The sequence below is a fragment of the Coregonus lavaretus genome (genome assembly GCF_964263955.1).
Source record: "Coregonus lavaretus genome assembly, chromosome: 15".
NCBI lineage: Eukaryota > Metazoa > Chordata > Actinopteri > Salmoniformes > Salmonidae > Coregonus > Coregonus lavaretus.
The window spans coordinates 16,890,593-16,957,474 of NC_140002.1; the positions used below are offsets into that span (position 1 = coordinate 16,890,593).

At 44.3% G+C, this 66,882-nt stretch overlaps 1 protein-coding gene across 2 annotated transcripts; it reads left to right on the plus strand.

Moving 5' to 3' along the window:
- The first annotated feature begins 1,056 nt into the window (after positions 1–1,056).
- On the plus strand, positions 1,057–60,273 carry LOC311142397 (endothelial cell-selective adhesion molecule-like). Of its 2 annotated transcripts, XM_084178045.1 has the most exons (8): positions 1,255–1,325; positions 28,858–28,938; positions 47,721–47,866; positions 49,337–49,538; positions 52,913–53,068; positions 55,050–55,172; positions 57,996–58,125; positions 58,334–60,273. In XM_084178045.1, the coding sequence occupies exons 3-8, from the start codon at positions 47,756–47,758 to the stop codon at positions 58,842–58,844; spliced, it is 1,233 nt and encodes a 410-aa protein (XP_084034171.1). In that variant the 5' UTR covers positions 1,255–1,325; positions 28,858–28,938; positions 47,721–47,755; the 3' UTR covers positions 58,845–60,273. The 2 variants fall into 2 exon arrangements, with proteins under 2 accessions (XP_084034170.1, XP_084034171.1); XM_084178044.1 differs by lacking the exon at positions 28,858–28,938 and having other exon boundaries at positions 1,057–1,325.
- Positions 60,274–66,882: the final 6,609 nt, after the last annotated feature.

Genomic DNA, 66,882 nt, shown 5'->3' on the forward strand with positions numbered 1-66,882 from the left:
AAGGTCTGCAAGGCTGTAATTGCTGCAAATTGAGGATTCTTTGACGAAAGCAAAGTTTGAAGGACACAATTTTTATTTCAATTAAAAATTATTTCTAACCTTGTCAATGACTACATTTCCTATGCATTTTGCTATATTTCCTATTCAAACTCATTTCATGTATGTTTTCATGGAAAACAAGGAAATTTCTAAGTGACCCCAAACTTTTGAACGGTAGTGTGTATATATATATATATATATATATATATATATATATATATATATATACATACTGTATATATAACACACTGTATATACTGTATCTATTTCATTTTTATGTTTATTTTTGTATTTTGCATTAAGCCGGCCCTGGCTGCATTGTCTATTATGTATTTCCAAGGTAATGTACAGAACATGGGAGTTATCTCTTACATAATAAGTAGGCCTAGGCTGTGCAATATGCAATCATGTGTACCAATGTACCACGGTTCTATTTGGGATTATAAACTGGGTGGTTTGAGCCCTGAATGCAGATTGGCTGAAAGCCTTGGTATATCAGACCATATACCATGGGTATGACAAAAAATCACTTTCTACTGTTTTAATTAAGTTAGTAACCACTTTATAATAGCAATAAGCCACCTCGGGGGTGTGTGGTATAGGCTATATATGGCCAATATACAATGGCTAATGGCTATATCCAGGCACTCAAAATTGCGTCGAGTGCAAGAACAGCACTTAGCCGTTGTATATTGGCCATATACCACATCACCTCGGACATTATTGCTTAAACAGAACTGCTGCACCTGTAGTGCGCTGCGATGCGTGCAGAACTCTGAGAGGGTGATGCTAATGATCACAGGTGTCGCTCTTTGAGGTGGCAGGGCAGAGTTTTCTCATGATGACAACTTTCTCCGTTTTTGATGACAACTGTTTTATCCAAATATGCAATGTCCCAAAGCGTAAACGGGAAAGTCGACGAAGGCATTTTTGTAGGCAAGCCTTGGCCACTTGCCGAAGTAGTCCACTGGAATAATTCCTTGCGCCCGATGCTGAACGCCAAACGCGAGGCTTTATCACGTCCACGTCAACTGCCGCTGAGGTCACATTGCCTGCTGTAAACTCGCTACCTCCTTGTCTTTTCTCTGGCGGTTCAAGGAAGCAACTTGAAAGACTTCACCACATTGACCAAAGTGAAATTGCGCACAGGTAACAGGGAGGCTGTATACATTACGACTGGAAACAGCGACTGTGGGTCACAGAAGGCGCATGCTGAACTATGGAGATGTATACTTCGCGGAAACTTGCCACCTTGCTGTCAATTGCATTTGTCTTGTTTTTTCCAGGTAAGACAATGGTCATTTTGAGTTGAAGTAACGCATTTTCTTCTCTTAAGTGTTGGTTGTGTTTTTCAATAGCTTATTGTGGAAATTTTGCAAGGTGTTTGTAACCAAACAAAAATGGTCGAGCTGACAACACCTACAACATAGCAACAATGTTCTTTGTGACACTGAATGACAGTAGCCTACAAAACCTAATAGCCAGTAATACTGAAATGAATCATTGTATTGTCGAGTAGTGGACGATTAATGTTCCCCTATTTAGCGTTTTGATTTAAATCTGAAACACCAGTTTGTTTTCCATGGGATTTGAAACGAGTGTGTTATGCATAATTCTGCTGGCCAGGGGCAGGGAAGAATAATCCCTTTATTAGATGGACAGACAATGCCCGAACAGTGGGTTTACACTGTTTAGCAAAGTGTTGTTTCATCACTGTCAAGCATTCTAACACCCCTGAAGAAGGCACAGTGATGCCGAAACGTTGGTGTTTTTTTACCCAATAAATTACTGGGAGTTTATACATAGTGTGCGACTCTCTTTATTTGTTTTTATAGTTTACAGTTTATTCTCCGTTAGTCAGCACCTCTACACTAGGTGATGTTCTCTGGGTGTGCGCCAGCTCCTGATTTTTTTATTAAGCATTCTATCAACAGTCTTGGTCATACTAGTGAGATTTCTCTTACAATTTAAATACCATTTTTAAAACAAACCAGGTAATGGTACTAATTCTGTGTTTATTGATCATGTAGAAAAAAACTGCCATTTGTCTATGGCTTTAGAATTGGACACAATTTTCTAATATTTGTACACTTTAACTAACCAACTATTTTAAAGCAGTAATGCTTTTGTCAAATATGTATCCTTCCTTCAGTTTATATCATTCGTTTCCAAAACAATCACGTGCTGATGCAGGCAATCTCACCCTTAGCTTATTTCACCTTAACAAGGTGAGGCATTGCCAATAGTATTTCAAATAGTAAGGATTATTCCAAGGACTCATTTTCTTGACACACTGTTAGTGCAATCTATCCTCACACTCTCCTATCTTGAGTATGAAGTGCAGAAAAAACTGCTAGGTAGCTGAACGATAACCCGTCAGACTTATTGATATTATAATACACATTTCTCAACATGGGTTTTCGGCCCTTACTCAGTCTACAGCAGGTGTGTCCGCTGAGGGCCAAGGCATGGGTGTGTCCCTGGAGGGCCAAGGCATGGGAGGAAATGGTTGTTAATAGCGTCCTGCTAACAGGAAGATTGCTCATTCTCCAAGCAAGCTACAGATGTAATGTGATTTAACCAAAGATTTCTGTTATCCATCACTGTGAGTTTCAGGTTAGGTACTGTTTGGTGTAGCACAGACAATTTTCCGACCAACCTTAAAGGGAAATGTCATATTCATCATCTCCAGCACCACCCCAACATCAACATATTTGAAAATTGCGTGTTTCTATGTTTTGTAGTAAAAAATATAGAGGAAGATAAGGGTTTCCAATGACTACATCGGTGTGCATCCTGATTTTAACCAATCATGAGTAGGCATTGCCTACTAATTGGTTGATGTCATTGGAAACACTTATCTTCCTTTATCATTTTTACTGCCATTTTCACATGATGTTGGGGTGGTGCTGGAAATGATGAATATGAAGTTGAACATTTTAGAAATGTCCCTTTTAACTAGGCAATACATCTTCATTCTCGATTTGGCCAAAACCTGTATCTTCTAAAATGTCTGTGTCTAGTTGCAGGTGGTGCGTTTTGAATTTAGAAAATGCTCCATTATTAAAATATATATTTTTTTTTGCTCCATGAAGTAATCCAACAATGTGTACGCCGCCATCTTGTCTATTTCAAATATTCTCTCGTTGACCTAGACAGGTGAGTGTCATCATGACATGCGGCACTTTGGGGTGGACCCACCTGTCTCGCGGAGCAAACATTGTTGGACACGTACATTTTAGGAGATGCATGTGTGGCCGACTCGGTTGGTCTAAAATTCTGTGCTACACCAAACGGTACCTAACATGTAACTCCCAGTAATGGATACCACAACTCTGGTTAGATCACATTATCTGATGTAACAATCTTTAGCCATCTCCTGGCATGCCTTCATCCCCATGGCTGTGTTTCATAATTAGTCATGTAAGTAATTTAATTGTGTTCTCTTGAAAACAGGATAACCTGTGGGGGTGTTTTATTGCCTTTTCAATCAAATAATTGAGTAATGGGTAACGTAAATTAGTTTTGTGTATGAAGTTGGGAAAACCTAGTGTCTTGGAACTGATGTTTGGAGTTAAAGTAGGCTACGTTAGACTAATGAGTATTGTAAATACACTCCTGCACAGTGTGTGTGGGCCAGCATTGTTGTTTTCATGGCAGCTTCTTGCGCAATTGGACATTTTTAGAATCTAGGTTTGTTTAATTTTAAACTTTACCCTGCTCTCTGTTCTTTCAACACAGCAGTACATGTTGCCATGTCAGGCGCTATAAAACATACAGTAATCATATTTCATAGGACCATCACATGGTGTTAGTTACATTGTCCCGAGATACCTAAATCAATTAGGATTGTCAAGTCAGACCCTAGTCATTTTGGTTTAGCTCATTTGAATTCCATTAGTCTCCGTTCAATTGGTTGAGTACATAATTGTGTTGTAATTATTTAAATGACCTTGTGGTGTTTCCAGTACTTTACAGAATCTCATTCCGAAAATAAATTAGTTTAATTTCTTTTCCCCACTACTTGATGTCCCTGGACTTGTTTTTCCTAATTACAGAAGTGGGTAGGGTGGGTCAAAGGAAAGCTGTACCAGTATTGTTACACTTGAAGGCTTTTTGCTCTTTCAGTCGGATCGCAAGAGGTGGCTCAGGGTTATCTGGATAATTTGGATCGGTAATTTATATGGAGAATATACTTATTGAATAATTAGACCTAATTTCAATGAACTTTTTACTTTCTCATTTTTATGTACAATAAAGGATTTCAATTCAAAATGTTATACTTGTTAGATGATGTGTTAGTGAGATGGAACAAACAACACGCTGGTTGATGACACCAATACAGTCCTAACATAAACTGACAGTGCACGAGCAAATGTTTATATTACCCAGCTCGACGATAATGACTACCCTCATTAATGTTTTGCCAGAATGATGTATCACTCCCCTGTTTCTAGAGACATTGATTTGACATATGTGCAATAAAGTTGCACATGTTCTGTGTGTGACATCGTAGACCATGTGTGGAAACGGAGAACAGGCTTTGGTGTGTGTGAACACCTGATAAGCCCAAACTACAGGTCCCTTATCGAACCTGTTGTTCACAGCCATGGTGTATGGAGCCCACTTTATCCGAGAGTCAAGCCAGTCTCCGTGCAATTAATCTTCCATTCCAGACACCCCATCCCTGGGAAAAGAACATCTTCATTTGTTTTCCAGGTGTACTCCACAAAGGATTGACTTATTTAACAAGATCATCCCACAGGCTTGACGAGAGGAGACGCCTCCCTGAAGAGTGTCATGGGCAATAATTCCCAGTTTACCTACTTCAGTGCCTTTTTTAATAGTGAGGAAGATGTCCACAGCGTGTGTTGGTTCGAGGGCAGCCAAGTGTCCATTCCGCATCAGAACACTGCATGCCTTTAAGCATGGTTCCCCAACTGGCGGTTTTATTTGGCCCTCCAAGCTTTCTGAGTACCCCAGCCCCCAAAAAATAAGACTTATTTTTAATTGTTTGGGACATAAGACTGTAAAAACACCAGGAAATCATCTCCATGTTATTTTAATTTAAGAAATCGGTTCCCGAGTATTCTCACACATAATAGAGACACATGATCGTATACAAATCAGAGCATATGAGCGGAGTGGAGCGGTGAGAATCTCAGCTCCTCGCTCACGGAGCTGTTCACCCCTCCGCTCCCCCCGCTCAAAGCCACATCAGGCCAGTCCGCTCATTATCGCTCAGCGCTCAACGCAGTTTGCATCGCGCTCCACTCAAATCGCCCCCCGCTCACTCCAAAAAAGGAACAAAATCTGCATGTATTTCACTTTTAGCTTAAACCACAGCCTTACTTTATCTCCCCGAATTTGTTGCATACAGACTCATCTCGGATTATCCATTCTGTCTTGAAACGGGGATCTAACACTGACGCTAAAATGAGATGTTAATCAGTATAGTATATTCCATAGCGAATTGACACGTTGTTTGCCAATGTTTCTGCAAAAGCAGCGATGCCCATTGGAAGTGCAGCGTGAGTGTAATCGGTGAGCAGGGATTTGATTTCTGTGACAGCAGGGAGGATCATCCCCAGGTTCCCCAGCTCCTTCTGCATTTTGTCTGTGAGGTCTGCTAGTGGTGTCAGCACACTGACAAGGTGCGTCAGCTGCCGTACTTGATTCAGGGTGATGTTAGCAACATTAGACTTGAGTTTGTTTTACCATAACGGGTCTTTTTGGAACAACCGGATGAACGACTGAATCATCCGCAGCTGGCTGCTCCATCGAATGGCGCAGGCATTTGTGGGGCGGACACCTAATTGGTCGGTTTCCTCTGTGCTCTTGCGTACACTTTTCACCAGGTGCCCGACTTTCACTAACAGCCTATTAATGTTGTCGTGCTTGTTAACGGCGTTTTTGATCGCCAGCTGAAGCATGTGAATGGGGCATCTCAGATGTAAATTTGACAAAGTAAAGTACTGATTTATCATAGTTTCTTGGGGGAGTGTAGCCCGGTTGAGCTGCGCTGGCGAAGTGTTGCATCCCTTCGCGTTCTCCTTTACTCAGCGGTTCATAGTCCATGAAAATCATTTCAAAAAATGCTACATCCAGCTCTCTTTTTCTCTCCCTTGTTATGGTTGGGCCTTTGCGTGCAGTGAATAAACTTTTGAATTCCTCAACCCTTTTCTCTTGTTGCTGCTGCTGCTCCTCTCGCTCTATAAAATACAAATTAATGGACGACACAAATTAAATTAAACAGATGGATTCTGGGTCAGGCTTGAGCATGCTTCAGACTCGTGGTGTGAGCGAGCGAAATTGGAGCGGGACATAGGGCGACGCTCCGTCCTTTTAAAAATGCCGCTCTGCGCTCTGTTCAAAATCCGTCCGCTCACGCTCCACGCTCGCTCCCTCTCCACTCCGCTCATATGCTCTGATACAAATGTAAGCAAGGTTTAAAATGATTACGTCTTAGTCAAATATTATATCTGCTTGGGCTTCTTGCGGTCAATTTCCAGTCTACAAATTATTTGTAATTATGGGGGGGGGGGGCACATTGTTCCCCTGTCAATCCCACATCCCAAGATACCCCCAAAGACCACTGAGGGGAGGACTCTGGAATGCTATCTGTCAAAGTTATAACAACTTTGCCTTCTCTCTAATTGCGTATTTCTTAAAATATGGACTGGAGGCTTGCTAAAGGCCAAGTGTTTAGAGCCTGGATTACAAACTCAATTTGAAGTCACTGGTCCCTTGTGTGGGACTCGAGCAGCTGGTATGCTTTTGATTTGTCACAGGGGATTGCGGATTTATCTGGACTATTGTTACAGATGTAATGACTAAGAACAACAACCCATGTCACTTGTTCTGACAAGGTGAAATGAGGGTTGTCCAATCTGGAGCCCAAGAGAACCGTGGACAGTTGTAATCCTGTGTATTGCCTCTGGCATATACAGTGAGCTCCAAAAGTATTGGGATCGTGACACATTTTTTGACACACAATGGTGAGTGAGAAAGTTAGACGCACAAATATCATACTCCCCTGTTATTGCAATGGTGAGAGGTTTGCATGTCTTGGGGATATTTGTGCGTCAAACTTTCTCTCTGTCAATTGGATTTTGAAATGTTATAGCCTACAATCAAAATAGATTTTTTTCTCCCAGAGTGCGGGTAGAGAGGAAGGGAGTGAGTGGCTCGCTCATCACAGCAGCAGGCCCCAGCAAAACAAGGGCAGTGCAGATACTTTTTAATTACGGGAATCATGAGGTTAATGCACATTATTGTTTGACCAAATCATGGTGTTAGCCTCTCCCCAAAAATTTGACCGTTTGAGTGAGGTGACTATGTAGAATGTGCAGCTCGCTCTGATGTGACCAATTACATTTTTTTACTCGCACAGCCAAGTCAAAGGATTGCAAAATGTGACTAAATGATCGCAGTCTGGAGCCCTGCTATAGTGATCTCTGATCCACAGAGGGGAGTGAACGTGGGCAGAGGGGGAGGGGGCAACCTTTTAGAATGAAACTCAGCCCAACCAGTTGCTTCTGCCACACAGGCCATCCCCCGGGCAGATGCCTCAGACAGACATCACTTTCCTGCTGCTCTGCTCTACGACTCCCAGCATGCACTGTCCCATGAGGAACTGCAGACTCCAAGCTGGCCAGGGGTCATGAGAAAAGCAGTGGGCGACTTTCCCAAGTCCCAAAACTGCTCCTGGCCTATGGACTCCCTTAAAGACACACACACTCTCCCCTCTCTCTTTCTCACTCACCCTCTCTACCTCTCGCTCTCCCTTTCCCCATTCCTCTCCATCTTCCTTTCTGGAAGAGGAAATGGCCTGAGCCAGCTCTACAGATGGGCAGTGGAGGGCTGTGCATACTATAGCTTTCATAGTATTGCCCCAATAAGTGAATGACTGCTGTGTGTTAAGAAACTCTCCTGAGAAAATTTTTATTGTATATTGTTTGCATATAGAGGACAGAGAGTTATTGAGTCTCATGCAATGTTTATTTCTCATTTTATGGCTAACAATTTATTTGTCCCTCAGTATGGCATTGTATGTCCCTCTGAAGGAGACAAGCAAATGGAGATATTTATAGATGGGCTATACTGGTTTTGAAACGGCTCTTCTGAATCATAACAACGAAATGTCTTGTAAAATTACATGTCAAACCCACAGAATAATTTCAAACAATCTGTGAGAGCAGTGTAGTAGGTCATTGACAATCTGGTTACTAATGACTATTTACACATCTCACTAGCTGGTGCCTGGCTCTGCCCACATCCATGCTTGTTCTGCGCACTATGATTAATTTGCTCCCATTGGAAACGACAGGCTGTTGTCTATATTGGGTTAGTTATAAAAATGTTTGGCAACGTCTTCGAAAGCCCCCGCTAGCTACACCAGAGCCTTACATGGAGGAGGGAATAGCATTCCAATAGTGCTGGTGAATCTCTCTCTCTCTCTAACAAAAATAGTTTCATTAGGCCCTAATCTATGGATTTCACGTGACTGGGAATACAGATAATGCATATGTTGGTCACAGATGCCTTAAAAAAAGAAGGTAGTGGCGTGGATCAGAAAACCAGTTAGTATCTGGTGTGACCACCATTTTCAGCATGACAAATCTTCACATAGAGCTGATCAGGCTGTTGATTGTGGCCTGTGGAATGTTGTCCCACTCCTCCTCAATGGCTGTGCGAAGTTGCGGGAACTGGAACACGCTGTCGTACACGTCGATCCAGAGCATCCCAAACATGCTCAATGGGTGACATGTCTGGTGAGTATGCAGGCCATGGAAGGACTGGGACATTTTCAGCTTCCAGGAATTGTGTACAGAGCTTTGCGACATGGGGCCATGCATTATCATGCTGAAACATGAAGTGATGGCGGTGGATGAATGGCACGACAATGGGCCTCAGGATCTCGTTGCTGTATCTCTGCATTCAAATTGCCATCGGTAAAATGCAATTGTGTTCGTTGTCCATAGCTTATGCCTGCCCATACCATACCACCACCATGGGGCACTCTGTTCACAACGTTAACATCAGCAAACCACTCGCTCACACGACGCCATACACGTGGTCTGCGGTTGTGAGGCCACTTGGACGTACTGCCAAATTCTCTAAAACGACGTTGGAGGCAGCTTATGGTAGAGAAATTAACGTACAGTTATCTGGCAACAGCTCTGGTGGACATTCCTGCAGTCAGCATGCCAATTGCACACTCCCTCAACTTGAGACATCTGTGACATTGTGTTGTGTGACACAACTGCACATTTTAGTGGCCTTGTATTGTCCCCAGGTACAAGGTGCACCTGTGTAATGAACATGCTGTTTAATCAGCTTCTTGATATGCCACACCTGTCAGGTGGATGGATTATCTTGGCAAAAGAGAAATGCTCACTAACAGGGATATAAACAAATTAGTGCACAACATTTGAGAGAGAGAAGCTTTTTGTGCGTATAGAAAATGTCTGGGATCTTTTATTTCAGCTCATGAAACATGGGACCAACACTTTACATGTTGCATTTTTTGGGGGGGGTTCCGTGTGTGTGATCTGTGAAATAGATCAGAGGGATTTCCAGAGAACCAATCTACTCCACTCTTAACAAATTGATAAATACGCTTTGCCGATACCACCCAGATTCGTTGTGTATTGCAGTATGAGCACTGCAGCAGCCACCACCATATCCACACTATTAAGTCAAGCCCTTCAGGGCAGAGTGGATGCTGTATTTTCCTAGTGAGGCGGAGCAAGTCATCAAGAGGCACTGTGGGTAAAGCCCCAAGGGTCACAGCGCTGTGCTCCACTCCCGTCATACACCCTCTACCTCCCACACATCTGTATACCACACACATACACATTCCTCAGCCCAACACCTCCATAGTCAGTAGCATCTCGCATGTCTTCCACACCTGTCACAGCAGGCCCGTGCCCCTCCAGCCTCTGCCTGCCCAGCAGAACTTTACCCCAGGGGGGACAGGTCCACCTGTCAGCCTCACCCCACTGCCTCCCTTCTTTCTCCCTCTCCCCAGACGGCTGGAGCTCAAGCGTCTCGTCAGCACATCTCAGGTCAGCCAGGAGGTTAGAACAAGTAGGCCTCAATACACTGAAAACAAGCTGGGAAAGGAGGTGAAAGCATGTATTGTGTGTGTCCGTACGTACGCACGCACTGTGCGTGTCTTGGTTTGTGTGTGTACGCGTTTTATATATAGATCCGTAGGCGAGCCTTCACTTTGTTGCCTTAACCTTTTATTTGCTCTTACCACCCCTCCAATCATCCTCTCAGCCTTCCCATGGTGCTGTGTAATTATAGGGTTTTTGGTCACACAACAGTCCTCCGGAGCCATATATTTTGATGATGGCTCGGAGGTGCAGCTTTCTCACTTCAAACTGTAATTGTTGTTTATGTAAGGCATCCCCCAGAGTGTCAGTGTGCTGTACACACATTTTATGTGCTCTTCATGCAGAAACGTATGAAAGATGATATCTCCATTTCACAATTTGTCAATCTCCCTCCCTGTCATTGTCATCTGAGAATTGTCATAATTAAATCATACTCTTTAGCTCTACGCAGAAGTGACTGCAGCCTTGAGATAAAACATGGAATGATAATCGAATTAGGAACCTTGAGTGTGTTGGTTGTTCCCCAAAAAATTCTCACAAAAATAGTATTGTGCAAATGTCATTTCCATGACCCTCGCCAAATGGAAGTGCTTGATAAGCTGATTTTGGACCCAGAAGTCACTTTGTCATCACTCGTAGTAGACAATACCCCACCAGCATTAAATGGCCATTAAAGGCATTGATTTTGAGGACTATATGCCACTGGGGTTGACTTTTCCATCACTGTCCCCAACTGTTTATTGTCAACGTTGCTATGGCCCCTTTCAGCTTTGAATGGCCATGTTGGCTTCAGTAGCTTATAAAAACTGTCGGCAAAATAAATGTCTAAACTAAATGCAAACTATGCTATACCTTGTAAGACTTTGCATTAGCATAAAGCAGTGATTCCCAAACCTCTCGTTGAACGTTTCCTCCTCCCCTATATCTTTATCTGCCTGGTTTGTCCCCTTCAGCTGGCGATTGAGAAATGTCCCCTCGTGTGGCAGTTTCTTGCTTTTTCTGTTTGCATTTACAGTAGCCTACAAAGGCACAGCACCGTACCACACGGAGAGCGCCTCCATAATCTCTCTGGATGTCTTTGAAGAGGTAGAAGTTTTAAACTGAATGCTAAACAGGATCTATCAGGATTAAGTCTGGAGGCAGTCTAGATTAGCGTGACTTCAATGTTTTTCTGGCGGATGGAAGGAATATATGTAAATGCCACTTTTAACCAACCTCTGTACAAATAATACATTTCCTTGAGGGGAAACTATCCACCTTGAGCTTGGGGATTCAAAAATATGCATAAGATCAGTAGGTAAACGGGTGTACTCTGCTACTATAGGTTTAGACAGCCAGAAACGGTGCTTAACTTGTACATTACAAATGCTTTGTACTGAGCCGAACAGTTTATGCAAAGACAAAGTATGATGGTCGACCATTTGTTAGTCTCAACATGGTCATTGACGTTTTGAAACTTCATTAGTGACTGTTCATTACAGCCATTGATTTCTCAGGACGTTACGATCCATGGGAGTCATGTCCATTAACCTACCATTAAGCACAGTTAGCTAGGTTAGTGGGCCACTCAGTTTTGATCTTGTTTGGCTTTTCCACACCAACTCTTTGCCCTGAAATTTATCCATGACACAGTATTTGACCTGGTCTCAGCCTCTACCTAGGACAGACCTGTCGTGACCTGTGATGCTGCATAATTGCACTCACTTTGAGATGAGAGAGGCTTGACTGTGATGCTTGACAGCAAGTAGTAATACTCACATCACCAGAAGATGGTTTGGTTTTGACTGTTATACTGAACTGGGCAGGAGGACGCACGCATCCACGGACACACACAAACTCTGAACAGTCTCACAGATCCATGTGAGGAAAAAGCCCTGTAGAACTGCAATGCAGTAATCATCCAATTGACATTCAGAGACTAACTCATAATCAGTCCCCATAACGCTCTTTGCATACACTTCTGCTGTTTGCTCTTCCAGTGCAAACCACTCACAACCAGTGACTCAGTTTCATTTTGCCCATGTCCTCTCGGATGACACGACTGGCTGTGTCATACTTTTCCTTTTAATCTCCTCCCTAATCACTCTGTCTCCCCACCTCCTCAGCGGTTGAATTTGTCACCGAAAATAATAACCTCCCATCGCAGTTAATAACAACACACATTTTTTGATTCCTCACGAGGATTCCTAACTCGCAACGGCGTTACCCCCACCCCGTGACATTACCTGTCATCAAAGAAGACTAAGGAAGACATCATATCGCCTCATTTCTTGAGAAGAGGAGAAATGATCAGGCCCCTAACAGTGCTAGGAGGCTCATCGCCTCATCAGTCTTTACTGCCAGTCAACAAAAAAAAAACGACAACCAACAATATTTTTTTCCTTGGCAAGCTATCGATAATTCAGTCTAATTACCCCAGCCTGGTGGTTATGAGCCACTTGACCGAGCGACGCTACTCTTTTTAGATGAACTGTTTCACCTGCCAATCACAGAGAACACGGCTACTATGTCTTTCTTTGGGAATACTGATTAAAAACAACAGGGATCAAAGGCACATAATGTTGCTACTTTCATGTGTCGATAGACTGTTAGACGAACTGGTAGTCCATTGTTCTTGTTGAGTCTTATCATTATCGGACATTGGCTTGTTTTCCCTGAAGACTTCAAAGTTGGGTGTACGGTTATACACGGAGTGTACAAAACATTAGGAACACCTTCTTAATATTGAGTTGCACCTACTTTTGCCCTCAGAACAGCCTCAATTCGTCGGGGCATGGACTCTACAATGTATCAAAAGTGTTAAACAGGGATACTGGCCCATGTTGACTCCAATGCTTACCACAGTTGTCAAGTTGGCTGGATGTCCTTTGGGTGGTGGACCATTCTTGATACACATGGAAAACTTTTGAGGGTGAAAAACCGAGCCGCGTTGCAGTTCTTGACACACTCAAACCGGTGTGCCTGGCACCTACTACCCTACCCCGTTCAAAGGCACTTAAATATTTTGTCTTGCCTATTCACCCTCTGAATGGCACAATGTCTCAATTGTCTCAAGGCTTCTTTAACCTGTCTCCTCCCCTTCATCTACACTGATTTTTGAAGTGGATTTAACAAGTGACATCAATAAGGGATCATAGCTTTCACCTGGTCATGGAAAGAGCAGGTGTTCTTAATGTTTTGTACACTCAGTGTATAGTTAGTTGCTGGAGCACATGTTATGGGATCTGATTTTGTTCTTGTGGCAGTCTACTAGTTTGTAATGTTTAGTTAGCCCAGACCCTTGAGATGTATGTTGACTTGAACATGGCTTCTGAAGGACCCGCTGAGTGTCCATTCTACTGAGTCAACACACACACAGACAATCCCTCCTGAGCCCTCTCTGTTGAGATCGGAGAGACTAATAATAGTGTAGTATTGTCCCAAAGTGAACGGTAAAAGTCTTCAGAGTTTAGGAGAGACGAGAACCTGCACAGACCATGTCCAAGGTCCTGTAATACAGTAGCTAGTTCACACTGGAGCTGAGAAACCTCCGAGCTGGTGAGAGGGTGGACTAGCAGAGAGGTGTGTGCATGCGCAGAAGATACACTGAGATATTGAGCTGGAGGTTTGCCTGTTTAATCGAGCCTGTGAGGATTAGGCTGGGATTATGCAGGAATTGTGGCGTATCAGCAAATTAGCTCGCTGGGCTTTAATCTGAGAACGGGTCAAAACTGGGCCACTCTAGTGTTTTTTTTTTTTTTTGGGGGGGGGGGCTGCTGTGTGTAATGATATAATATTAGGGGGATGGGTAGTGTCTACTGTGTAATCTTATGATGGTGGATGAGACAGCCCGGTCCAGTTTATACGTTATTATTTTGTGGCTTAACATTGTTCTGACTTTATATCGCTAGCCAAGTCTTTGTTATTGTCATCCTCAGACAAAGGGATAAAATACTTAAACGCATCTAGTATTTTACAACTGTTGCATTTCAGTGAACCTAATATGAACTCTCCAATAAAAATGACATTGAAATGACCTCCCAACGCAATGAGGATACAGTGTGCTTTAGCAGCCCTAGCCTCACATGTTCTAAAATACAGATACAAGAAGGCTCTCTAGTCCACCATTACCTAGAGACCGGTGAAAGATGGGGGGAAAAAAGGAACACCATGGATATCACTGCTGAAAATGGAACAGAATTAGACTAGTAAGCCTTACCACCGGAGCCATACCTCATGAATACCATTTTGAGAAATGAACGGACGCATAAATTATCTATTTTCCCTAATTTTTTAAGTGAATGAGAGACTGTCTTGTCAGTACTGGCTGAGATAGTTCCAGTAGTGTGAGCAGCAGCCAGCGCAGCCCTTATGAACCCTGCTCGGAGCAGATAAGTCATAGACCCATGAAGGGTGGAGGTGGCCACGTCAGTCCACCGAACACCTAGCACACTTCTCTGTTTCTGGTGGCAAAATGTAAGGGACATCTCATGCCATTCACATGACTGTGCACCTCTGCAGCCAAAACAAAAAAAGATTTAAAACATCTGACACATGACTTATTAATGCCTCAAAGATGTGCAGACGGGAAGGCAAGTTGCTTACCCAACTCATTTACAACGTACTGAATCTAGCATAGCTAGCACCTCCATTTTTTTTGTCCCTGTGTGTCCATTGCAATCACCGTTCAACCGGAGGAATAGGCATGTGCATTTTCTGCCTGCTCTGCGGGACACAGGTTGAGCTAACAGGCTGCAGACATCGTCTTACATTTGCCCATGCCATGCTTCACTCTGTACCAGAAGCATCTGGGTAGATGCCAGTGTATTACCACACTTAACTTGCACACCAAAGGACTTTTTTTTTAAATGTAACCGAAACACTCAAAGTATATTATACTCTATTTACTGTATATATTGGCTTTTTGAGGTAATGTGATGGCAGGCAATTTGCATTGGTTTCCCAATGGACTCCCTATAGGTTTGTGGTGAACATATTTCTTCACATAGCCTACTGTCATGGAAAGAGGTTGAATGGATATGATAGGTTATTCTTCTTTGTCTCTTTAGGAATAATATCTGGAATAAGACAGGCAAACAATCCAGTTCAAATGTGGACTATTCAGAGGACAAATTCACGTTTTGAATTCCTGAACTGATACAATTTCCCCATTCGCCTTGCACCATCGCTAACTTTTGACCGCTGCTCTCGTACATATTATATAATGTGGCCATCACTTTAAAGGTGTGTAAAGGGGCTGGTGGGGTGTATCTAGGCTGTGTAAACTTAATTCACAACCCTCTTCGCTCGACTAATCCCTCTCCATCAGTGAATTGTTTGTTCAGTGTGTAGGCGTGTGGGGCAAGGCCCCAAATCCCCACGGGACTTAGGAGGGCTGATCCATGCTACTCCCACTTCCCACATCTGAGGGGAAGGAAGATATGGCTATCATGATCGCCCATCAAGTAATTGTAGCCTCGACACCTATGGATGTTCCTGCCTGCTCTCTCGCTCAGAGAGGATAGACATGGTGTATAACAAGACGAACAATCAAGACACTTTGAGCGAGAGAAAAAATTAGCGCTTTATAGAAGTCACCACGACACGGTGACATCCAAAATGGATGGTGAATGCATGTAGTATAGTAACTGTTATATATTATGTATTTTATTTTTTATGACACGTTGCGTTGCGGTCATCTGCTCAGTGGACAGCTTTATAAGTTATTGTTTTAACCCTCTCCTTTATAGACCTCTATCGCGCTCCCTCACTCGCTCTGTCTGTGGCCATGTCATGGTAGAGGAGAGGAGGTTGTGGTCCATTATGTCCTTGTCTTTATGGAAGTAGATCTTCAGGCCGGGCCTTATAGTTCTGTGTTGTTTTTCGCTACACAGGAACGTCAGACCACTCAAGAGAACGAGAGGGCCTTTTCAGGAGCCCCATGCATTATTACACAGGCATAGTGACCGCGCCACACGGGCAGAACTCGGCACCAACACCAGGATGAGGGAGAGAGGTGTGTGTGTGTGTGCCCACACATTTTACAGGCTTTTAATGGGGGTCCTAGATATGTATTGACTTTCCCCTCTCCTGCGGTCATCTCATTCGCTTTTGGTGTGTGTTGTGTGTGTCAAGAGAAACTACTTTGAAGGCCCATAGCATTTCCATCTCAACCCAATAGCCTAGACTCCCTTGTGCGGAGGGAAGAGGACTTACAGTGCCTTCAGAAAGTATTCAGACCCCTTGACCTTTTCCACATTTTGTTACATTACAGCCTTATTCTAAAATGGATTAAACATTTTTTGTGTGTGCAATCTACACACAATACTCCATAATGACACAGCAAAAACAGGTATTTAGAAATGTTCGCACGTTTATTAAAAATAAAAAACAAATACCTTATTTGCATAAGTATTCAGACCCTTTCCTATGAGACTTGAAATTGAACTCAGGTGAATCCTGTTTCTGTTGATCATCCTTGAGATGTTTCTACAACTTGATTGGAGTCCACCTGTGGTAAATTAAATTGATTGGACATGATTTGGAAAGGCACACACCTGTCTATATAAGGTCCCACAGTTGATAGTGCATGTCAGAGCAAAAACCAAGCCATGAGGTTGAAGGAATTGTCTGTAGAGCTCCGAGACAGGATTGTGTCGAGGCACAGATCTGGGGAAGGGTACCAAAACATTGAAGATCCCCAAGAACACCGTGGCCCCCATCATTCTTAAATGGAAGACGTTTGGAACCACCAAGACTCTTCCTAGAGCTGGCCGCCCGGCCAAACTGAGCAATCTGGGGAGAAGGGCCTTGGTCAGGGAGGTGACCAAGAACCCGATGGTCACTCTGACAGCGCTCCAGAGTTCCTCTGTGGAGATGGGAGAACCTTCCAGAAGGACAACCATCTCTGCAGCACTCCACCAATCAGGCCTTTATGGTAGAGTGGCCAGATGGAAGCCACTCCTCAGTAAAAGGCACATGACAGCCCGCTTTCAGTTTGCCTAAAGACTCTCAGACCATGAGAAACAAGATTCTCTGGTCTGATGTAACCAAGATTGAACTCTTTGGCCTGAATGCCAAGCGTCACATCTGAAGGAAACCTGGCACCATCCCTACGGTGAAGCATGGGGGTGGTAGCATCATGCTGTGAGGATGTTTTTCAGCGGCAGGGACTGGGAAATTAGTCAGGATAGAGGGAAAGATGAACGGAGCAAAGTACAGAGAGATCCTTGATGAAAACCTGCTCCAGAGCGCTCAGGACCTCAGACTGGGGTGAAGGTTCACCTTCCAACAGGACAACGACCCTAAGCACACAGCCAAGACAACGTAAGTCTGAATGTCCTTGAGTGGCCCAGCCAGAGCCCGGACTTAAACCCGATCGAATATCTCAGGAGAGACCAGCAAATAGCTGTGCAGCAACGCTCCCCATCCAGCCTGACAGAGCTTGAGAGGATCTGCAGAGAATAATGGGAGAAACTTCCCAAATACAGGTGTGCCAAGCTTGTAGCGTCATAACCAAGAAGACTCTGTGCTGTAATCGCTGCCGAAGGTGCTTCAACAAAGTACTGAGTAAAGGGTCTGAATACTTATGTAAATGTAATCTTTCAGTTTAGTATTTTTAATAAATTTGATAACATTTCTAAAAACCAGTTTTGCTTTGTCATTAAGGTGTATTGTGTGTAGTTTGATGAGTAAAACATTAAATGTAATCCATTTTAGGGGTCTGAATACTTTCTGAAGGCAATGTACATGTAGCGATGTGATTCCAGTCATACAGAACTGAGTATAGAATTCAGATACACTCTAGTTGATCTGAATAACCGGTGATTGGGGAAAGGTAGATTTTTGTTGTTGTTTTTTTTCGAACTTTCCAATCACCGATAACAAACAAGGTTGTTCTGACCTCAGATTCCCATCATCTCAGAGCAGTCCCGCCTGGTAGCAGTTGTGATCGCAACACTACGATAACCTCTGCAAATGGCTCCCAAAAACCCAACCTAGCGCCTTGATCACACCGATTAGCATCATTGTGCAAAATGGTACGCAGCAGCATCTGGAGATGTGTGCAACAAAAGTTCAACATTCACCTTCTGCTACCATTTCTGTCAAGCCGTCTACGCATACAGTTTGACGCGTATGTTCGATAAATCCAACGTATGCACCACACAGAACGCACTGCAACGCAATGCTGCAAGGCAAACGCAGCGTTCCATTGGAAATGAATGTACTTCTGGTGTACCAAAATGCAATAACTCTGTCAGTGTGATCGAAACGTAAGTTGTTGATCTAAAATGGGTGTCAAATTCATTCCATGAAGGGCCTAGTGTCTGTTTTTCCTTTTAATTAAGCCCTAGACAACCAGGTGAGGGGAGTTCCTTACTAATTAGTGACCTTAATTCATCAATCAAGTACAAGGGAGGACCGAAAACATGCAGATACTCTGCTCTCCGTAGAATGAGTTTGACACGTGATCTAGAAGGCTGGCACATTGCATACGATGTCCATACCTGTAAGCTTAGAAAGCATAAGTGGGGAAGAGTCCCTCCGGAGTGCCTTGTCGAGCAACTCGCTGCTCTTGCCATAAATAAATTATGTGGTTGGCCACGTAGCCTCTCAGCTAGCTAGCATCTCTTAGAGCCTCTCATGCCTTTGACACAACCACAGTCCCCCCTGTGTGCATTCAGCAGAGAAAAGACTGGTGGTTACTGGTGCCCAAAGATTACGTTTTCCCCTTTGTTTCTAAAAACTGCACTTAGTTTGGTCAGGGTGTTGTATTCTTATTAATGCAGGTACATTTGTCTGCAGTTTGGGGATATTACTTACCCATCCAAAAGTTTACACCTAGATATGACATTTTAGTCCTTTGTGCCCTTCAGACAGACACTTCAGACTCTTTTGGTATTTATGTTCAGCTGTTAAAATGGTAGCTTAAAGGCTTTAAATGTTCACCTTGGAACATAATTGTTATGATGACTAAAATTCCCAGCTTTTGCAATCCACACAGGGACCAGATTTGCACTTATTTGTTCATTGCAGGTCAGACTGACCGAGGTAAGATGAAGAGAACCGGTGAGGCTGAGCAATACCTAGGGATTTGCTGAGCTATCTAACAGAGTCGAACAGTGCTATCAGTTACCTACTGCCCGCCCCACGCCCTTCTCTCTCAACACTGTTGTGTACAATCACTGTTGTGTACAATCACTGTTGTGTACAATCACTGACTGGTGTTAAGTGTTTGTTAAGCACCTATCGGGTATAGGCTACTGTATTACAGCTGCTCTATTACGATGGAAGATCTAACTTGGCCCAAAAAGTGTTATGCCATCTGTTAACACTGCAGAAAATTCATTTAACTCCAGGTATTTGTAGGCCTAGATATCACATGATCATGGCATGTGTGTGCAATGTGCATTGCCTTATAATCAGGAGAGTTCAGAAGGCTAAGTGAGTTTTAATCAGGGTTAATGTGCAATTCACCAGAGGATTCATTGACCACTTGTTCACCCCACCCCATGAATAGTTAAATTCTATTAGACCTGTCATAAACCAAATACCAGATCCTATTTGGTACTACATGTATGTACAGTACCAGTCAAAAGTTTGGACACACCTACTCATTCATGGGTTTTACTTTATTTTTACTATTTTTTACATTGTAGAATAATCGTGAAGACATCAACTATGAAATAACACATATGGAATCATGTAGGAACCAAAAATAGCCACCCTTTGCCTTGATGACAGCTTTGCACACTCTTGGCATTCTCTCAACCAGCTTCACCTGGAATGCTTTTCCAACAGTCTTGAAGGAGTTCCCACATGCTGAGCACTGGTTGGCTGCTTTTCCTCCACTCTGCCGTCCGACTCATCCCAAACCATCTCAATTGGGTTGAGGTCGGGGGATTGGGGAGGCCAGGTCATCTGATGCAACACTCCATCACTCTCCAGACCAAAGGACACATTTCCACCGGTCTAATGTCCATTGGTCGTATTTCTTTGCCCAAGCAGGTCTCTTCTTATTATTGGTGTCCTTTAGTAGTGGTTTCTTTGCAGCAATTCGACCATGAAGGCCTGATTTCACGCAGTCCCCTCTGAACAGTTGATGTTGAGATGTGTCTGTTACTTGAACTCTGAGGCAATTTCTGAGGCTGGTAACTCTAATGAACTTATCCTCTGCAGCGGAGGTAACTCTGGGTCTTCCATTCCTGTGGCGGTCCTCATGAGAGCCAGTTTCATCATAGCGCTTGATGGTTTTTGCGACTGCACTTGAAGAAACTTTCAAAGTTCTTGAAATGTTCCGTTATTGACTGACCTTCATGTCTTAAAGTAATGATGGACTGTCATTTCTCTTTGCTTATTTGAGCTGTTCTTGCCATAATATGGACTTGGTCTTCTGTATACCCCCCCTTACCTTGTCACAACACAACTGATTGGTTCAAACGCAATAATAAATAAATAAATTCCACAAATTAACTTTTAAGACGACACACCTGTTAATTTAAATACATTCCAGGTGACTACCTCATGAAGCTGGTTGAGAGAATGACAATAGTGTGCCAAGCTGTCATCAAGGCAAAGGGTGGCTATTTTGAAGAATCTCAAATATAAAATATATTTTGATATGTTTAACACTTTTTTTCGGTTACTACATGATTCCATGTGTGTTATTTCATAGTTTTGATGTCTTCACTATTATTCTACAATGGAAAAATTGTAAAAATAAAGAAAAACCCTTGAATGAGTAGGTGTGTCCAAACTTTGGGCTGGTAGTGTATATTGACATAAGTCTTTTCACATCATTTGTTATTCTGAAGAATCCAAGCCAACGGACAACAAATCGCACCGCCTTTTTGGTTGCATTTGTTTCAAATTTTGAAGGGGAGAAAAAAACGAGAGTGGTAAATAGAATAGTGAAATGTTCCGGAGCAGAGCCGATCCCCTGGGCTGTCTATAAGCAGGAAAACTCTGCGTCCTGGCCTTTTCCTCTTCCCTGACACTCCACTTCCCCTCCCGGCAGCCTGGCAGTCCCAGATAAACTCCCGGGAACATTCTTCCATTCCGCCGCCACGCACAATTCCAGCCGCACTCCGATCCCACCCCCGATAACGCAGAACGCCTTTCCTCCCAAATAAATACATCTCTGGATTCTCAACTTAACGCAATCTCAATAAAGGGGACTGCTGGTCTGGACCAGAGTGTAAGCACTATTGAAGTCCCATTGTAGCTGGAGAAACACATCCTGGGGTTTCTGTGATGAAATTTTGAAAAGCTGGGATCTGAGGGGTAATTGTGTGGATTGGGGTGAAGAGCAACAAAAAAAAGTATTCTTTGCCCAGATGGAGGCTACCAATTCAGAAGTCATCAGTCTGTCTGTGTCCCAGTTTTATCATATGTTGCACTGGAATGAAATATTCCCTCACAACTCTGAACTACATTTCCTACAGCATATCAGTCTTTCCTAGTAGATAATACCACTAAACATTGTTGGTAGGTTAGTCATTCCCGTGAAGAGATGACATTCCGCCAATTGTTTATGAAAAGATGACAAACCACTAAACTTAAGGATGGAAAAACCATACTCTGAGCATGACTTTGTCAGAGGATGGCACAGCAAAACCAAACAGCAGTCTATTCATTTGATCAGTTATACACTGAACAAAAATATAAAAGCAATGTGCAACAATTTCAAAGATTTGATTGAGTGGTAGAGAAATTGACATTCAATTCTCTGGCACCAGCTCTGGTGGACATTCCTGCAGTCAGCATGCCAATTGCATGCTCCCTCAACTTGAGACATCTGTGACATTGTGTTGTGTGACACAGCTGCACATTTTAGTGGCCTTTTATTGTCCGCAGCACAAGGTGCACCTGTGTAATGATCATGCTGTTTAATCAATTTCTTGATATGCCACACCTGTCAGGTGGCTGGATTGTCATCGCAAAAGAGAAATGGTCATTAACAGGGATGTATACAAATTTGTGCACAACATTTGAGAGAAATAAGCTTTTTGTGCTTATGGAACATCTCTGGGATCTTTTATTTCAGCTCATGAAACATGGGACCAACACTTTACATGTTGCGTTTTATGTTTAGTATAGAACCATGAACGTCCAATCACACAAGCTTTGAAAAGGAAACATGAACCCTGATGCTGCAACCCAGCACCATGCCCTATCCTTCCTGCAACTGGATACCCTTCTGTGGAGAGTGGTAGAAAATAAAAGCCTGTGGAGAGAATGGGTAGGGGGGGGGGGGGATGTGTGAGGCAGGGGATAACTCAAGTCCTACTTTCAATGTCTATTGTCTTGTGGGAAAAGAGCTGGTTGACGCCAGAGAGACTGCCAATGCTCGTCATTCAGCACGGTGACGGATTCTGTCCCAAATAGCACCTTATTCCCTATTAGTGCAATACTGTTGACCAGGACCCATAGGGCTCTGGTCAAATGTAGTGCACTATATAGTGAATAGGGTGCCATTTGGGGCGAAACCACAGGCTCTTAGGAGCTGGGCCTGGACTCAATGGCCTCATCTAGAAACGTGAGGGGGGGCCTTACCTGGATAGGAGTAGAGCACAACACGGTTCCCTTTCTATCTGGCTCCCCTTCAGACTACCGAGCCTTTAGGAATCTCTTTTCAATTAAGCAGCTCAGAGATTCAGTATGTGAACCCAGAGAGGGAAGGATCTGGAACATCTCTGCCTCCCAGCCTTACTTTATAAGAAGATATCATGTTTGACATAACTTTGATGTAGTTGTGGGTTTCATGTAGGCCTACCTGGTTATACTGAAATAGTGCACAGTAAACATTCTCCGTTTGGCTACTCCTCGTAATTCCTTTTATCAGTTCAAAAACACCTCAGACCTTCAACCAAGACATCACTTGCTGTATATTCCGTGCCAAGCTCTAACAGTCTTAAATGGCAGGTGTTAATATTGCTGGCTGTTTGTGAGTTCTTTCTCTGGGCGTGTTGACTGTCAGTCATTTGGTGTATTTATAGCCGTGTGTGTTTATGTGTCTGCATGCATGTGTATTTTTTTGTCAGGCTGTGTGTGTGGCGCGTGTGTGCGTTTTTCATGGGAGTCATCACTAAGTCATATTTTCCCTCTGGCCCGTGGTTCCGCCTTTCTTTGGGGGCCTTACCTTCAGAGTGGGCTTTGAAAGCTGATGCGATTAGAGCGTGGCGAGCAGGTTTAGCATGGGCCCAGCACTCCCCATCTCACCCAATCTCCAAGAGTGCGACAGGACTGGGTGCAGGGAGGGAGGGGGTGGAGCTGTGTCACCAACCCGTGTGCCCACACACCCCTTATCTCACTTGGTGCATCTAATCATCTTTCATCAAAGCAATATAGTCCTCTGTGCCCCCCCCCCCCCCCAATCTCTCTGGGTGTCATACACTGTCACTGTGGAAATAGTGCCTTCAGAAAGCATTCACACCCCTTGACTTTTTCCACATTTTGTTGTTACAGCCTGAATTTAAATTGAGATTTTTTGTCACTAGCTTACACACAATACCCCATAATGTCAAAGTGGAATTATGTTTTTCTATTTTTTTTACACGTTATACTGAACAAAAATATAAACACATGTAAATGGGTTGGTTTCATGAGCTGAAATAAAAGATCGCAGAAATTCTCCATAAGCACAAAGAGCTAATTTTTCTCAAATTATGTGCACAAATTTGTTTACATCCCTGTTATTGAGCATTTTCTCCTTTTATCAAGATAATTCATCCACCTGACAGGTGTGGCATATCAAAACGTTGATTAAACAGCATGATTATTACACAGCTGGGGACAATAGGCCACTCTAAAATGTGCAGTTGTGTCACACAACACAATGCCACAGATGTTTTGAGGGAGTGTGCAATTGGCATGCTGACTGCAGGAATTATTTGATGCCCACCAGAGCTGTTGCCAAAGAATTGTGTTTGCGCCTACTTAGGTGAGCCCAAGTCCCGGTTGGCTGAGAGCCAACTTTAGCCAACGCCTCGTTTCACTCCTCCTTTGCCCCATCCCTCCTCTCCAGTCGTCTGCCAAAATCTCCTCCTGTCCCTACATCCTCTGAAACGTAGACGGATTATAGTGAGCCCAACAGCATGATTACCTTTTTACCTGGGCCCCTGGTGCAGCCTTTCCTCCCTTATGACTTCTCCACTGTCTGTCGCTCACAGTCTTACATATTCATATTATTACACACGCTTGACAATCAAGTGCATCATCCACTGATGTATTGAATAGCCTGTTTAGACAGACAAGTCTGGTTTTGATATAATGGAGATTGTTCTTTAGCTCATATCACACATTCTTTGTGGAGGATTTTGTCATTGTTGATATTGTTACATGACATCTGCATTTCCATCTTGCGGTATTTGCTCCATGGTATCACATTGAGCAAGTGCTTCCCTTCTTTCCCCCTGATGCTTAGCTATGATGTCACTTCCTGCTGTACCACCCTCAGTGAAAGGGTTCATTGGATAGTGCCGTCTCACAGCAGCTCAAGGCCGGGATCGTATTGAGTCAACTCAATCTCCTGCTGGTGCAGACAGCTACTCAAACTGTGTAATAATCAACCCTGCTGGATCCAGCTTATTTCACAAGCATCAGGCTGTCATTGTATAGTTAGTCAAACAGATGTGTTTGTGTGGTTCAAGGGTCCTATAGTCAGAGCTTTGAATGGTGGAAGATACCACTGGAAAAGTGTTCATGCACCGCACTCTTATAGTGTAGTGTACAATAGAATAGTGAACAATTGTAGCACCTCATCTTGCTCACCAGCGTCTGGTGGCTGACGTGAGAACCGACCGACTAGGCATATGAACATGGCAATGACCAGTCATATCTCCCATAGCCATACCGAGGTCTCCTAGCAACTCGGCACAAGCATAGTTCCCCTGTGGTATATCTGTAATGAGCTGCATGTACCGAGCAGATTTCAACCCCCCTGTGTAACCTTGTCTAGAAACGCTAATATGTCTTTGTATTATTACATGACGTGCCTCAAACGCTTCATATGCAAAAAAACTTGGCCCATATCCCCCCCAGACATCGAAAGGCCACTCCAGCTGTGCTCACCAAAATTCGACAGATTTGCTTATCTTTTTCTGAATGTTCAGTGGAGTTGTGTATGAAAGCTAAGCCCTGTTAAGAGTCCTAAGTAGGGTTAAGCAAATGCCTCCGGTGTGCTTGGCGGTGAACGGACAACTGCACATTTCAGCCCAATACAGCAGCTCTCTCAAGGTCAAAGCTACATTACTGTGAAAATTACTTTTTTCTGAGGGGAAAAACGCTTGCCACGCCGAAAACCTCACAGGCAGACGTGACTCCCAAATGGAAATTGTGATGTCCAGAGCATGTGAAGCATGTTTGTTTTATAGGCACTAACAATCGGCAAACGTTCTTGTCAACCAGGGATTTGTAAAAATCTGTCAGGTTTGAAGTCTGTGTTTCTACTCGTTGTGGAATGTGTTCAAAGTGTTTGCTATAACGGTGCTGACATGAGGTCATGACAAAGGAAAGTGCTACTTGCTTAGAAAAGCGATTGTAGAGTAAACATTGAGCATTTCTGAATTGATCCTTCCATACCTTTCACAGGTTACTATGACTCCTTTACACTCAATCTATCAACCAGCCTCATGACAATTTCCATCAAAATATGCAACAATGTCCAACTCGACTGACCCTGAGTAAGGAAGACTCATGCATTTGTGGGCCTCATACTCTTTGCTTATTTACTCCATGGGCCTCAGAGATTTCTATCTTTGGCTGCGTTGTCATTGTTGGAGGTCAGCCAAAAAACGGAGACATTGAGCAAATTTATATTTTTCCATAAACAATTTGTCGCAATCCAAAGATTCCGCCAATAAGTGGCTCTTTGAATCCACGCGAAGACATAGGAACCGGCCTACTTCTTCTCAAGCATACATTTCTCAGTCAGATGGACGAACATACATGGTTGCCTATTGATTTATTGACTGTGGGCTTCTCACATGGAACGGACCACCACAAACCAGTGGTGACAATGAAAGGGGAACATTTTCCACTCAGCCAGCCTCAGGGGCAGCAGTCGCAGCGGATGAGAAGGAGAAGTTCCCAGTTTGTGGAACGTGACCTTCAGAGGCAGGAAACATGACCAGAATTTCCGGGAAGTCAGTTCTCTCTCTTAAGACGTGCAATGGGACCAGCAGCCTCCAGGCTTCTGTTTGTTTCTTATGACCCCTTCAAGGGAACACACAATCTCTCCAATTAGGCCCCCAGACTTAAGAAGACAATGCCTTCATGACCGGAAGAGACCAGACCTTATCAATGACTGTTTACTTCCAAATATGGTATCATTACTCAAGAGTTCCCTCCGATAGGCTTGGTAAACACATTAGAACTGTAACCTCGCCATTTCAAATTCCCCTGCCAATTATTGTTAGATTTATTAGAGTAGTCATTCCATGTTCTCTGTGTGTGTGGTATATGTTGTCATGGGCTAGTTTAAGAATGGGTTAAGAGCTCGAATCCCTCTGTGAAATCCCCCCTCTGTGAAATCCGGGCCAGTGTGTTTACAGAAAGCGTCACTAAACCGATCTGACGGGGTGTGGGGAAAATGGCTAAGTCCTCAGAGAGTGTAATGTAATCCAGCCCCAATGATAATTTGCCTCTTGTCTCAGTTGCACTGTAGATTGTGGCATTTCTAATTTTAGTCGCTCGTAACACCATAACCTGTCTATATTTAGCCTCTCAATTTTGAGGCTTAAACCTCAGCTTCCTCCCTTACAAAAAAAAATTGCAGTCAGTGCAGTATAACTGCAGTATGCTACAAATACTGCATCCAAAATACATATTTTTATTTTTTTACTGCAGTTATTCTGCAATTACTTTTTTTGTATGGGATATGAAAACATTTCCAGTGGCATTATTACTTTTTAATCTGCGCAACCAGTATGTTTCTTCTTTTGTTCGAGAGGGGGTGAAAAAAGTTTACCGCAAAAGTGACATCACAGATGGCTTCTATGGGTGTTATTAGCATGTTGAACAGCCCCAATTAGTATTGCTACACCAGGCCCGTGTACTCGCTGCTATTCGAGTGAGCCGTTATCAGTCGCCACGTCAAAACAAGATTAATGCCTTTAATTCCTCACTCCGCCTTTATCTTTGATATTGAATTCCTCCTCTCCTGCCTTATCAAGGGTGTGTAAGTTAAGCCTCTTAAATATTTAACACCTCATTGTAATTCTTAATATTTCTGTAAGATGGAATCAAGGTCTGACGTAGCTGCTGTCAAGAGTATAGTAGTATAGCATACCATAATCAAGCTGAAATAGTTTGGCGAGTGGAGTGCTAGCCTAGTTTTGTAGTTTTCTGTATTCCTGTGAGCGCTAGGAGTAATAAGCATTTGGCTACATGGACATGCCAAGGCCATAGACCACATATGGTGTTTTGTGGTCTGGTGTTCCCTTAGGTATTAGCCACCTTGGCAAGGTGATTATGCTGATGTCACGACAGTTGGGCAGTCCTCATACATTCCTGCCTGCTTTGAACTCTGTTCTGGCAGCCACAGGACTCACCTGAGCCCCCTCTCTGAGGTCTGTCTCAGTGGTCCTCCCTGCCAAAGCCTACGCCAACCTTTCACTCCTTTATCAAAGACTCATCTTTCTGCTACTGCCCATTTTTACCACGATAGTACCTGCGCTCTAAAGACTGTTCGCTCTGCACTGACCCTCTACCCACTACTGATCTCTCACTAGACACTCCTAACCAGAGGTTGCGTTAAGATTTTGGGCTGAGGTTGGCGGAACTGCCTTGCAAATGGATATGCTTTCGGTAACCACACTGTTTGATAATCAGCAGTGATCATTTATCTATTCATTTTTTTCTCCCTCAGATGAACTCCATTCTACTGCATCCCTGCCTAATGTAACCCTTTCCCCCTCCACCTAAACCCCACTCCTGTCCCCCATAAGTCCTCTATCGCTGTCATACATATGTCAAGACACAATCAGCTTCCCTAGTGACCACTTTGATCCCGACCACCCCTACCCGACACCAACCATGACAGCCCTGATGACACCTGCCAGATAATCCCAGCCAGAGTTTGATTCAAGTAGAAAAGTTATCAGACACACGTGCGCACTCACAGAAACGTACACAGTATCTATTTTACTCACACACCCACTCGCTCTCACACAGCACACTACTTCAGATATTGAAGGCAGTGGGTTGAGATGTCACAGCTCAGGATTCATCATGGCTGTAATCCAACCTGTCCTGAGAGGATTGTGTCACCTGCCACCTTTCAGTATTGTGCAGATTGATCTCCCCGTCTGTCTGTCGGATCGGATCCCAGAAGAGATCAGATGGCGCTGTGCAGGCCTGGTGATGCTCCAATCCATTGCCTTACGACACCAGGGCATTTTTCATCACCATGGACTGAGACATGGCAGCTTGTTTCAAGATTAAGCACATGGGCTTAAAAAGGGGTGTAGTTGAGGTTGTCTGTCTACCTTGAATGTTCAACACTAAAGTGTGCATTGTGTTCCTTTACTTGACATTTTGAGTAAGACGCAGGTTCTTTTATCTAGATATTGTACATTTTTACACAATCCAATCAAAAAGTAGTTACAGATCATATGGATTAGTGCTGTAAGTATTGTGCCAAGCTGGCAATTAATTATTATATTTATGTATTTTATTATTTGTTATGCTTTTACAGTTCTACCTTTTTCCCCAGTTCCTACACCGAATCAGTGCAGGATACATTTAGCCCATCATGATATGACATCACAGGCCGCCATTGTAGAACAAATGTGAGGTAAGTTACCGGAGGACTTGGGAGGAAGTCGTATCATAGAATGCCTGTTTTGAAGCCAGGTGTCCACAGCTGTGTGTGACTAGCTGGCTTCCTGTCTGTCACTTCCTTCTTGACTTGTGCTTCTCTGCCAGACTCTGCTAATTCTGGAGCACGGCCCGATCCTGTGCTCCCTATCAGAAGGCCCAGGTTTTTCCTGTGCGCCTCTGTCTACACAATGTAAAGGAAGTGTGTGTGTGGGGTGGGGGGGGGGGGGGTTCTTTCATTTTGGCCCTGTGTAGAGGATGCTGACTTCTATGCTTTGCAGTAGATCTGCAGCACTCTACTCAAAACCCTTTCCTCTCAAATGAGTAATCTTCTATCAGGTCTTAGCAAAACCCATGTTTCTTGTAACTCTTACTATTGAGTGACATGATCATGTGAAATGGTGTATTGTGTGGTCTTTGAGGCAACCTTCCCATTCTTTGGAATGGAAACAGAGGTTTTGCTTCCACACCATCATCATACTTACTTATCGTCATCGGATGAATATAGCCTATTTGGGGATATGAAGGCTTTTTGTTATCTATGTCTATACGAAGACCCTTAAGCTTCGGAAGTCTATACTTGATTTCCCTCTACCAATATACATCATTACAAGCGCTCGGTAATACCCTGTCTCTCACTCTGTCCCCCCAAAAGACCATCCCAATCAGATCCAACTCAAAGCTGTCATTACCGCTTCAATTAACCTCAACGTCTCTGTGCTCAGAGCTCCTCCAGGCTCAGCCTCTCTCTATCTTTATCAGCCCCGCACATCACCGCCTACACACACACTACGCTACGCATGCACACTACGCTACGCATGCACACTACGCTACGCATGCACACTACGCTATGCATGCACACTACGCTACGCATGTACGCTACGCATACACGCTAGTACGAACAGTCACACACAAGTAATCTCTCACTCTCTCACTCACTCACACACACACACACACACACACACACACACACACACACACTTACATATACACACACTCACACTACACACAAACACACTTACATTTACAAATACACTAGCACACATATGCAGTAAACATGCATGCACACACAACAAATGGTGTCCTCGCCCCTGCAATTAAACTAATGACTCTAACATTATGATTTTTTCTTATCTCTCTCCACTGGATGGCTGTACAGATGAGCCAAGGAGGGAGCAGGAGAAACTGTTTCTGCGAGATAGGTCCAGCACGTTTTTTCTCAAGTCTGCTGTTTCTTTTAATTATACTGGAAGTCAGGGTGCTGGGAACAAGAGAGCCTTATCAGATGATAAGCAAGTCTTCTTCACAGTCTGTTGCCCAGAAGTGTGTGTGTGTGTGTGTGTGTGTGTGTGTGTGTGTGTGTGTGTGTGTGTGTGTGTGTGTGTGTGTGTGTGTGTGTGTGTTGGATGGAAGTGTTTGGACAGACTACAGTAGGTTGCCTGCTGGCCTCACTTCTGCATGGTTATTGCATAAAAGTCCAGTCATCTCACACAGTTTAAATAACAGATGTCTATCAGATAGTCTTCTGATTCTATCACTCCACCAGTCTGTCACACTCGGAGTGTGTGTGCTGTTAATCTTCTCTTGTATTCCCTGATCAATATTTAGACCTAGTACTAGCATTACATTGCTCAGACAGTATGTACAGTGAGGGAAAAAAGTATTTGATCCCCTGCTAATTTTGTGCGTTTGCCCACTGACAAAGGAATGATCAGTCTATAATTGTAATAGTAGGTTTATTTGAACAGTGAGACAGAATAACAACAAAAAAAATCCAGAAAAACGCATGTTAAAAATGTTATAAATTGATTTGCATTTTAATGAGGGAAATAAGTATTTGACCCCCTCTCAATTAGAAAGAGTTCTGGCTCAGGTGTCTTTTATACAGGTAACGAGCTGAGATTAGGAGCACACTCTTAAAGGGAGTGCTCCTAATCTCAGCTTGTTACCTGTATAAAAGACACCTGTCCACAGAAGCAATCAATCAATCAGATTCCAAACTCTCCACCATGGCCAAGACCAAAGAGCTCTCCAAGGATGTCAGGGACAAGATTGTAGACCTACACAAGGCTGGAATGGGCTACAAGACCATCGCCAAGCAGCTTAGTGAGAAGGTGACAACAGTTGGTGCGATTATTTGCAAATGGAAGAAACACAAAAGCACTGTCAATCTCCCTCGGCCTGGGGCTCCATGCAAGATCTCACCTCGTGGAGTTGCAATGATCATGAGAACGGTGAGGAATCAGCCCAGAACTACACGGGAGGATCTTGTCAATGATCTCAAGGCAGCTGGGACCATAGTCACCAAGAAAACAATTGGTTTACACACTACGCCGTGAAGGACTGAAATCCTGCAGCGCCTGCAAGGTCCCCCTCCTCAAGAAAGCACATATACAGGCCCGTCTGAAGTTTGCCAATGAACATCTGAATGATTCAGAGGAGAACTGGGTGAAAGTGTTGTGGTCAGAAGAGACCAAAATGGAGCTCTTTGGCATCAACTCAACTCGCCGTGTTTGGAGGAGGAGGAATGCTGCCTATGACCCCAAGAACACCATCCCCACGGTCAAACATGGAGGTGGAAACATTATGCTTCGGGGGTGTTTTTCTGCTAAGGAGACAGGACAACTTCACGACATCAAAGGGATGATGGACGGGGCCATGTACCGTCAAATCTTGGGTGAGAACCTCCTTCCCTCAGCCAGGGCATTGAAAATGGGTCGTGGATGGGTATTCCAGCATGACAATGACCCAAAACACACGGCCAAGGCAACAAAGGAGTGGCTCAAGAAGAAGCACATTAAGGTCCTGGAGTGGCCTAGCCAGTCTCCAGACCTTAATCCCATAGAAAATCTGTGGAGGGAGCTGAAGGTTCGAGTTGCCAAACGTCAGCCTCGAAACCTTAATGACTTGGAGAAGATCTGCAAAGAGGAGTGGGACAAAATCCCTCCTGAGTTGTGTGCAAACCTGGTGGCCAACTACAAGAAACGTCTGACCTCTATGATTGCCAACAAGGGTTTTGCCACCAAGTACTAAGTCATGTTTTGCAGAGGGGTCAAATACTTATTTCCCTCATTAAAATGCAAATACATTTATAACATTTTGACATGCGTTTTTCTGGATTTTGTTGTTGTTATTCTGTCTCTCACTGTTCAAATTAACCTACCATTAAAATTATAGACTGATCATGTCTTTGTCAGTGGGCAAACGTACAAAATCAGCAGGGGATCAAATATTTTTTTCCCTCACTGTACTTACAGGGAATCTTTTGTGGTGAGTCATTTTAATGTTTCAGCCCTTAGTGCCTATTGCTTTGATTTGGAGACCCTGATCCCCGTTCTGGGGCATATTCATTAGGGCATGCAATGGAAAACATTTTGCAATAGAAAACAATAATTATTATTTCTTATTGGTAGCCCCTCCCTGTTTCCATCTGCTTTCTTCCGTTTGGTGCCTGGTGTTACTGGGTGACATTTCCCTGGAGCCCGTTTCATGCTTTATCTCCATGAGAATTGTGAATTGCGCTACTACACCCATCCTATTCGATGTGCCTCTCTCTCTCTCTGTAGCTTGTCCAATCCGCTTCAGAAGAAGTACTTTGACTGTATCGCCGAACAGTAATCATCAGATCCACTCAATTGATATCTCCCCCTCCCTCCTCTTTCATTCCCTCCATCCCCCCTTTTCCTCTCTGATGTGCGCGTGGATTCATCTTTTGCTTTGATTATTATCGATATTCCCCTGCATTGGGGACAATTGTAATCGTCACAACGACATAAGATAAGTTCTTTGAAAGTGATTTTCTTCACGACTTTCATACAGGCTCTAAAATAACTTCCCCCAGTTCATCTTCATCGTCGTCGTCGTCGTCATCATCATCATCCAGGGACATGGATGGAATATTCCTACAAAGTTACTCCCCATTAACTTTTGAGCTGTTCATAAGGTGGGTGAGAGTTAAATGGGTGCCTCCCTCCACTTAGCTTTAGCTTTTAGCATGAAAGGACGCTATATAAACCAGCACCTCCATCAAAGAGCTAGCTACAGATTTATCTACTAGTAGGATTCTGGAGGGAGTAAACAGGACCTAGCTACAGCCCTTCCTGTGATTTGGGCCTGTTTACATGAGACACACACACTCTGCTGTGGGAGGGGACAAGCTCAGTGTACCACCGGGCTCTTGAGTGCCATCCTGCACACTCACAACACCCCCCCCCCCAATCACTCACACACACATGTCACGCATGCTCAAAACCTCTCTCACCGTCACACACTAGGGCAGGTTTACCCGCATTTAAACCCACTGACAACCTTCTAGCGCTCTGATACTCAACTCCAAATGCAGGTGCTCTCACATTACCTTATGTCATCACTGGACACACACACGCATGCACCCTTATCCCATGTGCCTGTAGAAAGTATACACTGCCCTTGCACATTTTTCCCATGTGTGTGTAGCTTAACCCATATTCTCTCGGTACCTGTCACCTACATTACTACTGTAAGCCATTGTGTAACCGCTAGCGCTCTATTCATACCTATTTCCCCAGGCTGTCTGTGTGGAGATTGATGATAACCCCTCGCAGCCACAAGGCTCTGAAATTAATGACTTGTTAAATCAGGCTCAGTAATGTTACTCCCCAACCACACACGTCATATCAAATTTTGCGTAGATAAAAAAATGTCATCCACAATGAGCAATGTTCCATCTCACTGCCGTCAGTCATGATGCAATATTAAAAGCCGATCCATCAAGGAGTGTGAGTGGATTTAAAGAACCTCAGCACAGCTGGAGAAAGAAAAGAGATTGAGTCAGTCCCACCACCCACTAACCTCTCAGGGTCAACAGGGGCAAATGTCAACCTGTCCTGGGTTAGATTCATCTTCACTGCTGCAAACCTGCCCCTAGACAGAGGCTGTCCTAATATGGACACCATTCTTACTCCCATTCATTATCCATTAATCACACACCTCTGTGGTCAAGAAGGCTATAGCTTCTCAATGAGATCCTTGTTGGAGAAAATTGACTTCATATAAGTCTTAAAGCTGGAATCCTTAATTGAAACAATAACAAAGCGTCACCCGCCAGTGTTTTGGTAAAAAGCTGAGGGATGCACCTGGAGAAATTTAACCAAATTCAAAGCAAAGGCTATGTATGCAAGGACTGACCATCCATGATATCAAAAGTATAGTTTTTAACCATGTGTTGAGGCTATACAGTGTTAGTTTACTTTTACTTTGTTTACAAACATTGGAGTATAACAAGCTTATATTTTGGGTATGAAAGTTAAACTAAGCTCATGAAGGATGTATATACACTACCAGTCAAAAGTTTGGACACCTACTCATTCAAGGGTTTTTCTTTATTTTAACTATTTTCTACATTGTAGAATAATAGTGAAGACATCAAAACTATGAAATAACACATATGGAATCATGTAGGATCCAAAAAAGTGTTAAACAAATCAAAATATATTTGAGATTATTCAAAGTAGCCAACCTTTGCCTTGATGACAGCTTTGTACACTTTTGGCATTCTCTCAACCAGCTTCATGAGGTAGTCACCTGGAATGCTTTTCTATTAACAGGTGTGCCTTGTTAAAAGTTAATTTGTGGACTTTCTTTCCTTCTTAATGCGTTTGAGACAATCAGTTGTGTTGTGACAAGGTAGGGGGGTATACAGAAGATAGCCCTATTTGGTAAAAGACCAAGTCCATATTATGGCAAGAACAGCTGAAATAAGCAAAGAGAAAGACAGTCCATCATTACTTTAAGACATGAAGGTCAGTCAATCTGGAAAATTTCAATAACTTTGAAAGTTTCTTCAAGTGCAGTCGCAAAAACCATCAAGCGCTATGATGAAACTGGCTCTCATGAGGACCGCCACAGGAATGGAAGACCCAGAGTTACCTCTGCTGCAGAGGATACGTTCATTAGAGTTACCAGCCTCAGAAATTGCAGCAAAAATAAATGCTTCACAGAGGTCAAGTAACAGACACATCTCAACATCAACTGTTCAGAGGAGACTGCGTGAATCAGGCCTTCATAGTTGAATTGCTACAAAGGACACCAATAAGAAAAAGAGACTTGCAAGAAACACGAGCAATGGACATTAGACCAGTGGAAATCTGTCCTTTGGTCTGATGAGTCCAAATTTGAGATTTTTGGTTCCAACCGCCGTGTCTGTGAGACGCAGAGTAGGTGAACGGATGATCTCCGCATGTGTGGTTCCCACCGTGAAGCATGGAGGAGGAGGAGGTGTGATGGTGTGGGGGTGCTTTGCTGGTGACACTGTCAGTGATTTATTTAGAATTCAAGGCACACTCAAACAGCATGGCTACCACAGCATTCTACAGCGATACGCCATCCCATCTGGTTTGGGCTTAGTGGGACTATCAGGATGTGTAGGGGCTATTTGTCCAAGGAGGAGAGTGATGGAGTGCTGTATCAGATGACCTGACCTCCACAATCACCCAACCTCAACCCAATTGAGATGGTTTGGGATGAGTTGGACCGCAAACTGAAGGAAAAGCAGCCATCAAGTGCTCAGCATATGTGGGAACTCCTTCAAGACTGTTGGAAAAGCATTCCAGGTGAAGCTGGTTGAGAGAATGCCAAGAGTGTGCAAAGCTGTCATCAAGGAAAACGGTGGCTACTTTGAAGAATCTAAAATATAGAACACTTTTTTGGTTACTACATGATTCCATATGTGTTAAGTCATAGTTTTGATGTCTTCACTATTATTCTACAATGTAGAAAATAGTAAAAATAAAGAAAAACCCTTGAATGACTAGGTGTGTCCAAACCTTTGACTGGTACTGTATGTTATATCATAACTTATATAGCATAACACTCTTAACCGCGGCAGGTAGCCTGGCGGCTAAGAGCATTGAGCCAGTGACCAAAAGTTCGCTGGTCATATCCCAGAGAAGGCAAGGCGAAAACATCTGCTGTTCTGCCCTTGAGCAAGGCAGTTAACCGCCAACAACAACTGCTTCCCGAGCGCTGATGATGTGGACGTCGATTAAGGCAGCCCCCCGCACCTCTGTGATTCAGAAGGGTTGGGTTAAATACGGATGACACATTTCGTTTGAATGCGTTGTTGTGCAACTCACTAGGTATCCCCTTTCCCCTCTCTGACACTCGACTCCTGTCACTCCAAATGCAGGTGCTCTCACATTACCTACAGCCTAGATACTGTTGCTGTCAAGGTCCTCCCCTCCAGTGAGGTTCTCAACCTGATATTTGACAGTCAGCTCTCGTTTGAGGCCCATATCAAAAGTATTACCAAAGTATAATTTTCCATCTACGGAACATTGCCAGGTTACGACCTATGCTATCACAACCTGCAGCTGAGCGACTCGTTCACACCTTTATCCCGTCTGGACTGTTGTAACGCTCTTTTTGTTGGCGCATCTGCCAAGTGCCTAAACAGGCTACAATAAGTCCAGAACTGTGCTGCACGTGTCCTCACCCACACCTCCCCCTGTGAGCACATCACTCCACTGCTGTTCAACCTCCACTGGCTCCCCATATGCTCACGCATCAACTACAAATTCCTGGTTCACACCTACCAAGCTATCCATAACTCTGTACCCAAGTATCTGTCTGACCTCATTCTATCCTCCTGCCCCACACGCACCCTTTGTTCCTCCGTGTCCATCTCCCTTCAGCAGCCCCGCAGCACACACACTCTGTCCTCCATTAAGGCACAGCTCAAGACCATGCTGTTCAGAAGAGCTTTCAAGGACCTCTGCTAATTCTGTTCTCATGTCTTCCGGATCTGACGACACCTGTATATTGCTTTGATTATTTTCTGTGTTTTGGATCGTTGTTATTATTATTTTAATTAAATGTATTATTTATTATTATTCATGTCTTCACCATATTCATACCACACCGCTAACTATACTGAACAAAAATGTAAATGCAACATGTAAAGTGTTGAAATAAAAGATCCCAGAAATTTTCCATATGCACAAAAAGCTTTATTTCTGTTTACATCCCTGTTAGTAAGCATTTCTCCTTTGCCAATATAAGCCATCCACCTGACAGATGTGGCATACCAAGAAGCTGATTAAACAGCATGTCACAACACAGTGCCAAGTTTGCCTCTCTCACTCTGGCCACATCCTTTTGAGTGGACGGGATTTAGTGTAAAGATCCACCTTGCCCAAAAGGCCAGCCCAGGGCGGTTCAGGGCCAACCCCCAAACTGAAACACAACACAAGCAGTGGGGTGGCCGATGAGCCCTTTTTAAGAGGATGTGCAGGCAGTCGAGTCTCCATTGACGATCAGGATTTTCCTTATCTGTCATCTGGCGAGCTTCTCACCTTCACCTTATCCTGTCTCTCGCTCTCCCTCCCTCCCTCTGTCCTGTTGTACTGAAAGGGAAACTGTCATTTCATTGAGAGTATACAGTTATAGTATGGCTGTTCATATTTGCTGTTTGGGGGTGGGGAGGTGGGAAGATGGAAGGTTGTGACTGCAATTAAGTGTGTCTAGTTAGATGTCAATCATTGCCTGCTTATTTAATAGAGGTTGCCTCAAAATACATTTTGTATATGTGATCTGAGCACAACCTTCTGGAGATAAGATTGTGGATTATAACATCCAATTAAGAATCCTCTGGGTCATTTAAAATATACTGATCAAAAATAAACACAACATGTAACGTTTTGGTCCCATATTTCATGAGCTGAAATAAAAGATCCCAGAAATGTTCCATATGCACAAAAAGCTTATCTCTCTCATATTCTGTGCACAAATTTGTTTACATCCATATTAGTGAGTATTTCTCCTTTGCCAAGATAATCCATCCACCTGACAGGTGTGGCATATCAAGAAGCTGATTAAACAGCATGATCATTACACAGATGCACCTTGTGCTGGGGACAATAAAAGGACACTGAAATGTGCAGTTTTGTCACACCACACAATGCCACAGATGTCTCCAAGTTTTGAGGGAGCGTGCAATTGGCATGCTGACTGCAGGAATGTCCACCAGAACTGTTGCCAGATAATTGAATGTTCATTTCTCTACCATAAGCCGCCTCCAACGTTGTTTTAGAGAATTTAGCAGTATGTACAACCGCAGACATTTACATTTATGTCATTTAGCAGACACTCTTATCCAGAGCGACTTACAAATTGGTGCATTCAACTTATGATAGCCAGTGGGACAACCACCTTTTTTATGGGGGGGGTGGGGGAGGGGGGGTAGAAGGATTACTTTTATACTATTCCAGGTATTCCTTAAAGAGGTAGGGTTTCAAGTGTCTCCGGAAGGTCGTCAGTGACTCCACTGTCCTGGCGTCGTGGGGGAACTTGTTCCACCATTGGGGTGCCAGAGAAGCGAATAGCTTTGACTGGGCTGAGCGGGAACTGTGCTTCCGTAGAGGTAGGAGGCCAGAGGTGGATGAACGTAGTGCCCTCGTTTGGGTGTAGGGTCTGAGCAGAGCCTGAAGGTACGGAGGTGCCGTTCCCCTCACAGCTCCGTAGGCAAGCACCATGGTCTTGTAGTAGATGCGAGCCTCAACTGGAAGCCAGTGGAGTGTGCGGAGGAGCGGGGTGACATGAGAGAACTTGGGAAGGTTGAACACCAGATGGGCTGCAGTGTTCTGGATAGGTTGTAGGGGTTTAATGGCACAGGCAGGGAGCCCAGCCAACAGCGAGTTGCAGTAAGTGCCTGGATTAGGACCTGTGCCACTTTCTGTATAAGGTAGGGTCGTACTCTGCAAATGTTGTAGAGCATGAACTCGCAGGATCGGGTCACTGCTTTGATGTTAGCGGAGAACGACAGGGTGTTGTCCAGGGTCACGCTAAGGTTCATTGCACTCTGGGAGGAGGACACAATGGAGTTGTCAACCGTGATGGCGAGATCATGGAGCGGGCAGTCCTTCCCCGGGAGGAAGAGCAGCTCCGTCTTGCCGAGGATCACCACCTCAAGCTTAACCGACATCCACACTGATATGTCTACCAGACATGCAGAGATGCGATTCGCCACCTGGTTATCAGAGGAAAGGAGAAAATTAATTGTGTGTCGTCTGCGTAGCAATGATAGGAGAGACCATGTGAGAATATGATAGAGCCAAGTGACTTGGTGTATAGAGAGAATAGGAGAGGGCCTAGAACTGAGCCCTGGGGGACACCAGTGGTGAGAGCACGTGGTGCGGAGACAGATCCTCGCCACGCCACCTGGTAGGAGCAACCTGTCAGGTAGGACGCAATCCAAGAGTGAGCAGCGCCGGAGATGCCCAACTCGGAGAGGGTGGAGAGGAGGATCTGATGGTTCACAGTATCAAAGGCAGCAGATAGGTCTAGAAGGATAAGAGCAGAGGAAAGAGAGTTAGCTTTAGCAGTGCGGAGACCCTCCGTGACACAGAGAAGAGCAGTCTCAGTTGAATGACCAGTCTTGAAACCTGACTAGTTTGGATCAAGAAGGTCATTCTGAGAGTGATAGCAGGAGAGTCGGCTAGAGACGTTAGCTCAAATAGTTTTGGAGAGAAAAGAAAGAAGGGATACTGGTCTGTAGGTTTTTTGAGGAGGGGTGCAACTCTCGCTCTCTTGAAGACGGAAGGGACATGGCCAGCGGTCAAGGATGAGTTGATGAGCGAGGTGAGGTAAGGGAGAATGTCTCCGGAAATGGTCTAGAGAAGAGAGGAGGGGATAGGGTCAAGCGGGCAGGTTGTTGGGCGGCCGGCCGGCCGTCACAAGTCGCAAGATTTCATCTGGGGAGAGAGAGGGGAGAAATAAGTCAAAGCATAGGGTAGGGCAGTTTGACTTAATAAATGAGGATCGGATGTCGTCAACCTTCTTTTCAAAATGGTTGACGAAGTCATCCACAGAGAGGGAGGAGGAGGATTCAGCAGGGAGGAGAAGGTGGCAAAGGGCTTCCTAGGGTTAGAGGCAGAGGCTTGAAATTTACAGTGGTAGAAAGTGGCTTTAGCAGCAGAAACAGAGGAAGATAATGTAGAGAGGAGGGAGTGAAAAGATGACAGGTCCGTAGGGAGTCTAGTTTTCCTCCATTTCTGCTCGGCTGCCCGGAGCCCTGTTCTGTGAGCTCGCAATGAGTCGTCAAGCCACGGAGCAGGAGGGGACCGAGCCGGCCGGGAGGATAGGGGACATAGAGAGTCAAAAGATGCAGAAAGGGAGGAGAGGAGGGTTTAGGAGGCAGAATCAGGAGATTGTAGGGAGAAGGATTTAGCAGAGGGAAGAGATGATAGGATGGAAGAGGAGAGAGTAGCGGGAGAGAGGGAGCGAAGGTTGCGACGGCACATTACCATCTGAGTAGGGGCAGAGTGAGTAGTGTTGGAGGAGAGCGAGAGAGAAAAGGATACAAAGTCGTGGTCGGAGACTTGGAGGGGAGTTGCAGTGAGATTAGTAGAAGAAGCATCTAGTAAAGATGAGGTCAAGCGTATTGCCTGCCTTGTGAGTAGGGGGGGACGGTGAGAGGTTGAGGTCAAAAGAGGAAAGGAGTGGAAAGAAGGAGGCAGAGAGAAATGAGTCAAAGGCAGACGTAGGGAGGTTAAAGTCACCCAGAACTGTGAGGGGTGAGCCATCCTCAGGAAAGGAACTTATCAAGGCGTCAAGCTCATTGATGAACTCTCCACTTTAGAAATTATAATTGTTGTAAACTACAGCGGTTCAATGTTTTCTAGGAATAGACTCTAACTTAGTTTATTCAGCTAGCTAACTTGGTACAGTATTCTTCTGTGAAAACCGCCCAGGGCACCGTATCCTATGACGCCATAGCTAACTAGCATGCTAGCTTCCAATAACACGGTTTAGCACCAATACTCGGTTACAACAAACTACCAATAGTGTGTTAACACGCTTAACAGATCATTTGTGTCCGTGTCTAACGTTGTGTAAAGTTTTGGGTTAGTTTTGACAGTTTGAGTGAGTACGTCTTCAACTTATTCAGCCAGTTAGTTAGCTAGCTAGAATAGTTAGCATATTAGCTAGCCATTGCTCTCTGTCAACGAACCAACCCCTCCTCCCACGGTATGAAACACACAGAGAAAGCCAAGCTAACGTTTACTAGTCACCCGTGTCTTGAATTCCTTTTGATCGACTCTGGTTACCAGTATGTAAAAATAAAATACAAATAAATGTAGGTTATACTACTGTTAGCTAGTTAAGTATAAAGCTAGCTACTGAATCGATTTAGCCAGTTCGTGTCTGTCCCAACGGAGAGTGTAAATGTAACTATCCACAGTGGCTAATAATTACCAGTAGCTACCCGCTAGCTAGCTAGCTTTATTGGTCCAGGTAGTGGGTTAGCTAGCCTCGTGCTTCACCGGGCTCAGTTGAATACAATACTTACCTACAATAACTACCTACGATAAACTACCTAGATAAACTACCTACAATACCTAACTACAATACCTACCTACAATCTAAATACATGGTTTAAGCTTTACTCGACGCCATATAAAGAAGAAGCCAAGCTTACCTCCCGCTTAGAGAAACACAACCTCACCCCATCGCCACCTGTTCATGGTTGTTTCATAAATAGGACTGTAAAGTTCCCAAATGTAAGAGGACTCATGTGGTATTTACATAGTTGCAGAAATCCATTCAGGTGTATGTTGTGGCTTTTGGTGAATGCTTTCTTACCACATGTAATCACTCCAGGTCAGGATCTCCACATCCAGCTTCTTTACCTGCGGGGAGCGTCTGAGACCAGCCACCCAGACAGCTGATGAAACTGAGGAGTATTTCTGTCTGCAATAAATACCTTTTTGTGGGGAAAAACTAATTTTGTTTGGCTGGGCCTGGCTCCCAGTGGGTGGGCCTATGCCCTCCCAGGCCCACCCATGGCTGCACCCCTGCCCAGTCATGTGAAATCCATAGATTAGAGCCTAATTTATTTATTACAATTGACTGATTTCATTATATGAACTGTAACTCAGTAAAATCATTGAACTTTTACAATAAGATACGCTTGTTTTCATATACATTGTACAATGTGGAGATATAGTAGTTTTTTGTTGTTGTTGGAGAATGCAGCCCGCTGGGCCGATGACACCAGACTCCAGTCTGTCTACGCAGCAGCAAGTAGCAGGCCCTCTCACCTGTCCTCATTATATCACAGCCAAGCAGCTCGCTTACCCAGGGTGCTGTATCATACACAGCATGGACCAGCACACACACATAGCCACACTGTGCAGATATACACATGCAGCGGGTCCTCTTATTAGTTCGACACACACACTGCTAGCTGACTCCTGCCTTCACAGCCACTAGAAGGTACAGCAGCAGGGGGGAGAATCTCAAGAAAGAAGGGCATTAGGCCAGCTAAAACCCTTGTGGAGGGAGAGAGGCTAGAAGAGGAGAGAGGGAGGATTAAAAAAGGGATGGAGGAGAGCTTCTCTACTTAATGACAGCAGGCCGTTGTAGACTCTGGTCCCCCCCCCCCCCCCCCGCACGTCCCTCTGCTGGTTTATTCCCCCTTTACTGAGGCGTCTTAGCAAGGATGGAGGGATGAGAGGAGTGCTTGCTGCCAGACTCTCAAACAGCGGGAGGGGTCACACACACACACTTGGCTTTACAAGAGGGGGCAAAAGACATTCACTAGACTGAAATTCTGCTAATTATAGCAAGCATGCATTAAACACACACACACACACACCCTCCCTGTAATCATGAATATAAACACATGGACTCCACTCAGAGAGCACCTTTGCTTCTCACATCTGCAACCCACTATGCATTTTTCTTCTGTTAGAGTGATGAAATGATACTCTAAAGGATTATGACATTTTAAGACTGTTTATATTGTTCTATTTATCAATGTATCATGTTTCTGGAGGGAACTCAGTTGACCATCATCTTTAGTTTGTGAATAGGGTTTACCCACCTATTATGCTACATGCATTACCTACACACCTTCTTACCCACTGCGCTCAGGGTTTTGTATTGTGTTTGTATACAAACCAAGGAAGATTACCCCTGATTTGATACATAGTTATCTTAAACTATACTACTGTGTAGTAGATGGACTTGTGAGATTTCTATGACCACATTTACATGCATACAGTATTCCGGATAATAGCTTGTATCCCACTTAAGGACTTATTTGGGATAATGCGAATGCTCCTAATGTTACTGTATCTTTGACAGTGTTATGCAAGCAGACAACCACATAAAATATGTACCCAAGATGAACTGAAGACTTATCAGAAACGTGATTCATCGTTTTCTCAGCTTTCATGTCCTTTAAAACCAGTCACACTGATACCATTTGGACATTGGTCCTGTGCAAAATCTTTCCACTGTTTTGGAGATATTGCGTTTTCTCCCCGGTCCCTAAATGAAATAGACAACTTTACCTTGTTAACTAGATTACTAATGCATTCATTCTATTGATGTGAAACATTATTCTGGTGAGCACTACTTTATTTGTAGTGTTCTGGGGCAACAAGTTATGACAGAGAAGATGCATGTATCAAACTATGGTTGACAAGTAAACCAAATGTCTAAAATTGCCTACCAAATGTTGGAAATTATAATCAGAAACCTGTCTAAATTAGGGGTGACAGTAGCCAGTAGTAAATTAATTATAGTGGGCTACATTATGGAATTATGGTTGATCGAACTGCGCAGGTAGCCTACTTTTTGAAGTGATTTGTTTGACAATCGGATGAAAACATAATCACACAACACCCATCATCTGCACAGACCGCAAAAACAACAGTAAACGGGATAAGATGTTTACATGCCACAGTATCCAGTCTTAGATCAGCATATCCCAGGCATCTTATCCCGGTTTCTCATAACCGTGGTACAGGCTTTTTCATGTTATTATAAACGGGATATGATGTTTATATGCGTCAACTTAAAAACAGAATACTTGAGTATCCCGAAAAATAATGGGATATTGGTGTGCATGCGAACGTGGTCATTGTTTCAGCGCATTGGTGCTCAGTGCCAGGTAATGCGTATCTGCTGCCCCCACCTGGTCATTTGGACACATTGCAGTCTGTCTCTGGCCATGTGGTTCTTATTGAGTAAATCTCCATTCAATCAGAACAGGCAGAGGACTGGGCTGATTGGTGATTGGGCATTTTACAACAATTTACCCTTGTTTGTGTTTTGGAGGCATTTTTATCATGTCAGTTATGTGAAAGATGGCTTCTGTGTTTGTGATAATAAGATTAGGAGTTTAATCTAATGAATAATCGAAATTACACTGGAAATAACTTACCGGTATCCTTGTGTTCAGATAACCCTGGGCTAAGAATTTGCAGTAGGGCTAAAATAAAAGAATATGACAACAATAATTTGGGAGTGGAAACATGGAACATCAGAAGTCCTATACACACCTCACATTTCATACCACATGGACACTCAACAGACGCACGCTGGCAAGCCTACACACTCCCATGTGATAGTTACACACCACCATGCACACAAGCAGACACAATATGCAGGCACACACACACACGCATGCAGTGACGCACTGGATTGAGAGTTAAATGAAGATTGCACACAACTCTTTAGAATTGGAAATGTAATTTTATTGAAAGACAAGGATATTGCTGTACCATAACATGAAATTATTACCCAAAACAAACAAGTAACATTGAAAGGGCATCTCTTCCATCTAATTAAATGTGATTATTTCAGCACACTATTTAAGCAATAAGTCACGAGGGGGTGTGGTATATGGCCAGTATACCACCGCTAAGGGCTGTTCTGAGTCACGACGCAACTCGGAATGCCTGGATACAGCCGTTAGCCATGGTGTATTTTGGCCATATACCACAAACCTCTGAGGTGCCTTAATGCTATTATAAACTGGTTACCAACGTAATTAGAACAGTGAAAACAATTCATACTTTCTCGTCTTTTGTTTGCTAAAGACGCGACCCAGTCGTTAGTTCGATTAATTCTATATTTAAGGACGTATTTAAGTTGTTCATTCTATATGTTCCGTTGCCATGCTCCTGGCAACATTCTTATACCTTGCGTGCTAGCTAGCAAACTAGCTACGGCTAACAGTCACGACCTCTGCGCTGCAGCCAGAATAACAGCAAAGTAGCTGCATTTGCATTTGTTTAAGCTGTTTTCTATTGATATTAATTTGGTACATGCATAACAATGAGCTGATGAGGCCCAATTTTGTCTGGCATAGTGCCTTCTTGTCGAGGTTCCGTTGCCATGCTCGCTGCCAACGTTCTTATCCCTTGCTTGTGAGCCAGCTAGCTACGGCTAACACAGTCCCGACCTCTGCAGCCAGAATAACAGCAAGTTATCTGTTTTCTATGGACATTAATTTGGATACATCCATAACAATGAGCGGAGAATGCCAGATTTAGCCTGGCATAGCTAGAAAGGTTTGCCTTCTCGTCAGGGCACTCGTCAACACTGACTGTTAATGACGAGGAGATCGCATTGCATATCAAACACACTAGGCTAGAAGCTAGCTAAATAGTTTGTTGCTAGCAAACCTACCAATATGGCAACCGAATAAAAAAATATACGTTATTGAAAAACAGCTGGTCAAACTAGAAACGTGCGAAGATTTGACAGCATTGAGCGTCATGACTGCAATGAGGACCGGAGAAATTCATGTTCATCACTCACCATGTCAGGTCATCAGATGCTCCAAAATAAGAAGTCTCTGCAAAAACAAATCAATGCTGGAAGTTTTTCCTTGTTGAACCTGCGTTTACAATGTATTCCATTTCAATTTGTGTGGTTGTTGGTTTAGCTTTCTGTAACTTGTAAAGCCTAAATCAGCTGGAGACCTCTGAGACAGCCAGACACCCATCCTCTTTAGAGATTGAACATTGTGATTTAACTCTCGGAATTCAGAGAATTGCCAGGAGACCATGATATATCCACCACAGCATATACTGTAGCTACCACTATTCCCATGGCCTAGCAAGCTGCTCTGTAAGAAGCCCCAAAGCTGGGATAATTAAGATCCAATGCTAGCTATTTTTCGTTACGTCATGATGTCTATGTAATTCCCCAAGCTCAATACAATATCACCCCCACAAATAAAATAATAATGGGAAAGACGATTCGCCATAGATAAAGAAGGGAATAGAACTGCGTGAGTGGATTGGATGTGTGTGTGTGGACGCGGGTGTGTGCAGGGTGCCCCGAGTGTGCCTCGGACTGAATTGACTGACTCATTTCGGCCAAGCTGGTGAACCAGACAGGTAGAGATTGATCCACTTCCTTTTTTTTTCATATTTATTCATGTTTTTTATTTCACAGTTGATCCAATTCCAACTGGACAACTAAGTGCTGCCTGGAGTCCATTTCTACCCCTCTGCTTCAATGACATCATGAGATGTCTTTTCTTTTTCTTTTTTACTATGTGGGTTGGTCGCTGTGACTTGTTGGGACCAAGTGACCATCTAGCATGGGGTTTGTTGTTATGAAGAACACCTCCCCAAGTGCTTGTCTGTTTGGATATTTTACCATCTTTGGTTGGTAGGAACAATTGTTTCAAAATGTTTTACAGTGTTATGGATTGTGCGCAAAGTGGATGTGTCCTTGAACTGTGGATGTGTCCATTAAACCCCTACAACTCATCCAGAATGCCGCAGCCCGTCTGGTGTTCAACCTTCCCAAGTTCTCTCACGTCACCCCGCTCCTCCGCACACTCCACTGGCTTCCAGTTGAAGCTCGCATCTGCTACAAGACCATGGTGCTTGCCTACGGAGCTGTGAGGGGAACGGCACCTCCGTACCTTCAGGCTCTGATCAGTCCCTACACCCAAACGAGGGCACTGCGTTCATCCACCTCTGGCCTGCTGGCTCCCCTACCTCTGCGGAAGCATAGTTCCCGCTCAGCCCAGTCAAAACTGTTCGCTGCCCTGGCACCCCAATGGTGGAACAAGCTCCCTCACGACGCCAGGACAGCGGAGTCACTCACCACCTTCCGGAGACATTTGAAACCCCACCTCTTTAAGGAATACCTGGGATAGGATAAAGTAATCCTTCTACCCCCCCCTTACTCCAACCCCCCCCCCCAAAAAAATATAAATAAATAAATAATACATTGTAAAGTGGTTATCCCACTGGCTATGTAAGTCGAGCGTCTGCTAAATGACGTAAATGTAAAATGTAAATGTGGTTGGCAAGCCTGTGATGGCTTATTATTGGTTCCAATAGCTCTGGAAAATAAAGAGTCAAATAATTATTTTGTCCATACTAAGCATTGTCATTTTTTGTTTTCATTGCTGTTTTTTTACAGTATGAGGGATCTCATGAGGTAGATTTCTTGAAGGGTGACACATTTTGCACTGACAATCAAATTAAATGTGGCTTGTCAACATTTTGACTTGGGTAAGTGTCAGTCTTGTTTTTGTGTTTTGATATGAATGTGGACTGTAAATGTGATTGATGCCTCTATGTCCACCTATAATAGGTCTACGAGAAGACGTTTTGATATGACATGTTTTAAGTGCTTGTCAACAAGCCACAATAGCTACAGCTTTTCCTTATCAAAACGTATATATTTTATCTTGATATACTACAAAAATAGACTCAAAAAACATGCTTGCAGTGTGTGAAACAAAAGCTTGACTGGTTATCAATTTAAACACAGCTTGGGAAAAGCATCTCTTATTGTTCAGTGCATTTTTTCCTTTCTGCCAGAAACACTCAACTGCTTTTAATTGAATAAAGCCCCTGTGTTTTGCAATCTATTAAGCCAGATAGTCACTACCACACTCGGACAGGTTCCTTAAGTAAGTACTCTGTTTTCCCCCTCCTCCTCCCAATGTCCATCCTCCAGGTGTGCTGGCCCAGATCCAGACGCCCCAGAGGATCATGGAGGTGATTGAAGGTCAGAAGGTGGTGCTGCAGGCCTGGTACAGTCCCAGCTTCAGCATTAGCAAGAACACCGTCCTCTGGAACTTTGTAGCCAATAACTCCCTACTGGTGAGTGTTTGGGATCTGTTTTGTTCTATGTGTGGTGGCCTTTAGCATCTGTGCTGATCATCTGACGATTTAGGGTCGCCCTTGAGACACGCACAGTAACTTGAACTTTCGCACCAAACATTAAGGCAATGGCATATTTGCGCAAAGTTAGTTTGTGCGTCTTAAGTTGGGATGTGTGAAGATCCCTTTGATCATGCAGTGGTCATGATTAGCCTGTGGCTGCTGAGTTCTGTGACATCATAAGTCTACAATATAATGTCCCAGAGGCCAGTAAGGTACCTGCATTAGTGCTGCATACCAGTTAAATACTTCCTTGTCAGAAGTATTTTATACATGGAAGTTTATTTTTTGTAAAAATGAATCAAATCTGTATTATTTTTTTAAGTCAACTTAAAATGATGAATGTATTACATTTTGTTAGGGTTTAATTTCATGTTTAACTCAGACTTGTGATAATTATAATTTGTCTGTTGATTATTACAGATATGTTTGCTCTTTTGTGCAGTTTTTGATCAAAAGCTCCCAACTACAACTGAAAATCTTACTTGCTTAGCCATCTGTGGCCGTAACGTGGGGATTATTCTCATGAAGGATGTTGACTGCTGTTAATCTGGCAAAGCTCTTCCTTTGGAAACACTCAGAAATGAATCAAATAAAAGGCTTAGCACTCCATCTATACAATATATTTTACCCGTAACATTTCAGAAAATTAGGCTATCAAGTGATATGACTAACCACTTGACAGAGTTTCTATTTTGGGGTTAGGTTGGGGTTAACCCTTTACAAAACCAAAACAAATTTTGGCGGAAGCGGGCAGTTGGCCATAAGGCTCTCATCTGACTTTGATTTTCAAACTTGCATCCACAGACAACACTATGTAGGGACCTGCATGGGCTTGTATTTGCTTATTCCATATTGTTTTACAGTAGTATACAGATGGACCAAGTCCCAAAGGGGATAAAACAAAGACAAAAAAAATCCTGTTTGAGTCTAGTAGTTACCATTCCACTACAGTAGCACTCACCAGTAGTAGATTGGGATATTGCAGTTATTGGCCTGAACAGAGCAAGCTGCTTTGGCTAAAGGCCCAGTCATGGAACGGTAGTCGGATTTAACTACAGAATGTCTGAGTTGTGCGCCTTTATCTCAACTCTGAATCGGCCTGTTAGTCTTTAGCTCGAAAGGATAATTCTGTCTTGCTTGTTTGCATAAAGATCTATATGATTTGAAAGACAATGTGGTTTTATCTTCTAATGTCTTTGTCATATTTTAAAGTACTCTACTTCTATTCATACTCCAATGCACTCAATATTGCCTTGTCATGGCTCTATTAAGAACATAACATTAGCTAAGAGAACAGCTTAGTAATGGTAGACTACATGGTGTAAAATAAAGAAAAGGCAAAAGGATATTCTAGGGAGCTTTTCAACAATCTTCATGGCTCTTGTCCCCTCCATCCAACCCACACAGATAATCTCCTACACCCCAGACTCGATCAGTTTAGGCAGCCCGCAGTTTGGGGAGCGCGTAGGCTTCACAGCCACCATGCCCTCGGCCAACCTGTCTCTGTACATCAACAACACGCAGGAGTCGGACTCAGGACGCTACTTCTGCCAGGTCATCATCCCCGGGGCCCATGGCCTGACCGGAGAACTTACCCTCAACGTCATTGGTAAGGACGAGGAGACCCCTTATGTAGTTATTGTAGTCATGCAGTACGCCATATGTGTATTCTTATGAGCTGTACATGTAGAATGAGGCACGCATGTACATATACAGTGCCATCAGAAAGTATTCATACCCCTTATTCAAAATGTTGTTAGAGCCTGAATTCTAAATGGATTAAATTGATTGCCTTCTCTCACCCATCTACACACAATACCCCAAAATGACAATGTGAAAACCATGTTTTTAGAAATGTTTGCTAATTTATTGAAAGTGAAATACAGAAATCGAATTTCCATAAGTATTCACATCCCTTTGCTATGACACTCCAAATTGAGCTCGGGTGCATCCAATTTCCTTTGATCATCCTTGACGTCACTACAACTTGATTGGAGTCCATCTGTGGCCAATTCAATAGTTTGGACATGATTTTGAAATATACACACCTGTCTACAGTATATAATGTCCCACAGTTGACAGTGTAAGTCAGAGCAGAAACTATACCATGAAGTCCAGGGAACTGTCCATAGATCTCAGAGATAGAATTGTGATGAGGCATATATCTGGGGAAGGATATAAAACAATTTCTAGAGTGTTGAAAGTTTCCAAAGGCACAGTGGTCTCCATGATTTTTAAGTAATTAATTTGCATTTTATTGCATGACAGAAGTATTTGATACATCAGAAAAGCAGAACTTCATATTTGGTGCAGAAACCTTTGCTTGCAATTACAGAGATCATACGTTTCCTGTAGGTCTTGACCAGGTTTGCACACACTGCAGCAGGGATTTTGGCCCACTCCTCCATACAAACCTTCTCCAAATCCTTCAGGTTTCGGGGCTGTCGCTGGGCAATACGGACTTTCAGCTCCCTCCAAAGATTTTCTATTGGCTAGGCCACTCCAGGACCTTGAGATGCTTCTTACGGAGCCACTCCTTAGTTGCCCTGGCTGTGTGTTTCGGGTCATTGTCATGCTGGAAGACCCAGCCACGACCCATCTTCAATGCTCTTACTGAGGGAAGGAGGTTGTTGGCCAAGATCTCGCGATACATGGCCCCATCCATCCTCCCCTCAATACGGTGCAGTCGTCCTGTCCCCTTTGCAGAAAGCATCCCCAAAGAATGATGTTTCCACCTCCATGCTTCACGGTTGGGATTGTGTTCTTGGGGTTGTACTCATCCTCCTTCTTCCTCCAAACACGGCGAGTGGAGTTTAGTCCAAAGAGCTCTATTTTTGTCTCATCAGACCACATGACCTTCTCCCATTCCTCCTCTGGATCATCCAGATGGTCATTGGCAAACTTCAGACGGGCCTGGACATGCGCTGGCTTGAGCAGGGGGACCTTACGTGCGCTGCAGGATTTTTATCCATGACGGTGTAGTGTGTTACTAATGGTTTTCTTTGAGACTGTGGTCCCAGCTCTCTTCAGGTCATTGACCAGGTCCTGCCGTGTAGTTCTGGGCTGATCCCTCACCTTTCTCATGATCATTGATGCCCCACAAGGTGAGATCTTGCATGGAGCCCCAGACCGAGGGTGATTGACCGTCATCTTAAACTTCTTCCATTTTCTAATAATTGCGCCAACAGTTGTTGCCTTCTCACCAAGCTGCTTGCCTATTGTCCTGTAGCCCATCCCAGCCTTGTGCAGGTCTACAATTGTATCCCTGATGTCCTTACACAGCTCTCTGGTCTTGGCCATTGTGGAGAGGTTGGAGTCTGTTTGATTGAGTGTGTGTGCAGGTGTCTTTTATACAGGTAACGAGTTCAAACAGGTGCAGTTAATACAGGTAATGAGTGGAGAACAGGAGGGCTTCTTAAAGAAAAACTAACAGGTCTGTGAGAGCCGGAATTCTTACTGGTTGGTAGGTGATCAAATACTTATGTCATGCAATAAAATGCAAATTAATTACTTAAAAATCATACAATGTGATTTTCTGGATTTTTGTTTTAAAAAATTACAGACCTCTACATGCTTTGTAAGTAGGAAAACCTGCAAAATCGGCAGTGTATCAAATACTTGTTCTCCCCACTGTGTGTGTATATATATATATATATATATATATATATATATATATATATATATATATAACAAACTACCCAGACTCTGTCTGGTGCTGGCCGTCCAACCAAACTGAGCAACCGGGCAAGAAGAACCTTGGTTAGGGAGGTGACCAAGAGCCCAATGACCACTCTGACAGAACTACAGAGTTCCTAGGCTGAGATGGGAGAACCTGCTAGAAGGACAACAGTCTCTGCAGCACTTCACCAATCTGTGGCTTTATGGGAGAGTGGCCAGACGGAAGCCTCTCGTGAGAAAAAGGCACATGACAGCACATCGGGAGTTTGCAAAAGGCATGTGAAAGACACTGAGCATAAGGCAAAAGATTGTCGTCTGATGAGACAGAAATTGAACTCTTTGGCCTGAATGCAAATGGCTATGTCTGGAGAAAACCAGGCACAGCTCATCACCCGTCTAACACCATCCCTACCGGGATGCATGGTGGTGGCAGCATCATGCTATGGGGATGCTTTTCAGCGGCAGGGACTGGGAGACTGGTAAGGATAGAGGGAACAATGAACGGAGGCAAATACAGGCAAATCCTTTTATTTATGAGAACCTGCTTCAGAGTGTCCTTCTGGCAGGACCTTAGACTGGGGTGAATATTGACATTCCATCAGGACAATGACCTCAAGCATACAGCCAAAGCAACGCTGGAATGGCTTCAGAACAAGAATGTGAAAGTCCTCGAGTGGCCCAGACAATGCCCAGACTTGAATCCCATTGAAAATCTGAGGAAGACTTGAAGATTGTTGTTCCATCTAACTTAACAGAGCTTGAGAAAATCTGCAAGGAAGAATGGGAGAAAATCCCAAAATCCAGATGTGCAATGCTGATACAGACATACCCAAGACGATTCAAAGCTGTAATCGCCGCCAAAGGTACTTCTACAAGGTATTGACTCAGGGGTGTGAATACCTATCTAAATGAGATATTTCTCTATTTAATTTTCAATAAATTAGCTAAATTGTATCAATTTTGAATTCTGGCTGTAACACAACATGTGGAATAAGTCAAGGGGTATGAATACTTTCTGAAAGCACTGTATATGATCAAACGCTAACAAAAAGGCACACACACACAAACATATACACACACTTACAGATGTGCTCTACTTGCACATATACCCGCATACAGTACATGCGCACCCACATACCTGTACACACATGTTCCTGTATGTATCTTAACACAATAGTTACGCTGTTTGCCACTACCCTAAATCCTAAACATTATTTTATCTATCATTATTCAAATGACTCTAATTTAGCATCTCATCACAAATGTTCAACTAACCATCTCCCAAACCTCTATCCTATATCTCAGTCCCTCCTGCTGTCCCAGAGTGCTCTCTGTCGGGGAAGCCAGTTCTGAAAGGCAACGTCACGCTGAGCTGCAAGTCCAAGTCAGGCAAGCCCATCCCCATGTACAAGTGGCATAAGACCAGCCCCACGTCTGAAGTCTTCTTCTCTCCCATGCTCAGTGAGTAACTAACTGCAGTCTGACATCTGAAACATGGCGGTCAAGCTTTAGTAACCAACATCATAAGCAAAACCTTTTGGTTACTCAGATATACAGTGTATTTATTGTAAATGTCCTGTATTTCAGGGAGAGCTTGCTTTCTTTCTGAAATTTGATAACTTTGAACTTTGAGAGTACTGTAATAGAATGTTGTTCAGCCAAGTTGTTGTACACACGTAATGTGAGTTGCTCTGGATAAGAAATGTGTACAGTATGTACCATAAGCAAACGTAATGACAAAGCAGAGGGTATAATTTAATGACAAAGCAGAGGGTTTAATTTAATGACAAAGCAGAGGGTATAATTTTGACAATGGCAAAGGGATTTAAAAAAGTTACATGTGAATTGAGGCAATCAGTAGACAATCAGGTCTCACTTTACATTAAGTGTCCTAAAGTTACAGGTACTATGTATTGTGTAACTACACAACCAACCGGGTAGAATGGTTGTGAGTGTGTTGTATCAATCTGTACTTAGTAATACACTATACATACGTATGTGGCTACCATGTATCTATGTGGATTTAAGGACACTTAATGTGAAATGGAACAGGCAATCAAAAGGATTGTGCATAAACAAATCGGAGTTTCAGTTGGCATATCTGTGACATTGTTCTGTTTTTGTTTTGACTTGGAGATTTAGGGGCTAATCTGTTTGGGACTAGATTAAAGCACACATGAGGTTGAATCCTAATGTGACTCTGCTCAAATCACACAAAAAATCACAAACCCATAATCAGTGTTCCCATACTATTTCCTCTCATTTATGGAGTGCAAGAATTGGATAAGTATCCCACATTGTTTGGTAAAAAAAAAAAAATCTGGTTAGTAGTGATTTAATGATAAGGAAAAAGCGCATATGATCAATGCACAGTGTCCATATAAGGACAGCCGCAGTAATGACAGGACTGACAATGCTGTCCTAATATGGACACTGTATGGGTGTCAGTGGAGGCTCCTAGGAGGAGGAAGGGGAGGACCATCCTCCTCACTTTCACTTACTTAGCTAGCGAATGAAGCTAGCTAGTTTAGCCTACTCAAACACCCGGCTCAAACCGAGAGGGATGCTATGTTAGCTAGCTGGTTATGGCTATCCAACACTGGAACTCTTCCAAGTCAAGGTAAGCTTTTGGTTTTATTAATTTATTGCTTCGAGGCCCGCCTGTGTAACTGCTTGCTGCTGACTGTACACTGTACTGCATAATTGTATGTGGTTTACTAGCACATTAGTTCTAATAGCTATGTTAACTGACGTTAATATGGTGACAACTATGTAGGCTGTTTGTAGCGGTTATGATATGAAGGTTTGGCTTGGAAACTTTCTTTTCGCCCTCGTCACAGAAAGCTGATGTGTTGTGCACTGATGTTCACAAGCGAAGGGAAAAGGTGAGCGAAGGAGAGCGAGTAGATGCGAGAAGGAATACAATGATGAAAGGGATCATGCTGTTATGTGGCTGCTATGAAAGTGAACTATATTTGCATGTGATCAGGAATGTATTCATTCCGATGATTCTGTTGAAAAAGGTTTCTTAAGCAGACCGAAACGGGGATAAACATACCTGAATTTGTCCAATAGACAATCTCATTTGCACACCCTAGATCAGCTAAATGCAGGCAAGAGTGTGCAAGGTGATATTGAATGTGTCAATGTCTGTCACCTTGATTGCTCAAATGTACCTTGACCTGTGCACCTACCTACGTTGTAAACTTTCATTCATAGGCTAGGTTGTAGCAACCTCATGATAGGTATAGGGAACATTAGAGTATCATGTAGTAGCCTAAACCTATCGATATTACATTGAGCTGGGTGAATGGAATATGAATGACAGTCATCCAATATGCTGTAATAGAAATAAGGCCATGCTTATAAAAATAAAAATAGTCCTCCCTCATCTTAAATGGCACGACCACCACTGATGGGTGTGTGTCTGTGTGTGTTACAGATGAGAAGACAGGCACCCTGAAGCTGAGCAACCTGAGCAGCAACATGTCGGGGAAGTACATGTGTTCGGCCAGCAACACGGCCGGCACAGAGCGATGCTACATCAACCTGGAGGTCATCACCTGTACGTACTGTTATAGTACAACACTGGACACACAAGACTCACTATACGCTATGTGGGCCAGTCAGAATGTAGAGAAATGTGCTTCTTAAAACAGTTAACTCCTGGTACGTGAAATGGCTTTGAAAACCAGAGCAAGTAATTAAGAAATGCATTTTAATTGGGACTGATGCACTGCCCTTCACTTAAATTGAGTTTTCCTTCATCTAATGTGCACCAAAAAATAATAATTGCAATGCACATTTACCGTTTTTAGATATTGTGTGTGTGTGTGTGTGCGTGTGCGCGTGCGCACTACCAGTCAAAAGTTTTAGAACACCTACTCATTGAAGGGTTTGACTTTATTTGTACTATTTTCTACATTGTAGAATAATAGTGACGACATCAAAACTATGAAATAACACATGGAATCATGTAGTAACCAGAAAATGGTTAAACAAATCAAAATATATTTTATATTTGAGATTCTTCAAATAGCCACCCTTTGCCTTGATGACAGCTTTGCACACTCTTGGCATTCTCTCAACCAGCTAAAGTCACCTGGATTGCATTTCAATTAACAGGTGTGCCTTGTTAAAAGTTAATTTGTGGAATTTCTTTCCTTCTTAATGAGTTTGAGCCAATCAGTTGTGTTGTGACAAGGTAGGGGAGGTAAACAGAAGATAGCCCTATTTGGTAAAAGACCAAGTCCATATTATGGCAAGAACAGCTCAAATAAGCAAAGAGAAACGACAGTCCATCATTACTTTAAGACATGAAGGTCAGTCAATACGTACATTTTCAAGAACTTTGAAAGTGCAGTCACAAAAACCATCAAGCGCTATGATGAAGCTGGCTCTCATGAGGACCGCCACAGGAATGGAAGACCCAGAATTACCTCTGCTGCAGAGGATAAGTTCATTAGAGTCACCAGCCTCAGAAATTGCAGCCCAAATAAATGCTTCACAAAGTTCAAGTAACAGACACATCTCAACATCAACTGTTCAGAGGAATCAGGCCTTCATGGTCGATTGCTGCAAAGTAACCACTACTAAAGTACACCAATAAGAAGACAAGACTTGCTTGGGCCAAGAAACATGAGCAATGGACATTAGACTGGTTGAAATTTGTCCTTTGGTCTGGAGTCCAAATTTTAGATTTTTGGTTCCAACCGCTGTGTCTTTGTGAGACGCGGTGTGGGTGAACGGATGATCTCCGCATGTGTATTTCCCACCGTAAAGAATGGAGGAGGTGGTGTTATGGTGTGGGGGTGCTTTGCTGGTGACACTGTCTGTGATTTATTTAGAATTCAAGGCACACTTAACTACCATGGCTACCACAGCATTCTGCAGCGATACACCATCCATCCCATCTGGTTTGGGCTAAGTGGGACTATCATTTGTTTCTCAAGTGAGTGATGGAGTGCTGCATTAGATGACCTGGCCTCCCCAATCCCCCGACCTCAATCAAATTGAGATGGTTTGGGATGAGTCGGATCGCAGAGTGAAGGAAACGCAGCCAACAAGTGCTCAGCATATGGGGGAACTCCTTCAAGACGGTTGGAAAAGCATTACAGGTGAAGCTGGTTGAGAGAATGCCAAGAGTTTGCGGAGCTGTCATCAAGGCAAAGGGTGGCTATTTGAAGAATCTGAAATGTAAAATATATTTTGATTTGTTTAACACTTTTTTGGTTACTACATGATTCCATATGTGTTATTTCATAGTTTTGATGTCTTCACTATTATTCTACAGTGCATTCGGAAAGTATTCAGACCCCTTCCCTTTTTCCACATTTTGTTATGTTACAGCGTTATTCTAAAATAGATTGAATTATAAAAATTTTCTCATCAATCTTCACACAATACCCCATAATGACAAAGCAAAAACAGGTTTTAGAAATGTTTGAAAATGTATTACAAATAAAAAACTGATATCTAATTTACATACACTACCGTTCAAAAGTTTGGGGTCCCTTAGAAATGTCCTTGTTTTCGAAAGAAAAGTAGCATCAAATGGATCAGAAATACAGTGTAGACATTGTTAATGTTGTAAATCGCTATTGTAGCTGGAAACGGCTGATTTTTAATGGAATATCTACATAGGCGTACAGAGGTCCATTATCAGCAACCATCAGTCCTGTTCCAATGGCACGTTGTGTTTGCTAATCATTTTAAAAGGCATGGCTTGGTTTTTGCTCTGACATGCACTGTCAACTGTGGGACCTTCATATAGACAGGTGTGTGCCTTTCCAAATCATGTCCAATCAATTGAATTAACCATAGGTGGACTCCAATCAAGTTGTAGAAACATCTCAAGGATGATCAATGGAAACAGGATGCACCTGAGCTCAATTTCTAGTCTCATTGCGAAGGGTCTGAATACTCAAAGTTTCTGGGAGACTACAGTATAAAATATATAGGACAAAAAATGCAATTAAGCTTCTTTAAAGGAAACATCAATAGAAAATGGACATTGGTTGGTGCTGCTCTGTTAATTCATTGACATTTAATTTAGAGGTTTAATTGTCTTTTTTGTCTGTACGCTATCTTTACACTGCCACAAAGAAGACAGAGCTCTGCCTAGTCATTTAAAAACACTTAACGGTCACAGGCTGCTGTACTTTTACTGTTGGGTTAAGAGAGCTGGGTATCGAGTGAATGTAAGAACAAAATTAATGTACAAAAACATGCTGCTGCTGTAGTTTTATTATCGTTCGGACCGCAAAGGGTAAACTACTACAGCGTCTAAACAGTGTATTTTATTTAATTTCCCCTGGAGAGTGAAGGTACTATACCACAGATCTGTAGTGCAAGTGTGTTAATGTTGTGTGTATGTGCGTTTCCCCAGCGACCAACACGGGGATGATTGCTGGGGCCACGGTGGGCTCTGTGCTGGGCTTAATCTTCATCATCCTCTTCCTCGTTTGTCTTCTGAGGAGAAGGAGAGACTCTGAGGATGACCTGGCCAATGACATCAAGTTAGACTCACCTTCACTATTGCTGTGTGTGTGTGTGTGTGTGTGTGTGTGTGTGTGTGTTAATTGTGATTGATGTGCACATATTTGTATACGATACAAAGAACATACCGTATGTATACTGTTGTATACCTGTGACATGAAGGTGTGCGTGTGCCATATGGATGTCAGCCAGTCTCTCACCCCTTCTTGCCCTCCTCTCCACCCCTAGGGAGGACGCTCAGGCGCCCAGCCGCGTCTCGTGGGCAAAAAGCGGCGGCTCCGGCTCGGACGTAGTCTCCAAAAGCGGCACACTCTCCTCCATCACCACCACCAACAGGCCCCACCAGAGGGAGCCCCCATCCCAGCACCACCTCCAGCAGTATCCCCAGCACCCTCCCTCCGACACCGCCTCCATCATCACTGCCACAGGCAGCGTCTCTGGCTACCGCCTCGGGACGCGTCATGGAGCCTCCACACCCACCCATGGCCACGCCCTGCCAGGCTACGGCTTCAACACTACTACAATCCTGCCCCGCGGTCAACCGGCTAATTCTGCAGCACCCAGTGCCAATGGTAGCCCCAGAACACAGCACCCACAGACCTATACCCAGCCCCAGGCAGTGCCTCCGGCCCCGCGCCCGCCACCTCTGCCCACTGCCGTGACCGCGTCCAACATCTCCCGCATGGGAGGGGTTCCCATCATGGTGCCAGCTCAGAACCAGGCCGGCTCGCTGGTGTAGCACCAGTCTGTCATGTTGCAGTGTCCCTTTACCCTTCAACTGTACTTACTCACATAGATTTTAAAAAGGAAAAAGAGCATTAACACTTGAATTGGCCTTCGAAGGTGGAGCATTTGACCCGCTCAAAATGCAGTGAGATCATTGGTAAGACCTTAAAAGAGACTGACTGTGTTGCTACACAAGGCAATTTTATTTAATGAAGTATACGGAAGTACATTTTATTTAAATGCTTTTTATACTCATTATGTATACAAAATATGTATCTGGATTTCATACATTTGTGCGGTATTTAGTTTTTTTTCTATTGTACATTCAATCAGTGTATTTTTTACTTCGTTTTCCAATGCAACTATTTTCAAGTCATCGGTTTTTCTCTGACAAGATTGTATTCACTCGATCTACCACGTCCTATCAAGGCCATTGTATGATGTCACTTTGAAAACGGGGACTTGACAAGATCTCATGACGCATGGCACACACTGATGTGCAGCAAGAACAGTTAATGCGTAGATCCCCCGATTTTACTTCTTCGTGCATTCCTGCAGATAGATATGACGACTAGATTATGAAGGACCAAATTAGTTTGAAGAACAGCATGTTATTCATTTTATCCTATCTATTTTAACTTCTCAAATGAGTATATTAGTGTAAAAATATGGTGGACTACTGCTGAATACCTGCCTAGCATCATGCAGTTAAGAGAATAAAATGACAGGGCATACTAGATTGAACATTTGCTACTACATTTTCTAAATGTAAAGTACACTTTTTGCCTTTTCATGTTCCTTGTATCAAACTTCATGCCAATTCTCTTTAGACACAGCGCTTAAAACGTAGCTATTTTACCGCATAGGAATATCTTCTCATATATTATATAAAATACAATTTGACACATTTTGTCAATTTCATGGAATTTAGCGGGTAAGAAAGTGGTTATATGGTTACACAATTGAGCTGTAATGATTTTGGGTCACTCTCTGCAAGGAAATTGTAAATAAGATATTTATTTTGCTTTCAATTGTATTTGAGGCTATTCGTTGACACTTGTGACTGACTGGATACAAAAGCAAATAGTTTCTACTTGTCAACATCCCAAGCTGACGACAAGTGTATTGATGGATATAGACCCAAAAGGCGTCAAATCAAATGAGTAAGATGAGGCACTTGTTTGAAACAAGGCATAAAAGAGAGTACTTAGGGGAGTGGGGTAAATTGAGCAGTTTGTTTACATTCAGCATCACTCCGTCAAAGGAAATATGGTATTCTTTCTAACAAAGATGTCTACATATACAGTGAGGGAAAAAAGTATTTGATCCCCTGCTGATTTTGTAAGTTTGCCCACTGACAAAGACATGATCAGTCTATAATTTCAATGGTAGGTTTATTTGAACAGTGAGAGACAGAATAACAACAACAAAATCCAGAAAAATGCATGTCAAAAATGTTATAAATTGATTTGCATTTTAATGAGGGAAATAAGTATTTGACCCCTCTGCAAAACATGACTTAGTACTTGGTGGCAAAACCCTTGTTGGCAATCACAGAGGTCAGACGTTTCTTGTAGTTGGCCACCAGGTTTGCACACATCTCAGGAGGCATTTTGTTCCACTCCTCTTTGCAGATCTTCTCCAAGTCATTAAGGTTTCGAGGTTTACGTTTGGCAACTCAAACCTTCAGCTCCCTCCACAGATTTTCTACGGGATTAAGGTCTGGAGACTGGCTAGGCCACTCCAGGACCTTAATGTGCTTCTTCTTGAGCCACTCCTTTGTTGCCTTGGCCGTGTGTTTTGGGTCATTGTCATGCTGGAATACCCATCCACGACCCATTTTGTCATGCGTCTGGTTGTAGCGGTAGGATGGAATCAGGCGCAGGACACAGAACTATAATAACGAAGTTCTTTACTGGAACAACAATAGCAGAGCAAATCCTCCACGCAGGGAAGAGCAAATACCGGCTCACCAAAAGACAGCAAAACAACGAACAATCACGCACAACACAATGAGGGAACCAGAGGGTAAAATAGGGAACGAAATTAACATAATGGGTAACAGGTGTGCTCGTGTGCTCAATACAGACAAGACAAGTGTAACACAGAAAACATCGATCGGTGGCAGCTAGTACTCCGGTGACGACGAACGCCAAAGCCTGCCCGAGCAAGGAGGAGGGGCAGCCTCGGCTGAATTCGTAACAGTACCCCCCCCCCCCCCCCCCCCTTGACGCGCGGCTCCAGCCGTGCGCCGGCACTGGCCTCGGGGACGGCCAGGAGGACGCGGAGCAGGGTGAGTCGGATGACGACGATGGAACTCCCTCAACAGGGAGGGATCGAGGATGTCCCTCCTGGGAACCCAGCTCCGAGATACTGCAGACCCCCCACCCGACGCCTCAAATCCAGAATGGAACGGACCGAGTATGCCGGTGCCCCCTCGATGTCCAATGGGGGCGGAGGAACCTCCCGCACCTCAGACTCCTGGAGCGGACCAGCTACCACTGGCCGGAGGAGAGACACATGGAACGAGGGGTTAATACGGTAATCAGGGGGGAGCTGTAACCTATAACAAACCTTGTTCAACCTCCTCAAGACTTTAAAGGGCCCCACAAACCGCCGACCCAGCTTCCGGCAGGGCAGGCGAAGGGGCAGGTTTCAGGTCGAGAGCCAGACCCGGTCCCCCGGTGCATACACCGGAGCCTCACTGCGGTGGCGGTCGGCACTCGCCTTCTGACGCCTGGTAGCCCTTTGCAGGCGTACGTGGGCAGCGTCCCAGGACTCCTCCGAGCGCCGAAACCATTTATCCACCGCAGGTGCCTCGATCTGGCTCTGATGCCACGGTGCCAGGACCGGCTGATAACCTAATACACACTGAAAGGGAGACAGGTCAGTGGAGGAGTGGTGGAGGGAATTTTGTGACATCTCTGCCCAGGGGATGTAAACTGACCAATCCCCCAGCCGGTCCTTGTAATATGACCTCAGAAACCTACCCACATCCTGGTTTACTCTCTCCACCTGCCCATTACTCTCGGGGTGAAACCCTGAGGTCAGGCTGATCGAGAACCCCATATGGTCCATGAACGCCTTCCAGACCCTTGATGTGAACTGGGGACCCTGATCAGACACTATATCCTCAGGTACCCCGTAGTGCCCGGAAGACGTGTGTAAACAGGGCCTCCGCAGTCTGTAGGAATGAGACGACAGGACTTAAAACCGATCCACAACGACTAGGATCGTGGTATTCCCTTGCGACGGGGGCAGGTCCATAACAAAGTCCACCGATAGGTGTGACCACAGCCATTGTGGAACGGGGAGAGGTTGTAATTTCCCTCTGGGCAGGTGTCTAGGTGCCTTGCACTGGGCGCACACCAAACAGGAGGAAACATAAACCCTCACGTCCTGAGCTAAGGTAGGCCACCAGTACTTCCCACTAAGACAGTGCACTGTCCGACCGATGCCAGGATGACCAGAAGAGGGTGACGTGTGAGCCCAATAGATCAATAAATCGCGAACATCAGACGGAACGTACACACGACCCACTGGACACTGGGGGGGTAGTGGGCTCCGTGCGTAACGCCCGCTTGATGTCCGCGTCAACCTCCCATACCACCGGTGCCACCAGACAAGAAGCCGGAAGTATGGGAGTGGGCTCCCTGGACCGCTCCTCTGTGTCATACAACCGGGACAGAGCGTCTGCCTTAGCATTCTGGGAACCTGGTCTGTAGGATAGGGTGAAATCAAAACGCGTGAAAACCATGGCCCACCTTGCCTGTTGAGGGTTCATTCTCCTCGCCGCCCGTATGTACTCCAAGTTGCAGTGGTCAGTCAAAATGAGAAAAGGGTGTTTTGCCCCCTCAAGCCAATGTATCCACGCCTTTAGAGCCTTCACAACAGCTAACAGCTCCCGGTCCCCCACATCATAGTTTTGCTCCGCCGGGCTGAGTTTCTTTGAGAAGAAAGCACAGGGGCGGAGCTTTGTGGGCGTACCCGAGCGCTGAGACAGTACAGCTCCTATCCCAGCCTCGGACGCGTCCACCTTGACTATGAATGCCAAGGAGGGATCCGGATGAGCCAGCACAGGAGCCGAAGTGAACAGTGCCTTCAGGTGACCAAAAGCCCTGTCCGCCTCCACTGACCACCGCAGGCGCACCGGTCCCCCCTTCAGCAAGGAGGTAATGGGAGCTGCTACCTGACTGAAGCCCTGGATAAACCTCCGGTAGTAGTTGGCAAACCCTAAGAATCGCTGCACCTCCTTAACCGTGGTTGGAGTCGGCCAATTGCGCACGGCTGCAATGCGGTCATTCTCCATCTCCACCCCTGACTCGGACAGGCGGTGTCCTAAGAAGGAGACGGACTGTTGGAAGAACAGACATTTCTCAGCCTTGACGTAAAGGTCATGCTCCAACAGTCGACCAAGCACCTTGCGCTCCAGAGACACATGCTCGGCTCGTGTAGCGGAGTATATGAGAATATCATCTATATACACCACTACACTCTGTCCGTGCAGGTCCCTGAAAATCTCATCGACAAAGGATTGAAAGACTGAGGGAGCATTCATCAACCCGTACGGCATGACGAGGTACTCATAGTGCCCAGAAGTGGTACTAAATGCCGTCTTCCACTCATCCCCTTCCCGGATACGCACCAGATTGTACGCGCTCCTGAGATCCAATTTGGTGAAGAAGCTCGCCCCGTGCAATGACTCCGTCACACTAGCAATGAGAGGTAGTGGGTAACTGTACTTTACAGTTATCTGATTGAGACCTCGATAGTCAATGCACGGGCGTAAACCTCCATCCTTCTTCACAAAAAAGAAACTTGGAGGTAGGGGAAGTGGAGTGCCGAATGTATCCCTGTACCAGAGATTCGGAGACATATGTTTCCATAGCTGCCGTCTCCTCCTGTGACAGAGGATACACGTGACTCCGAAGAAGTGCAGCGCCCTCCCGGAGATTTATCGCACAATCCCCCTGTCGATGGGGTGGTAATTGAGTCGCCTTCCTTTTACAGAAGGCGAGAGCCAAATCGGCATATTCGGGGGGAATGTGCATCGTGGAGACCTGGTTTGGACGGAAACACCTACACACCTCCCCGAGCACTGACGTGACCATCCCTTGAGAGCCCTCTGTTGCCACGAAATATTGGGGTCATGAGTTGCTAACCAGGGAAGCCCCAGCACCACGGGAAACGCAGGCGAATCGATCAGGAAGAGACTGATTCTCTCCTCATGACCCTCCGGCGTTTCCATCCGGAGTGGAGCTGTAACCTCCCTAATCAGGCCAGACCCTAAAGGGCGACTATCTAAGGCCTGTATGGGGAAGGGCACATCAACAGGCACAATAGGGATCCCTAATCTACGTGCAAACAGACGGTCTATAAAATTCCCAGCTGCGCCGGAATCTACAAGCGCCTTATGCTGGGAATGTGGGGAAAAGTCAGGAAATCTAACACACACACACACATGTGAGCAACAGGGAGCTCTGGGTGAGTTGGGTGCTTACTCACCTGGGATGGTCCACCAGGGCCCTGCCTGCTGCCTCCACTCCCTGAGGACCCTTTCCAGCACTGACCAGCAGTGTGTCCTCTGCGGCCATAGTTGGTGCAGGAAACAGTCCCCTTACCGGTCCCCCTTACATCAGCACCTCCAAGCTCCATGGGTGTAGGTTCGGAAGTGCTGGGGGATGGACTGGACGGACCCTGATCCGGACGACCGCAGGTGGCCAACAGGTTATCCATCCGGATAGATAAGTATATCAGCTGGTCCAGGTTAAGAGTGGTATCCCTGCAGGCCAGCTCCCGACGAACATCCTCCCGTAGGCTGCATCAGTAGTGGTCTATCAGGGCCCTCTCATTCCATCCCGCGCTGGCTGCCAAGGTTCTGAAGCCCAATGCGAAGTCCTGTGCGCTCCTCTTCCCCTGTCTGAGGTGGAACAACCGCTCTCCCGCCGCTCTCCCCTCCGGTGGATGATCGAATACAGCCCGGAAATGGCGGGTAAAGTCCTCATAGCGCACAGACTCCGCATCTATACCTCCCCACTCCGCGTTGGCCCACTCGAGTGCTTTCCCCGACAGACAGGAAATGAGGGCGGACACACTCTCGTATCCCGAGGGAGCCGGGTGGATGGTTGCCAGGTAGAGCTCCACCTGGAGCAGAAACCCCTGACACCCGGCAGCTGTTCCATCATATGCCCTCGGGAGCGAGAGCCAAATCCCACTGGCACCAGTGTTAGAATGGGTGGACAGCGACGTGGGGGGAATTGGAGGAAAAGGAGATGTTGGGCAACCTCCTCTCTCCCGTCGCTCCATAGTGTTCAGAAGTCGATCCATAGCTGTGCCCAAAGTTTGTAGCATGGTCGAGTGCTGCTGGATGCGTTCCTCCTCTGAGCTTGAAGGAATGGACGTGCCTGCTGACTCCATTACAATGGTGCGTGATTCTGTCATGGTTCTGGGTGTAGCGGTAGGATGGAATCAGGCACAGGACACAGAACTATAATAACGAAGTTCTTTACTGGAACAACAATAGCAGAGCAAATCCTCCACGCAGGGAAGAGCAAATACCGGCTCACAAAAAGACAGCAAAACAACGAACAATCACGCACAACACCATGAGGGAACCAGAGGGTAAAATAGGGAAACAAAGTAACATAATGGGTAACAGGTGTGATCAATACAGACAAGACAAGTGTAACACAGAAAACATCGATCGGTGGCAGCTAGTACTCCGGTGACGACGAACGCCGAAACCTGCCCGAGCAAGGAGGAGGGGCAGCCTCGGCTGAATTCGTGACACATTTTCAATGCCCTGGCTGAGGGAAGGAGGTTCTCACCCAAGATTTGACGGTACATGGCCCCGTCCATCGTCCCTTTGATGCGGTGAAGTTGTCCTGTCCCCTTAGCAGAAAAACACCCCCAAAGCATAATATTTCCATCTCCATGTTTGACGGTGGGGATGGTGTTCTTGGGGTCATAGGCAGCATTCCTCCTCCTCCAAACACGGCGAGTTGAGTTGATGCCAAAGAACTCCATTTTGGTCTCATCTGACCACAACACTTTCAACCAGTTCTCCTCTGAATCATTCAGATGTTCATTGGCAAACTTCAGACGGGCATGTATATGTGCTTTCTTGAGCAGGGGGACCTTCAGTCCTTCACGGCGTAGTGTGTTACCAATTGTTTTCTTGGTGACTATGGTCCCAGCTGCCTTGAGATCATTGACAAGATCCTCCCGTGTAGTTCTGGGCTGATTCCTCACTGTTGTCATGATCATTGCAACTCCACGAGGTGAGATCTTGCATGGAGCCCCAGGCCGAGGGAAATTGACAGTTATTTTGTGTTTCTTCCATTTGCGAATAATCGCACCAACTGTTGTCATCTTCTCACCAAGCTGCTTGGCGATGGTCTTGTAGCCCATTCCAGCCTTGTGTAGGTCTACAATCTTGTCCGTGACATCCTTGGAGAGCTCTTTGGTCTTGGCCATGGTGGAGAGTTTGGAATCAGATTGATTGATTGCTTCTGTGGACAGGTGTCTTTTATACAGGTAACAAACTGAGATTAGGAGCACTCCCTTTAAGAGTGCGCTCCTAATCTCAGCTCGTTACCTGTATAAAAGACACCTGGGAGCCAGAAATCTTTCTGATTGAGAGGGGGTCAAATACTTATTTCCCTCATTAAAATGCAAATCAATTTATAACATTTTTGACATGCGTTTTTCTGGATTTTTTTGTTGTTATTCTGTCTCTCACTGTTCAAATTCAAATAAACCTACCATTAAAATTATAGACTGATCATTTCTTTGTCAGTGGGCAAACGTACAAAATCAGCAGGGGATCAAATACTTTTTTCCCTCACTGTATATCCGGATGTTGTGTATCCCTGGGGTAAGTTGAGCCATGGGACAGGGTATGTTAAGCCGCCTACAATTTTGTGTGCTTAATGAAATATTACCATAACTTTTTTAAAACCATGTCCATCTTTATTTCCCAAACACAATTCAACAGAATCACAATCGTTTATTTTTTTGTATATTAAACTTTTAACACTGGTTTATCACCT

Excerpts from the sequence above, each read along its gene's own strand:
- LOC311142397 (XM_084178044.1), top strand. The coding sequence starts at position 1,259 with ATGGAGATGTATACTTCGCGGAAACTTGCCACCTTGCTGTCAATTGCA. Across the intron at positions 47,867-49,336 it reads TAGCCAATAACTCCCTACTG|ATAATCTCCTACACCCCAGA; the intron begins GTGAGTGTTTGG and ends CAACCCACACAG. Across the intron at positions 49,539-52,912 it reads ACTTACCCTCAACGTCATTG|TCCCTCCTGCTGTCCCAGAG; the intron begins GTAAGGACGAGG and ends CCTATATCTCAG.